The 60,948-nt window shown below is 42.7% G+C and overlaps 1 protein-coding gene and 1 long non-coding RNA gene across 2 annotated transcripts; one reads left to right on the top strand and one right to left on the bottom strand.

Annotated features, from left to right (window-relative positions):
- The first annotated feature begins 1,268 nt into the window (after window positions 1-1,268).
- On the top strand, window positions 1,269-57,628 carry FKBP6 (FKBP prolyl isomerase family member 6 (inactive)). The gene is made up of 7 exons (XM_089658076.1): window positions 1,269-1,359; window positions 2,692-2,781; window positions 2,864-3,066; window positions 3,669-3,788; window positions 19,082-19,276; window positions 25,642-25,751; window positions 55,910-57,628. Exons 1-7 carry the CDS (start codon window positions 1,269-1,271, stop codon window positions 55,986-55,988), a joined length of 888 nt encoding a protein of 295 aa, XP_089514202.1. The 3' UTR covers window positions 55,989-57,628.
- On the bottom strand, window positions 15,496-16,234 carry LOC149471083 (uncharacterized). Its single transcript, XR_016307482.1, has 2 exons — window positions 15,881-16,234; window positions 15,496-15,774 (listed from the first exon to the last, which is right to left on the bottom strand). It is a non-coding gene; the product is annotated as an uncharacterized LOC149471083 (long non-coding RNA).
- Window positions 57,629-60,948: the final 3,320 nt, after the last annotated feature.

Below are 60,948 nucleotides of genomic sequence, written 5' to 3'. Positions count from 1 at the left end.
GACAGACTGTGCACCGTTTAACTAGGCTTCTTTCAGGTTCATGTTCTATGTTTTGAATGGTCCCTGGGCATCTTTCTGGTAAAATTACTGAATCGATGGGTGATATGCATGCGTGAACAACCCAATAAAAAAAATCTAACACTTCCCCACTTTATTCCAACCTAAAAAAGGGGTTTTGTCTAGAAATACATTTTAGGTAAAGTTGCATACTGCCTCTACACCAGTGTGATGTTCGCTTCTAGCAAAGTGTTATATGGGCATAAATGTGCATTTACTTGCTCCACCAGGAGCAGCAATTTGAAGATGTCATTCTCAGCCAGATTGTCATGCATTTGTCAAGTTCTCCGCCTTGTTGATGTTGGTAGTAGGATCATGGTTTAATACGTAAATATAAGGCATTTTTTGGCAAGAGATAATCAGTTAATGTACTATAAGAATATGGCGCTGGTTAAATTTTAATTTGCCCGTGTTTATCTGGTTATGAGCTACAACAAAATGACACCCATTAATGATCAATGCTCCCGCAGACTATTTAAATTGTATTTTTGATGTCAGTATTGGGCATGCCCCGAGGAGGTTCGTGTGCACAAAACATGTTGGGTGGTGCCTACGTACTGATGTCATGCTGCTGTGTCTCAATGAATCAGAGCGGTGGCCATTTTGGTATGTGTGACTGCGACTATTCCACGTGGAATAATTTATATGTAATGCTTTTATGATCTTTAAATTACTACACTAATTACAACACTATATACAAATTCTGGGGCTCCGTGCGGCGAGCATCTTTTTCCAAGGTCCGAGCCGGGGCTGTAATGGCGCTGGAGAGTGGATGATTAGGATCTCTTGGTGAGGTGTTACATGTTACAGATCAAGTAGCTTTCTGGTGAGTGCATGGTGGGGGAGCACCCCGCACTGGATAGGAGCACTTGGTGGGATTGAACACAGTTTTTCTTGGTTGGCATTGCAAGCATACAGATTCACATTGGAGGGACTGTTATATGTAATTTTTTTTGTTTTTTTTTTTTGCACTTGGCACTTTTGGACAATATTTATTTGTATATTTTCACTTATTGATTTGGAATATTATTTATTTGGCTAGATATTTATGTGCTGCACTGTTTTGATATTTATATATGTATTTTTGTCACATTCTTTTGTGCCAGCTGCTCTCAACTCTGTAGCGCTCGCCATTTATTTTCAATTTGCATGTTAAACTCAATGACTCTTTATATTTTCCCTAGTCTGTGTTTGAAAAGTTGGCTCTGAACATGCAAGATGTGTCAGGAGACAGAGGTGTGCTAAAAGAAGTCATCAGAGCTGGTTGTGGGGAGTCTGTTCCTCCTGATTCAACAATTATTGGTATGTGAAGCAAATATTCTGGGGGAAACTATAGCACAAGTTGGATTTTGGTCTGCAGTGAGGAACTTGTGTTGAATGTATACTGCTTGGAAGCTCACACAAGTGTTCTACAATCTATTAAATATTTATCAGATGTAAAATGCATACAGGGAGTATAGCCTGCCAAGGAATTTTTTGTTTTCATCCAGATACTGCTATACTGCCTTCTTCCTCCATAGTCCCCTTGGTCTGTAATTCTGTGATCCTAGAACAGCACCTTTATTGCATTTACCATTACAAAGAAGATTCTCACAGCTACCAATCATATTTAACAGTGTTACTAAACCCAGGATCCTGCATTCACTATATCTGGTCTCCCACAGTACTCAGCACATGGAAATGCAATAATTTTTGTAAATATAAACTGCTAAATACCTTTTCTTATCAGCAGTTAGAGCAGTCATGTGACTACTATCAGTGTCCAGCTGAGCACTGGTTAAAGCTTGTAGGAGGAGTTTTTTCATTCTCCCTGATTTTCCTATGAGGCTGCATAACACCTGACCCTTTGTCTGGATAGTGCTGATTCTCCCTGTGCTGATTACATGCACTATTCCAAGATAATAAAACACGAGCAATACACACACACACCAAACTGAACATGTGCAGTTTGCCCTCGTGGCTCTGTTCCATCAGCAGATGGAATTGGGGACGGGAGAAGGGGAGGATCAAAGAAGACTGGATCAAACATTGGTTTTACAAAATGCAGAGGATTAACCCCTTAGGTTCCACAGTGAGTATAACAAGCATGCTTTACTGCATATACAGACTGATTTTTACTGTTGTGGGTTTAGTAACACTTTAAGGTTGACATGTATGTTTACATTTTTGTTGCCAATGCATGCAGTGGAGAGACGGAGTAAGGTAAATGGCATAACCTCAGAAAGCATACATCTAATGCTCTCCCAATACCAGTGTATAGAAGTCTGTACTTTGTAAGAAGTGATGCTTAACAATTTGTGTAAATTGTGTGACTGGTTTCACTTGTTGCCTGGAATTGCCTTTTAACCTGTTGGTCCTACACATCATGGCAGTCATAGGGGCAAAACATTGTTATTGCTGCAGGCTTGTTTTACAGATTTTCAGTAGCCCTGTACTTTATGGTAGAAGTTATGCAAGTGACTGTAAAATACAGAGATTCCTTCGCAATCATTGCTAGCATTTTTCCATCCTACCTTGGAGTTCTACTTCATCTGCTAAAATGAGACATTCCTGAAAGTTAACTGATAAACTGCCTTATTATATAATAATTATGATGTGTGATGTACATATTGATGTATTTTCAATTCCTTGCAGCAAAGTACTCCGGATACTTGGAACATTCTGACAAACCCTTTGATACAAACTGGTTTCGATCTAACCCCCGGCTGATGAAACTTGGAGAAGGTATTGCTATTTTATATATATTTCAATATGCTAGTAAGAAAGTTGTGATATCAAATATATTTCAGTTAGCGTTTTCTTGTAGATATCACACTTCTAGGTATGGAGATCGGTGTACTGACGATGCAAAGAGGAGAGGTATCGAGGTTCCTTTACTCGCCAGCATATGCATATGGTGCATTGGGTTGCCCTCCACTCATCCCTCCTTCTGCTACTGTCTTGTTTGAAATGGAGATATTGGACTTCCTAGATACAGCAGAATCAGACTCTTTCTTTGCTCTGTCCCCGGTAAGTGACTAATATATGAAAAATGGAGTTGTTTCCAACAGCACCAAGTCATACTGTCATTGTACAAAAAATTAAAGTTGTAATCTTATCTTATGTAAACATGAACTCTGCTAAACGTTTCTCTCTTCTAGCAGCAGAAAATAAGCTAAATGCAGCAAAAACGCATCCAAAGCCGATACCGCATTTACCTGCGTTTATCACTTGGACGTTTATTCATTTGATTGGCCAGAGTATTTTACGTTGAGATGAATTTACACCCAAGCGCTAAAAGCGGCTAGTGTTTAGACGTGTTTACATGCGATTTTGACCAAACCGTTCTTCTGCAATTCTTCTGCGTTCAGGAGAGGAGCGTTTAACTGCCCCTAAGCTCTGCTGCTCTTAAACTCTGGTAGAAGCCTGTGTACATGGGCACATAGGCTTTTATTGAGTTGAGTTTAGAGGCTTTGGCAAAAAATGCCAAAAGCTCCTAAACTGACGTTTAGGAGCAGCAGTGTACATGAGGACTTATTGTTTTTGTCTTTTTTCTACTTTTAGTTTTTCTGTTTTTATTCTTTTTCTTCTACTGTAAACAGCTTACATACACTAAACATTTGGTTTTGCAGAACCATCAGGCAATATTTCCTCTAGAAAAGGTGTTGGAAGTTGCTACTACTGAGAGAAAGTTTGGTAATTGCCTCTTCAAGCGAAACCGATTTGATGATGCCAAGGATAGGTATAAACGGGTAAGTACCAGGTCAGACGGAAAGGTTCACCACAGTCTTTATACAAGCTGAGTTATGAGACCAAGGGATGCGCAAATAAAACAGCTGATACATAATCTCAAACTATTAAATACATACAAATGGAGTAAAATATAAAATAATCCGGAAACAACATATTTTTTATAAATACTTTATTAGTATGGGATGGCACTGTAATGAAATGATCTTTGTTTAATTTTCTCAGTTTAAGAGTATTTTGTTGACTTGTAACTCCATGTTCCATTTCCTTCCCACTCTTCCCCCTTTCCTTTTTTACCTTCCGACAATATGTAATAAAAAATGTAATCTGCAGTCTTAAGATCCTATTGTGTTACATAACCTGTACACCTATGTTATGACTTAATAAAATACATTAATAATCAAGACATAAATGTTTACCCAAATGTTTCTGTTTATACTGTAAGGCAGTAGTATAGGGGAAGATCTAAAGCTCAGTGACTTAGTGGTCAGCAGGTCACCTTGCAGCTTTTGGAGCTTTGTGCTCATTTCCAAGCAAGGACATTATCATCTTGCATAATTCAGTTTTCCTTATTTGTACATTAATGTCCTCCAGGTGCCTGCATTTCCCAACATAAAAAAATAACATACTAAAGATTTATTGGCTTCTGTGCAATTTGGCCAGGCTGTGTGTTTATTTGTATGTCCTTGATGGAGAGCTTTTTCAAGGACTGAAATTAATAATTCAATGTACTGTGTAAAGTTGTATGCATCCTCCTGGAGTTATACAATCCAAGTTCCAAAAAGTTGAAACGCTGTGTAAAATTTACATAAAAACAGAATGAAATGATTTGCAAATGCCATAAACCTATAGTGTATTCAAAATAGAAAACACAGGGATGTGCAATTCCTATCTCCTGACGCCCGGGACATGTAGTTCCGGTTGCCAGGCAAATAGTTTTTTTTTTTTTGCCTTCAGCTCTGCTTCAGGCAAGCAGTTGGGCTCATCTGCCAGGTGTAAGCATTCAGGTGGCAGCGGTGCCGCCTGATTGCTTCCACACAGCCCACAGTGTCAGCCTCTCCCCCCTGCCTGCTATACTGGCTCATTGTGCGCTGGCGGGATGTTGTATAGGGGAGGGAGGAGACCGGACACATCCGCTCCCCTCCCCTTCTTCTCCTGACCCGGAAAGTGATGTGACGTCACTTCCGGGTCCCCGTTTGACACATTCCTGGTCATTGAGGCCTGGAAAGAATGTAATGAGGTGCAATGTACACTGCACTACATTCGGTGGCGCACAGGGGAGGGATGTTTTAAAGAGAACCTGTCACCAAAAAATCATCACATAGGGGACTTTTGGTTTTTTTATTTTTTAAAAAAAAAATGGAAGTTACAGCCAAGCATATAATCCACCCCCACATATGTACACACGCACAATCGTAAAATCACACAATTGGGCGCCTACACATGAAAACATCGATTGTGATACACGTTACATATCGTCGCGCACGCCAGAATGAGAGCAATAATTCTAGTACTAGACCTCCTCCATAACACTATACTGATGACCTATAAGGGGCTTTAAAAGCGCCACCTATACAAAATATAGGGTACTAACTTTTGTTGCCATTTCACGAGTGCATGCAAATTTAAGATTTTGACATGTTGGATATTTATTTACTCGATGCAACCTCATCTTTTATGTATTACAAAAAAATTTATAATTTATTGCTTTTTGTGCCCTAAATTTAACTTAAGTGTATTTTTTACTGAAATTTTGCGATAATATTGTGTGACTTAAAAAAATTGGAACTACCGTTATTTTATTCTCTAGGATCTCTGATTTCAGAAAATATATAATGTTTGGGGATTTTGTGTCATCTTCAGGTCTTACATGATTTTTTAAACGTGTGCAAATAACGCAAAAACAGCTCTGGCAGCAAAATGGATAAAGGATAAGCTCAACACTCCCCTTTCTTGAGGAGCAGCCAATCAGTGCTCATTACACTGCACGGTCTCTCCCCTCCCTGCCAGTCCTGGGTGTGGTGCTGGAGAGAGGCAGAGAGGGAAGGAGGAGATAAACAGCGCAGTGTTAAAAATATTAAAAGATTTTTCAACTACTGTAAGACCAGCATAAAAATTGTCAAGCAACTTCATAATAAATTCCCAGGGACTGAGATTTAGCTCTGCAGTCACTTTTGCAGCAGTTGTTTTCTTATTCTGGGTCACAATCTTGCTCAATGTCCTTTTTGTCTCTTTCAATTGACCATGTCGACTGCATTTATGCTGATCAGTCGACGTTTTCTCAGAAACTGTATATGCCATCATAATGTTTGATAATGTACCTCGCAACATGGCAAATAAATTGGCAGCTACCAGCTAAGTGGGCACCAACATTTGCCCGCTTTGGAGTTGAGTAAGCTCTGACATGACTCCATATTACTAGCAGCACACACAGTGAATGATGCAAGTGAGGCTTCACACCTGTTAGCTAGGTGTTTCCCCACATAGGGGAAGCAAAAGAATGTTACATCACTTCCGCTTTCAACACGAAACGTGGTTGCTATCACACCTGCAAATCATGCAGTGTTTCCATTTTTTTTGTCTAACTCCTGTACTTCCCCTTAAAGAGCATGGACCCATTCTGCAGCTGCTGGCAGGAAACAGGCTTTTGTATGCAGGCTATACCTACTTTAGGTATAAACAAAACCGTAAGATGTTGAACACCTTTGTTTTTTAATGCACCTGGAATGTATTTAGTTGATTTAAACTAGAGCTGCCTTAACTGTTACCTTTTGTTCCACTTGCTCCTCCCTATTAGATTGTAAGCTCCTAGGAACAGGGCTTTCCTAACTCTCTTGTATTAAATTGTATTGTTGTATTGTCTTCCTTTATTTTGTAATGTGCTGCGCAAACTGGTATTGTTATATAAATCCTGTATAATAAAAATAACTGCACCTTAGCACTGCTGATCTCCTCCAGCCTCTTTCAGCCACTTCTTGTCAGCATTTACTTGCTCCAGCATCAGTTGTATATCATTGTTCTGGACCTGGTTCCAAACAGTGACAGCTTTTGCAATGTATAATTAATGTAGAGGCACACCCAGAAAAAATTGTCACACTTGTGGTTGTGTTTAAAGAGTTTATTAGGATTCTTAGAACATAAAAAGTAAATACCAACACAATTTGGGGGAAATGCCCCTTTCTTTTTTAGGGCTAGTGTATAGGAAAACAAGTAAAAACAAGATGTCTTTTATTTAAGGGTAGTGATCTTATGAAGCCATTTGTTATTACTTAGTTGTTTGGCACCTTTTTAAATCATAATGATAACAGAAATCACACAAATGGCCCTGATCAAATGTTTACATACCCTGGACCATTTGGCCTTGGTGCAGACACACAAGGTGACACACACAGGTTAAAATGGCAATTAAAGGTTAATTTCCGACATCTGTGGCTTTTTCAATTGCAATTGGTGTCTGTGTATAAATAGTCAATGAGTTTGTTAGCTCTCACATGGATGCACTGAGCAGACTAGATACTAAGCCATGGGGAGCAGAAAAGAACTGTTAAAAGATCTGCGTAACAAGGTTCATCAATTAGTTTAGCAATTAAATAAGTAATTAAAAAGTAAATGACCAGAAGAGAAATCCAAATCAAATCAATATTTGATGTGACCACCTTTTTGTCTTTATTTCAATACCGGGCAATTTTACACCTTCCTGCCCAGGCCATTTTTCAGGTTTCAGCGCTCTCACAGTTTGACAATTGCGCGGTCATACAACATTGTACCCAAACTAAAATTTTATCATTTTCTTCGCACAACTAAAGCTTTCTTTTGGTGGTATTTAATCATCGCTGGGGTTTTTATTTTTTGCTAAATTAACAAAAAAAGACCGAAAATTTTGAAAAAAAACCCACGTTTTTCTTTGTTTCTGTTATAAAAGTTTGCAAATAAATAATTGTTCTTTATAAATTTAGGCCGAGATGTATTCTGCTACATGTCTTTGGTGAAAATAACCCAAATTAGGATGTATTTTTTAGTTTGTAGGAAGGTTATAGAGTTCACAAACTATGGTATAGATCTGAATATTGATCAATCCTGAAGTACTGACATCCAATCTAATTTCTTGAGGTCCCAGAATGTCAGAATAGTACAGATATCCCCCAAATTACCCCTGTTTGCAAAGTAGACAGTCCGACGTACTTCATAAGAGGCATGGCGAGTTTTTGAAGTTGTATTTTTTTTTGTCATAATTTTTCGGAAAATGAAAAAATATAAAAAAAATTATTTTTCATTTTTTTTTATTTTTTTTTACATACTGTCACCAGTGCAGTACAGCGTCATCATATAACTGGCATGGCGGTGATCAGGGAAACTGACTGGTGACAGTGTGAAAAAAAAAATATATATATATTTTTATTTTTCTTATTTTAAATTTTTTTTTTAAGATTTTTTTTTTTTTTTTTCATATTTCACAATGTCCAAAGTAGTACAATGTTACCATAGTAACATTGTACTACTTTGGGGAAGTGATCAGTATTTTGTTTTTTACACAATTTGCTTATAGCAAAGAATTTCTTTGCTATAAGCAAACATTTACCTGAATGACATCGATTCATTCAGGGGTTTTTTTTTTTTTTTTTTTTTTTTGTGCTTAGCTGTGATTTGGCCACAGCTAATCACATGACATGTGCATGTGATTAGCTGTGACCATTCACAGCTAGACACTAGTATACAATGGATGGCATGAATGAAGACATCCAGTGTATACAACTGTCATGTGACCTGCTGTGATTGTCACATGGTACCGGCAACGGGGCCGGTACTCAGATCTGTCATGGGCCGTGTCCGAGGTACACGGCCGCTGACAGATCGCGCCGCTGCGCGGCAAGCGCGGGAACTTGCGCATGTGCGGGAGGACACCACATGGCGGCCTCCCGGAAAGCTAGTACATTTTTCAGGATGCCATACGGCTATTGGCCAGGCGTCAAATGGTTAAAACCGCATCAGTTTTTCTAGGTACACTTGCACACAGTTTTTTTTTTTTTAAGGAAATTGTCAGCTAGGCTGTTCCAAACATCTTGGAGAACTATCCACAGATCTTCGGTGGATGTAGGCTGCTTCAAATCCATCTGTCTCCATGAAATCCCAGACAAACTTGATGATTTGGCTCAGATGAGGGCTCTGTGAGGGCCACAAAATCACTTCCAGGGCCCCTTGTTCTTGTTTACACTGAAGATAGTTCTGTGTGACATTGACTGTTTGGGGTCTTTTGTCCTACTGCAGAATAAATTTGGGGCCAATCACATGCCTCCCTGATGATGGTATGGCATGATGGATAAGTATCTGCCTGTATTTCTCAGCATTGAGGACACCATTGGACACCTGTAGCTTGGGTGCCCTTACTTTGGGGAAATGCAGATCTCTCTCCTCACCGAACTCTAATCTTTTGTATGAGGTAGCGTGATAATAGGGAACTCCGTTCTAGAAATTGCTCCCATTCCTCATGTGGCAACTTCCTTTGTTGGACTTGCAAGACATCTAGACATTTGTACCTGGCATGTTTTGTTAGACCTTATCACTGTCGCAATTTTCTGTGCTCAGGTAAGTTTAGGCATGCAGTGCCCCCCCCTTTGGGCTAAAAGGAGTAATCCCTTTTTAAAGTGCCTTTTGTAGGAATAGGCCTTTCATCTGCTAGCCCTAACAGCAGTAGTTCTGTTGCTCTCCCTGTATTCTACATTGTGATGCCCTCCTTTTCTTATGCTATATAGAAATTACAGTTGCAAGAAAAAGTATGTGAACCCCTTAGGATTATGTGGAGTTTTGCATGAATTGGGCATAAAATGTGCTCTGAACGTCATCTAAGTCACAACAATAGAAGAACACAGTCTGCTGAACATAATACTACACAAACATTAGATGTTGCCATGGTTTAATTCAAGGGTGTCCAAACTTTTTTCAAAGAGGGCCAGATTGGATGAAGTGAACATGGTGGAGGGCCGAACATTTTTCCGAACATTCTTTGAACCATTACAATTAAATGCAAATAAATTATTTTATGCCAAGTTAATTGCAAACGACATACTTTTCATTTCATAACATTAAGATCAACTGACAGCTGAGTTTTCACAATGTATTGAAAATAAATTAAAAAAAAAAATACCTGCACTAATGTGAAGGGTGAAAAAGGTAGCTGGAGCTGAAGTCTCTGCTCGGCAGCCGGGAGGGGAAGAGAAACACACTTCACACTGGAAACCCGGCCCTGACGTCACCGCCCTCTGTCGCTCCCAGCACGGCGCAGTCACGCATGCGCACTGCTCTCAAGCAGAAGACTGTCTGCCACAGAAGGGAGGGCCGTGCGGCAGCCGCATTTACACAGACCAGGGAGAACGCGCCGCAGTCAGGAATGCGCACTGCCCTCTGCTCTCAAGCAGAAGACTGTCTGCCATAGAAGGGAGGGCCGTGGGAGGGCCACATTACACAGCAGGGAGGGCTGTTGGAGGGCCGTATTAAACCGACCCCCGGGCCGTAAATGACCCGCGGGCCGGACTTTGGACATGCCTGGTTTAATTGCACATAACGTAAACATTCACAGTGCAGGGAGGAAAAAGTATGTGAGGCCCTAGCTTAATGACCTCCCAGAGCTAATTGGAGCCAGGAGTGAGCCAACCTTGACTCCAATCAGTGTGATGATATTGGATGTGTTGCTGACAGCTGTCCTGACCTTAAAAAACACCCACCTGTTTTGGCTTTACTGGTTTCAAGAAGCACTGTCTGATGTGAACCATGCCTCGCAGAAAAGAGCTCTCAGAAGACCTACGATCAAGAATTGTTGACTTGCATGTAGCTGGAAAGGGTTACAAAAGTATCTCCAAAAGCCTTGATGTTCATGTGTCCACGGTAAGACAGACTGTCTACAAATGGAGAAAATTTAGCACTGTTGCTACTCTCCCTAGGCGTGGTCGTCCTGTAAAAATGACTGCAAGAGCACAGCGCAGAATGCTGCATGAGGTAAAGAAGAATCCCAGAGTGTCAGCTAAAGACCTACAGAAATCTCTGGCACATGCTAACATTTTTGTTGACACATCTACAATAAGGAAAACATTAAACAAGAATAGAGTACATGGGAGGACACCACTGAGGAAGCCATTGCTGTCCAAAATAATATTGCAGCACGTTTGAAGTTTGCAAAAGAGCACCTGGATGTTCCACAGCACTACTGGCAAAATATACTGTGGACAGATGAAACCAAGATTGAGTTGTTTGGGAAGAACACACAACACTATGTGTGGGGAAAAAAAAGGCACAGCACACCAACATCAAAACCTCATCCCTACTGTAAAACATGGCGGAGGGAGCATCATGGTTTGGGGCTGCTTTGCTGCCTCAGGGCCTGGACGGATTGTTGTCATTGATGGGAAAATGAATTCCAGAGTTTATCAAGACATTTTGCAGGAAAACGTACGACCATCTGTCCGCCAACTGAAGCTCCGCAGAGGATGGGTGATGCAACAGGACAATGACCCAAAGCATAGAAGTAATTCAACAAAACAATGGCTGCAACAGCACAGAATACCCCTTTGGAGTGGCCCAGTCAGAGTCCTGACCTCAACCCAATTGAAATGCTGTGGCATGACCTTAAGAGAGCGATTCACACCAGACATCCCAAGAATATTGCTACACTGAAACAGTTTTGTGAAGAGGAGTGGTCCATAATTACTCCAGATCATTGTGCAGGTCTGATCCGCAACTACAGGAAATGTTTGGTTGAAGTTATTGCTGCCAAAGGAGGGTCAACCAGTTATTAAGTCCAAAGGTTCACATACTTTTTCCTCCCTGCACAGTGAATGTTTACATGTTATGTGCAATTAAACCATAGCAACATCTAATGTTTGTGTAGTATTATGTTCAGCAGACTGTGTTCTTCTATTGTTGTGACTTAGATGACGTTCAGAGCACATTTTATGCCCAATTCATGCAAAACTCCACGTAATCCCAAGGGGTTCACGTACTTTTTCATGCAACTGTAAGTACCCTGGAAGCCAGTCCTTCCCTGGGGCTTTTTTGTCTTCCATGTGAATATAATTTTCCTTCCCTCTGTCCTGCCTGGAGGACATGTCAAACGCTTACCATACATCTTAATAATGATGTTGGGACTGTTATCCATAGCTACCTGTTTTAGACATTGAGCTGTGCTAGAAAAATGTGAAGAAAAACTTTCCAAAGTACATGTCCTAATATAATCACACATAAATAAGTGTGTCTAAAACTCCAAATTTAATCCTTAAAAAGTTCTGTTTTCTGCTCATACATGAATTATAACCACAAGTCAGTTATCCACCAACAATGTGTTTTCAGAACCACCAACTCATTAGTAGAAATGCAGGCTTACCAACTGTGAATGACCATCTAACTAGAAAGTTGTCATATGGAGCTCATGGATTAGTGAATGCATCGGAACCACATCACTTCCACTGGTAGGGCAACAGGAATCCTCAGAGAGATCCTCCTCCTATCATCACCATCCAAGCAGCAGTCATGAAGGGATATAAAAGCAAACACTCCACATAGTGTAAAATGCTCACACCAATGTTTATTAATCTAATCATTGCACTTGTCTATTTGCATAAAGAATTAAAATGACTGCAATGAAAACCTTATCCAGCCGACAGATACAACGAATCCATCCTCCTTTGCGGGAACGCGTAAATTGCGATGGCTTCAGCATGTAGCTTCGTCTGTTAGGTGCTGATGTGTTTTTTGCATTGCTGGAACTGAGGGTGGATTAGTTGTATTTTTAAATTCTGATCTCATGACCTCAATGACAAACAAGACCTTTTATGTTACAGCATTCTTCTGCTGCTTCTGCTTGCAAAAGCACCACATGGCATTCTCCAGCCCATTTCTACTGCTCACTAACAGTAAACTTGGTCACTTCCAGCCATCTGACCCTCATGAGCACCAGCTGCCTGGGTTTGGCAGTACCAGGGTCCTTGCCTCATACCTTGAGCCTTGTTGCATCAGTGCTTCACATTGGCAACATGTTTATATGTAGACACAGAGGAAACAGTCCTGCTACTATGGGTGATCCTAGTCCAGCCTCTGATAATTCCAGGGATATTTTACTCTGTTCCGTCTGAGGGCACTGATGTCTGGAATCCAGTGACCCTATACGGGTTTACCTTCTGGATGGCTTCTTTAGCTCTGTCAGATTAAGCCAAGTCTCCTACCCTGTTGGCAATGACCTCTACTTACTGTAGTCATACAAGACTTTGCAGCAGAATTCACCCTATTCCTCATTGATACCACCAACAGAGGCTCCTCTCTCCTCTCCTCTGCATCTTCCCTGCAAAGTTGATCTTTCTTTGTTTGAAGCCTTAGAACAGACCAGGCCACCAGTCACAGTGATAGTCTTTGACTCAGACCCTAAGTTCCCACATTCTTTTGCCATAACCTCAGAATTGCTAGAGGTTGTTTTGGCCCTACTTTGCAGTTGGAGGATCAGCCTGCTGTCTCTAGTTTTGGGTATTTCAGAGGCCATGCAGCTGCAAAGACCTTTCCATTACACCGGGTATTCAGAGTATTCCTCTATGTGGACTGGGTCATAGCCCCCACTGTGAGAGTGTTGGAACTGTTTCCCTTTTGGGAAGGAATTTGAAGACTGGGTGGTCTATACCCACTGTGAATCTGCAGTGACCCACCCTAACAAAAAAAACAAACAAAAAACCACTAGACCTGTAGAGGATGTGTTTACCTCTTAAAAGAGAAGTATGGGAAATATTTATTTTAAATCCTGCTACATCTGTCCTCCGCTGGCTATAAGGGTGAGAACTCGGTGTCTGTCAGTCACTGCGATCTGCTCTGCACCCCCCCCCCCATTTCTTCAATTGCACCCCTGTGATCCATAGAAGTACAGCCAAAAGAGCTTTGACTGTACTCTCCTTTTAAGGACTCCATAGATTGGAAGTTGAAATCCCTCATGTCATCCCAGTTTTCCCAATCGATATATAGTTAGACAGTAACAGAATGGGTTGGATTCCTCACAAAGGATCTCTGAGGCTCCAGGGTAAATCTCTTCTCAGTTGAGTCTGGAGCCTTACACTTCACTTGTGTTTAGCTTGTTACAGACGTCTAAATTTGTGTCCTGTGTGCATATGTACAGATGCGCAGAACATTCTGGTTAGGATGCTGGGACTCTGATACTATATCCAAATAGCATTTGATTCACTTTACCTTTGCCTCAGAGACGTCATCTCTCCATTGTTTCTGGTGTTTGGTCTATTGCCTTGTCCTGGAGTCCACAGTGTGCAACACTCAAGACAACCTCCTGTGAAGAGAGTAGGCTTTGTGGATCCTAGTGGACAACATCTCTTTCAAGAGCATAACTTTTACAAGATCCAATCTATTTTTTTTTTTTTCTTCAGATTTCAGCTATGCAAATTGTCTTTAGCAGGAGATAACCAACAGTTCCTTGCTGAAAAGGTCCACAGCATGTCTACATTCCAACACATTGTTGCATACCTAGTCCCTGAGCAGTATAATGGGTCTGCCTCTATAAACCAGATAGTCCCTGGTGTGAATTCTTTGCTTCTTTTGGTGGCCAGTAAAGACATTCAGGGGCTTCCTTTAGCTGGATATTCATTATCTATGAGGCTGCTTTTTAGAGCAGAAGAAAAGTCCCTCTTTAGGCTCCATGCACACTAGGAACTAAAAAAAAAAAAAGTCGGAAAACCGCTGGATAAAAAAACGCTTGCTAAAAATATTAGTTTTTTTTTCCAGCATTTTTCCGTTTTTGTGCCGATGTTTGTTTTGTCGGCGTTCAGGAGCGTATTGCTGGTTGTAGGAAGGAAGGAAGGAAGGAACTGGCAAGCCAGCTGCCAAATTCGGTACGGCCAAATTGAAGTTCCAGGATGTTGATTAGGAGACAAGACTCCTGACAACCACATTACCTTTATTGACAGGATTCCATGGACTCCCCCCCCCCCACAGTGTGAGGATCTTCTAGAAAGACTTGTTCAAAACAAACCTGAAAACATTTTGGTTGGAGTTAGGCTTTTTCTAGCAGATTTACATCTTTTATTTCATGCTGGTGTCAACTTTGGTAGCAGGAAGTGTCTGAGTTACCATATTTCTTTGCACTTGTTGTACATTCAGTTGCAAGGCACTGGCAGAAGAAGCAGCAACGAAAGCTCTCTTATAATATGTAGGGATACTAGAAACAAATGATGCGCATGGAACTTTTGTTGAGTTTATGCACAACTGTCTTTGGACACACTCCACGTCACATGATTGTCTTCATTCTATGGCTGTTTGTGACAGGTTCTAATATATTTCTGCATATATGCTGACCTTGCCTCTGTAAGCCTTCTTTGTTTGCCTCTGCCGGGCGACCAGGGACGGACTGACCATTTGGAAACTCGGGCACTGCCCGAAGGCCCGGGGTCAGTAGGGGGCCCCATGAGATGCCCCTGGTACCTTTTTTCAAAGGCTTTTTTGAGTTTGGGCAAGGACACAGGGGCCCCATGATCCCCCTATTTCACAAAAATAGAGCAGAAACAAGCCACCTAAAATGACACGAATAGCTGGTGTCATTATCATATCTCCGACTCACTTGTATAAGTGTGGATCCATAAACCCAGAAAGTGCATACTAAACAATATGGTAGTGTGACAAGAGCACCCCTACCTGAAAACAGAAGGTTACTAAATGATCCACGCGGAGTAATATGAATTCAAAAAATTCAGACAATACTTTATTTGATCACATAGATCATAAGGAGGTTAAACATGAGCACGGTGAACATGTCAAACAAATAAAATCATGTTAAAAAGCACTAGGCGTCTTCATTATAGGGTCATTTTAGCAAGTAGAGCACCATATATGGCAATATAGGGTAATGGTGAGGTAATTCTCCTAGATTTCCATGAATTTCCAGCTTATATTAGAGTGAGCCATGTATACAGCAGATATATTCCCAATATACGTCAGGAACCTCCTGGTATGTGAAAGCTGGAACACAAAAAATACACAATGTATGTATGAGAATATAGGAGCTAAATCGCATCCAGGCCTCACCAAGCCTCCCTCTACAGCAATAAGTGGACACTTCAATTACCTTCTCAGTTGTAAGACTGTCATACCCGCTTCTCAAATATAGGGACTTCCTGGGTAGCCACCCCAAGTGAAACAAAGTCCACAGTACCAAATGATTCTGGGGATATATATAAAAATAAATATAAATGTATAGATCACAGGCATCAAGTAAACCCTGAAAACAAGGAACACAATATGGGTATATTACCATCAATGAAGATCAAGAAGACTCCCGTCGACTTGAAATAAGATCAGGTCCTTGATGCTTGTTCAAAGGTGCATATGGGGGTGGGAAGCCAGGTAGTCACAGTACGTAGATTCCAAACACATATAATATGTATGTAGCAGGCCGTGAGAACCTGAGTCTATATACCCAGTAAAGGGTTTTCAAAAATTACTCAATCTGAGAAAATTGAAGCGGTTTCATTAGGATATGGCTATGTCACAGCATACAATGCCTGAATAGGATAGCGTGTATATATGTATATATATGTTATCCTCTGAAGAGGATTTCAAAACATTCCCCGTGTATACAGGGTAAATTAGGCCCATATGAGATGCCTTCTTAACTCCATATATGCTCTATAAATCTAGACAGCTGTAAGCTTAAATAACTTGCCACCGGTGGAAGATATATTCCCCTAGGGGATTGCCGTTTGCGAACCGCTGTAATAGTAGCCTTATGGTAGTTTTTCAGAGGGCCTCGTGCCTTCCTAGCAAGGAGCTGTGACACCGCCGTTCCTTCCCACCTCATGGGCGCCGCACCCTATGAAGACGCCGAGCGTAGTGACGTCAATACGTTGACGCGTTTCGTCCGCCAATCACCGCAGACTTCGTCAGAACCCCTATTGCCTGAGAGCCCCATGAGTTGTCAGTCCGCCCCTGCGGGCGACCTACCCTACCTTTCAGCTTCCAGCCAAGATATGCCTGACATAGCCCTGGGTTGCATCTGCCATTTAGTGATTTGTTTTTGGTTCTTGTGATACTCCTTGAGCTTTTTTGGTGTATATGAATTTTGATTTCATCACTCCTGAAGAAATGAACATTTGCTTCACAAAGCACATCAAGATTATTATCAGTATCTGATTGTTGTGAAAAGAATTTTGCTTTCATGTGGAACAGACACCAGTGTTTACATATTTTATCTCTACTATATGACTATATGTGTTTTCCACCTCAGTTTTAACTTTTATAAGCAATAAAAGATGTAATATTTTTATATAAAGTGATATCAACCACTTGCCCTCTGGAAGATTTAACCCCCTTCCTTACCAGGCCATTTTTTGCGATACGGCGTTGCCCTACTTTAACTGACAGTTGCGCTGTCATGCAACGCTGTACATAAATGAAATTTGTCATCCCCCCCCACAAATAGAGCTTTCTTTTGGTGGTATTTTATCACCTCTGCGGTTTTTTATATTTTGCGCTATAAACAAAAAGACTGTTTTGAAAAAAAAAACTTTTTGACTTTTTGCTATAAAACATCCAATCAAAAAAAAAAAAAGAATTTTTTCATAAATTTAGACCAACAAGTATTCTGCTACATGTCTTTAACAAAAAATCCCAGTAAGTGTATATTAAATGGTTTATGTGAAAGTTATAGTATCTTCAAATGGCGATTATATATACTGGACTTTTTACTTAAATTTTTTTTTTTTTTATACTAGTAATGGCAGCGTTCAGTAACTTTATTGCGGGACTGCGGCGGAAATTCTGACACTGGGTGGGAACGAACTGCCTCTGACATCTCCAGTGACACTAATACAGTAATCAGTGCTAATTAAAAGCACTGACACTGGCACTGAGCAGGAAGGTGTTAACATCTTGGGAGATCAAAGGGTTAACTGTGTGTTAGGGAGTGATTAGACCAGCAATGGGCAAACTACGGCCCGCGGGCCGTATACGGCCCGGCGGACCTTTTATTCCGGCCCGGCGGACCTTTTAATCCGGCCCGCGGAGCGTGATACTGTCAGGATGGCTGTCGGGATGTGTGCAGGCTGGGCAGCGTGACGAACGCGAGGGAAGCTAGGCTCCTCTCACAGTCCGCCCTGAAGACCGGTGTAGCATGAAAATCTGTCTCCTATGAGGATCTTTCCCCCTCGACATATCTGCGCATGTGCCGGAGATCGCCGATCGGCTGCTAATGCCTGAAACTGGCACATGCGCAGATACGTCGAGGGGGACAGATCCTCATAGGAGACAGATTTTCATGCTACACCGGAACGGCGCGGGAACACGGCGAGAGGAACGCGCGGAGCAAAGGTAAGTGAATTGACACAGGGGGGACTTAATATGGGGGATGAATTACTATAGGGGGGATGAATTACTATAGGGGGGATGAATTACTATATGGGGGATGAATTACTATGGGGGATGAATTACTATGGGGGATGAATTACTATATGGGGGACTTAATATGGGGGATGAATTAATATGGGGAATGAATTACTATAGTGGGGATGAATTACTATGGGGGGTGAATTACTATATGGGGGATGAATTACTATATGGGGGATGAATTACTATGGGGGATGAATTACTATATGGGGGATGAATTACTATATGAGGGATGAATTACTATATGGGGGATTAATTACTATGGGGGATTAATTACTATATGGGGGATTAATTACTATGCTTACTATGGGGGAATATTACTATACTTACTATGGATGACACATACACATCATTCATCTACTCTTGGTCCGGCCCCCGGGTCCAATATATGAACCCATTGCGGCCCTCAAGTCAAAAAGTTTGCCCACCCCTGGATTAGACTGTGTACTGTGTTGTTTTATTAGAGAGACCTGCTGCTGTACATTGAGATAGAGAGCAGCATGTCCATTCTGACAGGAGAGAGATCTGTGTTGTTTACACACAGATCTCTCCCCCCTCAGCTTTGCTGGGGCCCGGTGATTGACATCCTCAGAAGCCAATAGCGCGGGTAGGGCAGCGCACGCGTGTGCTCCCTTCCAGGGGATGCAAAATCACATATGTTTATGTGATTTTGCACAGCACGGCTGCCGTGTACCAGTACATCTGCTATGGAGCAGTCGCCAAGTGGTTGAGTCTGATGGGCATCATTTGTTTCTAGTGTTCTCTTGTTTTAGGGACTGAGTTCAGCTTCATTCTCTAATAAAATGTGCGGTCTCTGATTATGCATTGGTGCTGATTATAAACATGAGTTTAAATCATCTAAATGTTTATTTCCTTATACATATAGGCATCCTTTTATCTGTCACGTCTGGGAAAGTCGGAGGAGGAGAGGAGACAGCTTGAGACAGCTCGGCTACCTGTGAATTTAAATTTGGCACTCACATACTTGAGGTTAGAGCGTCCACGCAACAGTCTGGAGTGGGGTGAAAAGGCTCTGGCAATAGATAACAAGAATGTTAAAGCTCTGTTTCGATGCGGACAGGTAATTATAGCTTGTAAATGGTTTAACCATTAGCCGCCCGGCCAATGGCCGTTTGGTGGCTTCAGATGTGTCTCTTCACTCCGGGTGCACGCCATTTGGCGTGCTCCCGCACATGCGCAGTTTGCGCTAATGCAGAGCGGCGCAGCAGTGCGATCTGTCACCGGCCGTGCACCTCGGACACGGCCGATGACAGATCCGAGTACCAGCTCCCGTTGCTGGTACCATGTGACCTGCTGTGACCAATCACAGCAGGTCACATGACAGTTCATTCATTCATGATGCCATCCATTGTATACTAGTGCCTAGCTGTGAATGGTCACAGCTAATCACATGCACATGTCATGTGATTAGCTGTGACCAAATCACAGCTAAGCACAAAAAAAAAAAAAAAAAAAAAGAAAAGCTGAATGAATCGATTTCATTCAGGTAAATGCTTGCTTATAGCAAAGTAATTCTTTGCTATAAGTAAATTGTGTAAAAAAAAAAAAAAAAAAATACTGATCACTTCCCCAAGGTAGTACAATGTTACTATGGTAACATTGTACTACTTTGGTCATAGTAAAATATGAAAAAAAAATCTTAAAAAAAATAAAAAAAAATGTAATAAAAAATTAAATATAATAAAAAAAAAAAAATTAAAAAAAAAATATATATATTTTTTTTCATACTGTCACCAGTCAGTGTCCCTGTCAACCGCCATGCCAGTTATATGATGACGCTGTACTGCACTGGTGACAGTATGTAAAAAAAAAAATAGTGAAAATAATTTTTTTGATTTTTTTCATTTTCCGAAAAATTATGACAAAAAAATACAACTTCAAAAAACTCGCCATGCCTCTTATGAAGTACGTCGGACTGTCTGCTCTGCAAAAAGGGGTCATTTGTGGGATATCTGTATTGTTCTGACATTCTTGGACCTCAAGAAATTAGATTGGCTGTCAGTACTTCAGGATTGATCAATATTCAGATCTATACCATAGTTTGTGAACTCTATAACCTTCCTACAAACTAAAAAATACATCCTAATTTGGGTTATTTTCACCAAAGACATGTAGCAGAATACATCTCGGCCTAAATTTATGAAGAACAATTATTTATTTGTAAACTTTTATAACAGAAACAAAGAAAAATGTGTTTCTTTTTCAAAATTTTTGGTCTTTTTTTGTTAATTTAGCAAAAAATAAAAACCCCAGCAGTGATTAAATACCACCAAAAGAAAGCTCTAGTTGTGTGAAGAAAATGATAAAATTTTAGTTTGGGTACAGTGTTGTATGACCGCGCAATTGTCATTCAAAGTGTGAGAGCGCTGAAACCTGAAAAATGGCCTGGGCAGGAAGGTGTAAAATTGCACGGTATTGAAACGGTTAAATGTTGTGTGTTCGAGTCTGTTTTAGAGCATGAAACCAGTTACATCCAATTGGCAGCTCATTCACACTTAAAACACATGTGCATTGCATTGGCTTGTATTTTACGTTCATTGTGTTTTTGAAAGTTATGTTGGCCTTAAGGGCAAAATTTGGGTCCATGCAAGAACATTTCTGGGAATTATTTGGCTCCGTTCTCTTGCAACTCATTTACTTGTGCTGAAAAATGTCAGAATTTTTGTTTATATTTCACATTTACCATGCTTTTGATATCTTTTTTTGAATAATGAGGCACAAAAAAGAGTAATGGTCTGTAAGCCCCACACCTTGAAAGTGGTACTCTAAAATCCAGAGAAATTCTCCTGGATAGAGGGAAGATGACCAGGTCTCCATTGAACTCATCTTAATTTAAGTGACCAGCTAGGCAGTATTGTTGCCTAAGATTTGTTGTTTTTGTATGTATGTATACTACTGTGTAAAAGTTTTAGGCAGGTGTGAAAAAATGCTGTAAATTAAGATTGCTTTCAGAAATAGAAGTCTTAATAGTTTTTTTTATAAATGAACAAAATGTAAAGTAAATGAACAGCAGAGAAATCCAGATCAAATCAATACTTGGTGTGATCACCCTTTGCCTGCAAACCAGCATCAATTCTTCTAGATACACTTGAACTCCATTTTTGAAGGAACATGGTAGGTAGTTTGTTCCAAATATCTCAGAGAACTAATCACAGATCCTCTGAGAATATAGGCTGCCTCAAATCCTTCTGTCTCTTCATGTAATCCTAGACAGACTTGAAGTTGAGATCAGGGCTCTGTGGGGGCCGAACCATCACTTCCAGGACTCTTTTCTTTTTTCTTTTTTTTTTTTTTTCTTTACGTTGAAGATAGTTCTTAATGGCTTTGGCTGTATGTTTGGGGGCCATTGTCCTGCTGCAGAATATATCTGAGGCCAGTCACATGCCTCCTTGTTGTCATTTAGGACACCATTGATCCCGACCAAATCTCCAACTCCATTTGCAGAAATGCAGTGCCAAACTTGCAAGTAACCTCCACCATGCTTCATTGTTGCCTTAAGACACTCATTATTGTACTGCTCTCCAGCCCTGCAGCAAACAAACGGCCTCCTGCTACAGCCAAATATTTCAAATTTTGACTTATCAGTCCAGAGCACCTGCTATAATTTTTCTGCACCCCAGTTCCTATGTTTTCATGCATAGTTGAGTCGCTTAGCCTTGTTTTCACATCGGAGGTATGGCTTGTTGCCCATAATTCTTCCATGAAGATCATTTCTGGCAAGACTTCTCTGGATAGTAGATGGGTGTACTGGGTCCCACTGGTTTCCGCCAGTTCTGTGCTGATGGCACTGCTGGTCAAAAGGAAGTAAGGGTGAAGAGTTTTTCATCTGCTGCATTGTTTCCTTGCCGGACCGCTGCATGTGCAGTACTCAGTGTTTACTGTTTCTTTGTGCTTCTTCAAAAGAGCTTGATCATCACATTTTGAAATCCCAGTCTGCTTTGAAATCTTTGCTTTGGAGAGACCTTGCTAATGCAGTATAACTACCTTGTCCCTTGCTGTGCTCACTCTTGCCATGGTTTATGACCTGTAACATGAAACGGTCTTCCACAACCTCACCATAGTAGCAGAGCTTGGCTGTTCCTCATCCAATTTTAAGCCTCTTACACTGCTGTTTGTGTTTCAGTTATTGACTGTTTCAACCTACGTATGTTAATTGGCGATCATTAGCGCTTGGTATAATTTGTTAATCATACACCTGACTCTTATCCTACAAAATCCCTGACTGTGCAAGTGTACAAAGTATGCAAGTGTAAGAAATGACGCTGGTTTAAAGCCAAAGGGTAGTCACACCAAATGTTGATTTGATTTAGATTTTTCTTTTTTGCATTTTTAAATTTATAAAACTAAACAATTTAAAATACATATTTTTGAAAGCATTCTTACTTTACAGAATTTCTTCATACCTGCCTAAAACTTTTGCACAGTACTGTATGTTTGATTATTTTTAAATTTGATTGTGGATCACAAAGGGAGCTGTTGAGGATTTGTTCTTTTTAGTCCCTTACTTGATTTACCTGTTCCTTATATAACATTAGAAGGAGATATCTCTAGAACACTGCTTTCGAAAGTGCGTTATTACTTTAACCAGCAGCTTTACTGCTATAGGATGGCCGCTGTGTGCAAAATCATGTACACTGCTCAAAAAAATTAAAAACATCAGAACTCAATGGGGAACTTTGAAAACATCAGAACTCAATGGGGAAAAACATCATGCTGGATATCTATACTGATATGGACTGGGTAATGTGTTTGGAATGTAAGGATGCCCTATTGTTTGATGGAAATGAAAATTATCAACCTACAGAGGACTGAATTCAAAGACACCCCGAAAATCAAAGTGAAAAAATGATACAGAAGGCTAGTCCATTTTGCTGAAATTTCATTGCAGCAACTCAAAATGGTACTCAGTAGTTTGTATGGCCTCCACTTGCTTGCTTGCATGCCTGACAATGTTGGGGCATGCTCCTAATGGAGACGACGGATGGTGTCCTGAGGTATTTCCTCCTAGATGAGGACCAGGGCATCACTGAGCTCCTGGACAGTCTGAGGGAGAAAGCTGACGGCGTTGGATGGACCGAAACATGATATCCCAGAGGTGTTCTATTGGATTTAGCTCAGGCGAGCGTGGGGGCCATTCAATGGTATCAATTCCTTCATCCTCCAGGAACTGCCTGCATACTCTCTCCACATGAGGTTGGACATTGTCGTGCACCAGAAGGAACCCAGGACCCACTGCACCAGCGTAGGGTCTGACAGTGGGTCCAAGGATTTCCTAACTACCTAATGGCAGTCAGGGTGCCATTATCTAGCCTGTAGAGGTCTGTGAGTCCCTCCATGGACATGCCTCCCCAAACCATCACTGACACACCACCAAAACGGTCATGCTGAACGATGTTACGTCACGGCTTCTCCAGACCCTTTCACGTCTGTCACGGGCTCAGGGTGAACCTGCTCTCATCTGTGAAAAGCACAGGGCACCAGTGGCGAACCTGCCAATTTTGGTGTTCAATGGCAAATGCCAATTGAGCTCTATGGTACCGGGCAGGGAGAACAGGGCCCACTAGGACATCGGGCCCTCAGTCCACCCTAATGAACTCTGTTTCTTATTGTTTGGTCAGAGACATTCACACCAATGGCCTGCTGGAGGTCATTTTGTAGGGCTCTGGCAGTGCTCATCCTGTTCCTTGTTGCACAAAGGAGCAGATACCAGGTCTATTGGGTTAAGGACCTTCTATGACCCTGTTCAGCTTTCCTAGAGTAACTGCCTGTCTCCTGGAATCTCCTCCATGCTCTCGAGACTGTGCTGGGAGACGCAGCAAACCTTCTGGCAATGGCAAGTATTGATGTGCCATCCTGGAGGAGTTGGACTGTCTGCAACCTCTGTAGGGTCCAGGTATCGCCTCATGCTACCAGTAGTGACACTGACCCTAGCCAAATGCAAAACTAGTGAAAAACAGTCAGAGAAGAAGAGTAGGGAAAGAATTGTCAGTGGCCAATGGATGACTGCCAGCACCTGCTGGTCAGCGAGGAAAGAGACAGAACGCAGCTCTGCCTATGTAAACAAGGCAGAGCTGTGTCCTGTCAGCAGCGATGTGCTTAATTTTGTTTCCTTGCAAGGCAGGGAATAAAGTCCAGCACATCCCTTAGTAAAAGCTCTACTTACTACACGCATAAACACTGGCTAGGCACACAGTTAACCCTAGATATTTAACCCCTTCCCCGCCAGTGTAATTAGTACAGTGACAGTGTATATTTTTAGCAGTGTCAGTGTTTATCACTGTATTAGTTTCACTGGTTCCCACAAACTGTCAGTGTCAAATTGTCCGCTGCAATATCGCAGTCCCGCTATAAGTCGCTGATTGACACCATTACTAGTATAACAAAAATAAATAAAAATTCCAGCATATATACCATAGTTTGTAGACGCTATAACTTTTGCGCAAGCCAATAAATATATACACGTATTGGGACTTTTTTTACCAAAAATATGTAGCGAAATACATATTGGCCTAAATTTATGACATTTAATTTATTTTTACCTTTTTTTTATTGGATATGTTTTATAGCAGAAAGTAAAAAATATTGTTTGCTTATCTATTTTGTTTATAGCTCAAAAAATTTAAAAATCCTGTGTTGATCAAATGACCGAGCAATTGTAAGTTAAAGTAATGCAGTGCCATATAGCAAAAAATGGACTGGGTGGGGGCCTGGGGGTAAATCTTCCGGAGACCAAGTGGTTAAAGGATACGTTCACCTTTTAGACAAAAATTATAAATGCATAATTTTTTTTTTTTTTTTGCAGGTAAAAAAAAAATGTGCATTTATTATTTTTGTCTACAGGAGCCTGGAAAGCATTGCACCAGTGATCAGTAGATTGCTGATGCCATGCAGGTCTCCTGCTGACCTGTCAGAAAGTCTGCTTGCTGAGATGTACTAGCAAGAAGATATTCTGACAGGAAGCTTCAATGAACTACCATGGTGCTCCACAGCACTGCTAAGGCTGTCGGGACTTGCAGTTCATTCATACACTGAAGTCCTTGAATGAATGATGTGGTCGTGTGGGTAGAGCCCTGCACGGCCGTGCTGTTTTCAAATCTGACAGATAGTATGGGGAGATTTCTCCTCGTACTGTCAGAGTGAGGGGTGACGGCTGCGGGAACATCTTACATGTTCCACCCCAAAAACGGGTGAAACATGTAACATGTTCTCAAAGGTGAACTTATCCTTTTTAAATATTCTTGGGGACCTAAGATCTCTTGTTTTTAGAAAATGCTAATTTTAAGTTAAAAAACATCCAGTCCCTTCATCATCCTTGTTCTGCTCATCGCGCGCGTGCGTGTCTTTTTTTTTTTTTTTTTGCAACATTTATTTACATTAAGGTTTAAACACATTCAACTGTTTCTTTGTTTTATTTTCCTGTGACAGGCATGTCTTGAGTTGAAAGAGTATGAAAAGGCTCGTACGTTTCTTCTAAGAGCTCAGAAGTTGGAGCCATTTAACTCTGAAATTAATGGTGAATTGAAGAGACTATCAAGGTATTTTTTTTATTTATAAATTTCTAAGCTTTCACCTGTTCCCGCCCAGCAAAATGACGGCCGAGCGGGACTCTCGTCGATGTGGGTGGGTGTCATATGATGTCCTCCCGGATCGTGCCTTGCGTGTGCCCGCACTGTGGCGAGATCTGTGTGCCGGCCTGTTGCCAGTACCATGTGACCTCTGTGACAAATCACAGCTGGTCACATGACCATTGCAAACAATGGATGGCTTCCTTTCAAGTCATCCATTGTATACAGTTGCGACACTAGCCGTGATTGGTCACAGTGATCACATACAGACTGGCCCGATCGCAGCCCATCTGTGTCATGTGATGTAGCTTTGGCCAATCACAGCTAATCACAAACCTGAATGAATCAATTTCATTCCGTTAAATGCTTGCTTATAGCAAAGCAATTCTTTGCAATTATGGTAACATTATACTACTCTGGTCACAGTGTGTTATGGAAAAAAAAATTGTGAAAAAAAAGTAATAGAAAAAAGTTTAAACTTTTTTTTTTTTTTTGTACGATCACCAGTAAGTGTCCCTGATCACTGCCACACCATTTATATGATGACGCTGTACTGCACTGGTGAGAGTGTGTGTAAAACAAAACAAAGATTTGTGAACATTTTTTTTTTAATTTCTTTATTTTCTAAACAATTATGACAAATTACAACTTCAAAAAACTCGCCATGACTCTTATGAAATACCTTGGACTGTCTACTTTGCAGAAAGGGGTCATTTGGGGGATTTCTATACTGTTCTGACATTTTGGGCCTCAAGAAATTAGATTGGTCGTCAGTACTTCAGGATTGTTTGATTTTTTTTTTTTTCCAGATCTATCCCATAGTTTGTGGACTCTATAACTTTTCTATGTAGCAATGTAGCAGAATGCATCTTTGCCTAAATTTATGAGGAACAATTATTTATTTGTAAAATTTTATAATAAAAACTAAGAAAAACATGCTTTTTTTTTTTCAAAGTTTTCAGTCTTTTTTTTTTGTTAATTTAGCAAAAAATTAACCCAGTGGTGATTAAATACCACCAAAAGAAAGCTTTAGTTGTGTGAACAAAATTATAAAAATTTAGTTTAGGTACAGAGTTACATGATCACGCAATTGTCATTCAAAGTGCAAAAGCGCTGGAAGGGGGTAAAAGTGCCTGGTATTGAAGTGGTTAAAGTTGATTCCCTTTTAGATCTTAAATGATCACTATTCAATCTAATTATGTATTTATTAACCCTCTATGGGCTGCCTTTTTGTAAATAAATATCACACAGCCCAATTCTCCATACTGTGGATTTGTTTCTAGATATTTAAATGATAAGTTCTCCTTTTGACAAAAAATAATAAATGCACATTTTTATGCAGGCAAAAAAATGTGCATTAAGTTTTGTTGCAGGAGCCTGTGAAGCAATGCACCAGCGATCAGCAGATTGCTGGTGCCATGCAGGTCTCCTGCAGACCTGTCAGTATATCTGCTTGCCCTTACGGGATGATATACTAACAGGAAGAATCAATGAACTACCATGGCGTTTCATTGAGAACTACAAGCTGATGGCCGCTAAGGCTGTCGGGACTTCGTGAATGAATGACGCAGCCTTGTGGGCGTAGCCCCACACAATGGCGCTGATTTAAAAAACTGACGTCTAGTACGGGGAACTCCTCCCCGTACTGCTGTCATAGGAAAGGGGGGGGGGGAATTTGGACAGCAGCTGCAGCATTGGGAACATGTTACATATATGCTGTAGCTGACTGCGGCTCTGTCAAGTACAGTAATTGGGAATAAAACCACCAGAGAGAGGCAATTTGCTAGAAGCCTTTAGGATAATAACACACCTGTTAAAAATAAAAACACATTTAAAGTGGTTGTGAACCCTTACACATACCCAGTCAACTGACCGCCCTCAGGTGAAGCACAGAGATTAAACAAATCCTCCTATATAAGTTGTACCTCTTTATCTGCGGTATTCTCTTTTCTACTTATGTTCAGAGTCCAGAGTTTATACAGCTTGTCCCAGCTGTCAGAAAAAATGGGTGGAGAGCTGAAATTACACTGTGCAGAGCTCTTTGAGCAGAATTCTGACAGCCGATTGTAGGGAAGGGACACCCTCCCCCCCTTTCACACAGGATTGGATCTGAGACTGTCAATCACAGTCTGTGTGCTGGAGCTCCCTCTGGTCACCTTTTTTTTTTTTCTCTTGGTGTCAGGAATACTTGCCAGAAGAGATTCAAACTGATGGAACAAAGCAGCAGGCAGAAATGACACTAAGTGCTCTTAAATGAGACAAGCACACACTATAGAGGTATATGCTTTGTTCATATTTCTATGGTTTACAACCATTTTAAGAAGATTATTATAAGTTTCTTTTTTTTAATCATATTTTGTCCAGTTGCCAGTTTATAATGAAAAATCTGAGCATTAAATGTGAGTATTAAAACAATGTACTAAATTAAAGGCGTGTCCCTAAGGACAACGTGTAATTTAGCTCGTAATGAATCTCATTTGGCTGTGGATCACAAGAGTGCAGTTTGTTTCCCACTCTTGTTACCCGTTTTCAACAGATAGCGGGCTAAAGTTGCGAACCACTGAGAGCCTGAGCCAGCCGAACCAAACCCTCCACAGCCCAGAGCTCCAGTGAGTTTTGGGGGTGGGCAGAATAGACAGTGCTGACTTACAGTCACTGCTCTCTGCTCAGAGTGGCAGGGGAAACTGAGCAATCAACAGTGTCTGATTGCTCAGTTCTCACCCTCAGATCGATGCTGCATTCACCTAGGTGCATATGATTTAAAAAAACAAAAGTATACTCCTCTTTTAAAGCGGAACCCACAGGGATATTTAACTTGCTCCCATCCACTGCTGCTTGGGGGATAGGAGGTGTTCTGGACATCTCCTACTCGGCTTTTGCTTCTGTACCTCGTTTCAAACCCCCCCGTCTGCCTGTCAGACTTCCAGGAACTTTAGACCTGGGCTTTGTGGCTCATCTGAGTGGACTGAAATGGGTGGACTGTATGAGTGTCTTTTTGCTTCGCCTGCCCAGGTGGGGGGGCCCTAGTGACTCCCCTTCCTGGCCAACGTCCTTTTTTGGCCGCTCGTGACTTTGCATTGCATGCTGCCTACTGGGGCGGTGGGTATGCCTGCTATTTGGCTTTAGGGCATCCGACCTGCCCTGATGTAATTTCTGCTTGTACTGTGTCTTGGAGCTGGAGGCAGGCTTCCAATGTACAGGCGGTGCTGTGCTGGGCGGACACCGCCTTCAGATGTCACGCCTAGTGTCCTTTGGTTCTTGCATGTATTTTCAGAGGTATGTCTGCAATGCAATTTTGCCTGAGGGCATTCGCCCTTCCTGGTTTGTTGTTTCCTCTGCGCTCTGCCTTCTAGCTGCCTGCGGCAGTATTTTGACCCAGGTCTTTGGGTTGGCGGAACAGTGAGAGGCGGATGGTACCGGCACGTTTCCCGTCGCCTGATGCCTGCTCTTTTATGTGGTTTGACCCAGCTCTGTTCTTCTCAACAAGGCCAAAACCGATGCAAATACCCATGACAGTGAGACTTCTGCATGACAGAAGCTGCTCGGTTTTTAACACTTTCTTGGAAGAGATAGCTGACAGCTGAACAAGTTACAGCATGAGCTTGGTTTTGCAGGATGGGGTAAGTTGGGGGGCGGCTTTCCTTGTGCAGTCCCGATGTGCTGCCACTGCAGCCCTGCCTGTGCTGCTGGTATGTTTCTGCAGTGTCTGCTGTGTGGTGCCAGGGGAGCAGTGGCTTTGTGGGCTGTGCCTTTCCATTGCCTTGTGTTGCTGTATCAACTAAAGGCCTATATATTCCCCTCCCAGGTATCCTCCCAGGTATCTGTTTGTGCACTTTTCCTACTGCAGAACGGTCCTGTGTTGCTATTCCTCTGAGCCCTCATAGACCGTTTTTTTTCTTTTGCTGTCTCGGTTCATCAAAGAGTTTCCTTGCCCTAGCTATCTTGATGTTCTCCCGGCTAAGAAATGGGTACATGCGGAGCATCCTTCTGTAGGGCCTGTGTGTCATAGAGTGCATCTCTCCTTGAGAAGGTCCTCCTGGAGCAGTGGATCTTTCCTCCTGCCTGGGCCCTGGAGTCTTTACTGCTTACTGGATGGGCTTCGCTCTTGCGCCTTGGTCTGGGTAAAGAGCTAGTGTTGCTGGCCTATGTGGGACTTGTGGACCGGTTGGTCCAGGGCCAATGTATGAGCATGATGCGTCCTCAGACGTGGCCCTGTTGATCTCTACAGCTCTCTTTCTCGACCGGTGGTGCTTTTAGTGTTCCTTGCCTCAAATAGTGGTCTGTAGCCCAGATGTCTAAAAAGGCCCTAAATTCCAGCGTGAACTGAATCCGCTTCATCTGGGAGTGTTTACACCGGTTTCGGACTCGGAATGGATTTGTGGAATTTCACTCCAACCTGATTGCGATTCCAGAGAAGGCAGGAGGTCATCTGATTCTAGACCTCAGGGCTTGAATTGCCTTGTAAAGGTACAGAAATTCACAGGGATTCCATCCTTACGGCCTCCATAGACATCAAGGATGCGCCTGCGCGTTCCCTTCTGTGCTGGGTTCCAGCATTTCTTACGCTTTGTGGTTGGGGATGCGTAATTTCAATTTGTGGTGCTCCTTCTTGGACTGGCCTCCACCCCTCGGGGTTTACTGGGATGCTTCAGTCCTAGCATTGTTGGGACAATGGGTGATTGTCAGGATTGGTGGTCTAGATGGCTGCCTCTTGTGAACGGGGGCTTTATCTGTGGTGATGGACGATGTGGTGCTCATGATGCGCCCAATGGAGGACTTTGGCTGTGTCCTGAACCTTCAGAAGTCTGCTCCGACTCTGACTAAGAGGATTGAGTATTTGGGTCTGAATTTTGACCCAGCACAGGCTACAGTGTTTTTCCTGCTGGATAAGCTCTGGTAGCATTGGCCTGCAGTTCGGTTGCTGCTACCCATGGGCAGTCCTTCCTGCAACCTTGTATGTGGATTCTGGGTCTCTTGGTGTCTGTGTTAGAGGCGGTTTTGTATGTGCAGTTCCCCACTAAGGCTCTGCAGATGGAACTCTTCTTCGAGTAGCACAATCCATGTCCCTGGACAACAAAATCGCCTAGGGTAGTTGGCCAGGGTCTTTTCCTTTTTGTGGCTCCAATCTCTTCCCTTCAGGCTGTCCTCTCCATTGTATGATGGTGATTTTGGTGGACACTAGCCTATTTAGCTTTGGGGGTTCTTGGATTGGGCCGGCTTTGGGCCGCTGATCACTGGATGAGTCTTGGCTACCAAACGCTGCCCTGAGGCTTTGGCGATCAGGCTCTGTCTGGAGCACTAGAACAACCTCCTTCGGGGGCGCCCTGCCTTGGTTCGTTCAGACAGTGATGCAGCAGTGAGCCATATCATCCAGCAAGGTGGCATGAAAAGTGCAGCAACTATGCTAAAATCCTTATGTGGTGTTTGGTGGGTGGGACATCATGTGAACGGCTCTCCCCACTGTGTACTGTCCAGCCATGGGAAATCTGGAAGGCAGACAACCCCAGCCCCCAGTCCCTGGATCATGGAGACTAGTGTCTACACCTGGAAGGTTTTCATTGGACCTACCTGTGGTGGGGCACTTGGAACATTAATCTTCTGGCGTCCCGCTTCTACAGGACTGTCAAGGTTCGTGGCGAGAGCAGGGTATCCCCTGGTTGATATGATAGATGCTCTGGTGGTGCCGTAAGGACATTGTCATCTAATTTTTTTACCTTTCCTCCTCTCCAGCTCCTGCCCTTGAATCTATGCAGGAGGGAGGCTGAAAGGATTACTTTCTGGTGGCTCCAGTTGGGGCTTGTTGCCCTGGTGTACTGCTGAAGTGAGGATGATTGTGGAAATTCCCTGGCAGCTTCCTCTTCAGGAAGCCCTTCTTTCTCAAGGGCTGATCTCCCAACTTGCTTACCGTCCTTGGCATTGATAGTTTTTTAAGCCAGGTTATTTATTAACAGACGGGATTCTCAGGCCTAATGATCCCTACCATGCTACAGATGCATAAACCTCCATCTAGACTGATTTGTCGTTGCATTTAGAAAGTCTTGTTTTGTGATGTGAGTCTAAGTGTCCAACCATGATCCTTGTTGGCTGCTATGTTTGCATCTTTGGATGCTGGTTCTTTTTTTTTTTTTCATTTTACTACTTTGTGACTAACTTTCTTGCCTATAGCAGAGAGGGTTTTTTTTTTTTTTGTACCAGGTTGGCCTCCCATTGGCGATGTTATGTTCTTCTTCTGCCTAGTGTCATACTCCTGTAGGTGTAGCTTTAAACCCAATGGAGAGGCTGTGTCTGGCAATGAACTCAGAGAAAGGGATTTTAGGGTGAGTAACAAAAATCCTGTTGTTCTAGTTCCCATTACTTTGCCTCACAGAGTTTCAGAATTGGCTATTTCCTGTAAGGAACCTTCCAGATGTTTCACCATGACAAGGTAGTTCTACAGCCTCAGCTGTCCTTTATACTGAAGATGGCTTTTGTTCCACCTTAACCAAGACTTGTGTTTCCTTTCTTTGTGTTCTAAGCCTCAGATGCAGGGGGACAAGGTACTTCACACCTTGCGGGTGGTTCATGCTATCAGGTGTTGCCTGAAGTCTTTTACTGCAGTTTGTCAGTTTTTTTTCCCCCTCTTTGTGCTTCCCGATAGCCCACGGTAGAGTCATGCGGCTTCCATGTCTACCACTTTTTGCTGGATCTGTCAGCTTGTGTCTCAAGAAGTGTCGGTGGCTATTGTCATCAGGCTTCAGTAGCTTTTTGTGAAGCTACTATCTGGTTTTTCATGCATAATTTTGCAACATTTATCATGTGTTCGAGCTGCATAGGATGCCACCTTTTTGGTTGGCGAGTTTTTTTTTTTTTTTTAGACTGTTACATGAGGTTTCTAACATGTTCTTTAGTGGTATGGGGCTGTTGGCTTGTTGCAATTTTGTCCTCATCTCATATTACATTTCTTGTGACATCTGTATCGTAAACAAGATGAGGATACTCTGTACCCTGTGATGTACGATAAAAGAAGATAGGATTTTGGTTTACTTGTAAAATCCTACTTTTGGAGTACATCAAAGGACAGAGGGATCCCACTCCACTGCATTTGTGGTTTGAAGGCTTGCTACAGAAATTGAAGCCTTGCCTAACAGGGAGGGAGTCATGTCTGGGAGGGGGTCATGTCTGGGAGGGGATTTCCTGCCTTTTTTGACCGTGTCCAATCACCTGAGGCAGCATAACCCTATCCTAATGCAGATATGGATACCCTGTGTTTTGTGAAGTAGTCCAAGAAAAGAAAACCAAATTCATCATGTTTTGGTAGGCATAGTTAACCATACTGGTTCTGCAATTTACAGTTTGCACAGAGCCTTCTCTTCTTGGGTTCCACGCTGACGCTTCTGGCTCTTCCCCCCTGCTCAGTTCCCGCAGAACAATCTGCTTACTCTGGGGCACTTGTGCGTCTTCACTTCTGGGTCACCTCTGTGTCTATAAGGCCAAGTTCACATCTATGTGGGTTTGTGGCCCATGTTTGCGCAGGCATGGCAGCCCATTCATGTGTGGTGGTGCCATTCAGAATGAATGGCAACCCTGCACATTTTCAAACAGCACATTGTGATTGTGGGTGGGTGCAGGAATAGCTGCAATTCCTACAGATGCATATATGTCAACCAGACCTAAGACGCACAGAGCGCAGCTTGGCCCTGCACCCCGCTCCCTTCTCTCTGGCTGTGATTTTAGCAACGGGAACAAGTGGCGGCTCCCACTGCTGTGTTTCAGCCAATGAGGAAGAAGAGACCCATGAGAGCCGCTGCTCTTGTGCACATCATTGGATCGAGATCAGGTTTAGGTAGTTATTAAGAGGGACTGAGGGGGGGGGAGCTGCACACTGAAGGTTTTTTTACCACTTCAAGTCTGGACACTTTTACCCCCTTCCTGTCCAGGCCAATTTTCAGCTTTCAGCGCTGTCACAGTTTGAATGATAATTGCGCGGTCTTGCAACACTGTACGCATATGAAATTTTTAGCATTTTTTTTAGACAGAACTTTCTTTTGGTGCTTTTTAATCACCTCTGGTTTTTTTATTTTTTGCTAAACAAACCAAAAACGCTGAAAAATTTGAAAAGAAAATAAAACGGTTTTTTTTCTTAGTTTTTGTTATAAATTTTGTAAATAAGTGATTTATCTCCATCACTGATGTGCGCTAATGAGGCTGCACTGATAGGTGGCACTGATGGGCATTGACAGGCATCACTGATGAGCACTGAAAGGCAGCACTCATATATGGCACTGATAGGCACTGTTAGGCGGCACTGATGCGCACTGATAGGCGGCACTGATGCGCACTGATTGGCAGCGCTGATAGGTGGCACTGACTGACAATGATGGGTGACACTGAAAGGCAGCTCAGATGGGCACTGATATGTGGCATTGATGTGCACTGGTAGGCACTGATATGTGGCATTGATGTGGCACTGATGGGTACTGGCAAGTGGCATTGATGAGCAATGACAGCTGGCATTGATGGACACTGACAGGTGGCACTGCTGGGGCTACACTGATCATCAGGGCACACTGATCATCAGTGCCCTAATGATCAGTGTACATGTCCCCTCTGAGGGATGCCGATTACCGGATCTCCACTCCTCACGAGCTGTCAGTGTGACGGCTTGTGAGGAGAGAAATGCCGATAACCGGCATTTCCTTATTTTCATGCAATCAGCTGTGATTGGACACAGCTGACCACATGACCGAGCCGATATCTTCGGCTCTTTCTGTTGACCAGTGATCCGCTGTGTCCAAGGGACACAGTGCACCACCGATCGCCGTGCTGTGCTCCCCCGGAGCCACGCATGCGCAGTTAGAGAGTCATATGATGTCCTCCCAGAACGAAAGAACCACCTTGCGCCCGTCATTTCCTTATATGGTGGGCGGGAGGTGGTTATGAAGGGAAAGAAAAAGTATTGAAAATATTTATTAAGTAATGGTACTAATTTATTTTAATTTACGATTTATGAATTCATATAACTGATGAGTAATTTATACTAATTCTTAGTTTATAACTCTATACAATTGTTTTTATGATCTATTTTTAAACTAATGTGGTATTTTATATACAATTTTTATATATCCTTTATGGGTGTAAAAGCAATCAGTGTAAAAAAAATAAAAAATCATCACCCCCTACAAGTAGTACAGTGTACCATGGTGACACTGTACTGCTAGGGTAACCTTGGTTGGTTGACATATTGACTTAATAAACACATTGCCTTGACAACCAATTACCAGCCCCAGCTCCATGTCATCTCGTGTGTCTCCCGGTGTTTGGACTGAGCAACACTGGCTTTTTCCCATAGCCATGTGTTCTCTTTGTGTATCCAACAACCTGTCAGTGCAATGAGAGTGACTCCAGGAGAACTGTGTGAATTTTTCCTACCCAGGAGGATGTGGGAGAGCTTTTGCTTCCTCTTTGGTGAGCCCTTACAAGACTTACCCTTGTAAATGCATAGGATTTTGTTTTATTGTGCTCCATAATGTTAACTGCACTAGGGTCTTTGCACTCTTTTTACTCTTCATGATGTTTTAGCTTCAATGCTGTCTGAGCCACTGATATAGAACAGGTATACAGTCAGGTCCATAAATATTGGGACATTGACACAATTCTAACATTTTTGGCTCTATACACCACCACAATGGATTTGAAATGAAACAAACAAGATGTGCTTTAACTGCAGACTGTCAGCTTTAATTTGAGGGTATTTACATCCAAATCAGGTGAACGGTGTAGGAATTACAACAGTTTGCATATGTGCCTCCCACTTGTTAAGGGACCAAAAGTAATGGGACAATTGGCTTCTCAGCTGTTCCATGGCCAGGTGTGTGTTATTCCCTCATTTTCCCAATTACAATGAGCAGATAAAAGGTCCAGAGTTAATTTCAAGTGTGCTATTTGCGTTTGGAATCTGTTGCTGTCAACTCTCAAGATGAGATCCAAAGAGCTGTCACTATCAGTGAAGCAAGCCATCATTATGCTGAAAAAACAAAACAAACCCATCAGAGAGATAGCAAAAACATTAGGCGTGGCCAAAACAACTGTTTGGAACATTCTTAAAAAGAAGGAACGCACCGGTGAGCTCAGCAACACCAAAAAACCCAGAAGACCACGGAAAACAACTGTAGTGGATGACTGAAGAATTCTTTCCATGTTGAAGAAAACACCCTTCCCAACAGTTGGCCAGATCAGGAACAATCTCCAGGAGGTAGGTGTATGTGTGTCAAAGTCAACAATCAAGAGAAGACTTCACCAGAGTGAATACAGAGGATTCACCACAAGATGTAAACCATTGGTGAGCCTCAAAAACAGGAAGGCCAGATTAGAGTTTGCCAAACGACATCTAAAAAAGCCTTCACAGTTCTGGAACAACATCCTATGGACAGATGAGACCAAGATCAACTTGTACCAGAGTCATGGGAAGAGAAGAGTATGGAGAAGGAAAGGAACTGCTCATGATCCTAAGCATACCACCTCATCAGTGAAGCATGATGGTGGTAGTGTCATGGCGTGGGCATGTATGGCTGCCAATGGAACTGGTTCTCTTGTATTTATTGATGATGTGACTACTGACAAAAGCAGCAGGATGAATTCTGAAGTGTTTCGGGCAATATTATCTGCTTATATTCAGCCAAATGCTTCAGAACTCATTGGACGCCGCTTCACAGTGCAGATGGACAATGACCCAAAGCATACTGCAAAAGCAACAAAAGAGTTTTTTAAGGGAAAGAAGTGGAATGTTATGCAATGGCCAAGTCAATCACCTGACCTGAATCCGATTGACCATGCATTTCACTTGCTGAAGACAAAACTGAAGGGAAAATTCCCCAAGAACAAGCAGGAACTGAAGACAGTTGCAGTAGAGGCCTGGCAGAGCATCACCAGGGATGAAACCCAGCGTCTGGTGATGTCTATGCGTTCCAGACTTCAGGCTGTAATTGACTGCAAAGGATTTGCAACCAAATATTAAAAAGTGAAAGTTTGATTTATGATTATTATTCTGTCCCATTACTTTTGGTCCCTTAACAAGTGGGAGGCACATATGCAAACTGTTGTAATTCCTACACCGTTCACCTGATTTGGATGTAAATACCCTCAAATTAAAGCTGACAGTCTGCAGTTAAAGCACATCTTGTTTGTTTCATTTCAAATCCATTGTGGTGGTGTATAGAGCCAAAAATATTGGAATTGTGTCCATGTCCCAATATTTATGGACCTGACTGTATATAAATATACAGAGAACAATAGCACAGCAAAGAGGTAACAGAAAGGAGGTTAAAGGGTTAAAGTACTTGCCAATCAGCCTTGGGTTAAGCAGATCAAGTTTCAGAGCGAAAGGGCACGGTGTCCCAAGGTGGTTCTGATGTTAAAAGGGAAAATTCTTCAACTTACATTCTTAGGCCTGACAGCTTATTTTGTAGTCCCCCAGCAGGGGGTGTCTCTGAAGCCAAGGACCAATGCCTTATTTGTGGAGGGATTGACTGGGCGGAGACCTAAACTAGAACCAAAATCTCTCCTAGTTCATATTTTGGCTCATAACATTTCCTAGGCACAAGTAACATTTCACCCAGGTAGATTAATAGGCAGACGCATCTGAGGAACGGTTAGATATGAAATACATACTTGAATGGTTCAAGAGATATATGATTTTCTGCTTTCCTGGGTGTTCCAGTCAGGGAGTGTGACCTATCAAACGATTTGTCTGATCGTGGCCAATCTAAAGATATACCTGGTTTTTATGTAAATCACTCATATTCCAAGATATGAGACATAGAGGAAAATGGATTTTAAAAGTGTTATCTAGTTCCTTACTCTTCTGGAATGTCTTTGAACTCAGGGGAAGGCTTGGGTTATCTTTTTACGATGTGCCAGATTGCACAGGTTCTTTGGACAGCGAGGTCCCAGCTCCCTTGGGGGTGTTATAGCTCGGAGCTCCCATAACACTTCTCATCACTCAGGCCACATGTCACTGTAAATGAACAGAGAGGGAGGGAGGATGATGGGACAACATGGAGAATGCTTAACAAAATGGTTGAACCGCATCCATCGCTGTGTGTACGCTTGCTACACCTTCCCCCCTCAGGTGGTTGCATGGGAGGGGACTGCAATTTCCCTCCTGGTGCAACCGACTTCTGCTGCAGGCTTGCCTGACCAGGGCACAGAGCCACTGTGCCCAGGGGTTCACCTTGGGGTGATATGCACTGCGGGAGAACCAGGTTCCTTCTGAAAAGGAAACTGTTCTCCCCAGCAACACTACTGTGCTAACCAAGTGAGTGGTCACAGGTGAGCACCAGTCGGCTGTGACTATCTGGATATCGTGGCAACTGCCGGGGTGCCCACCTGTTCACAAAACACTTCTGTTCAGGGGTGTCATCTGCTAACATATTAAGATGTAGCTTCTTGTCGAAGTAGAGAAGGAGATTTCCCTCTCCCATCTTCTTCCTCAGGTCTAGGACGACATCTGACCCGAAGGTAGGGGCGCCTGTGTGTACCGGAACCGGACAGACAAATTCTGGAACTCTCCTCCCAGATGTGTCCCCAGGTACCTTCATCCAAGATGAACAGTCCTTTTTACCTGCTAGCATCCAGGACACCAGTTCCGCCAGTTTCCTGTCTGCCAGGTCAGTCACAGGTCCAGCTGAGCCATGATAGTTGCACCCAGGCGTCTTACCGTAGCCAGCTGCACCCACGACTGACGTAACCTGCTTTTTGGCCTGGGGAGTAGGCCAGGCCACAACTGCCTCAGTCTCCCCATGTCCAGACCTCTGGGGGTCTCTTCCTACCGGTGGTTCCCAAAGCTGAACCACTGGCATGCCCTTCTGACAGTTACCATTCTCGGCTGTCAGACTAGGCACGACAGTTTGTTCCTGACTAGTGACAGGGGCCCAAGTTGCTCTTCCCAGACAGGGCCGAACACCACAAGGCCCCTAAAGTGGGCAACTGCACCCAGTTCCGCTCCACATCGCAGGTCATTCCTGACCCCTGGGGAGGTGATTGGTGCGTTCTTAACCCCTACTAGCTTTCCTGTGAATTCAGGCAAGCCATATGGGGTGGTGAAGGCTGACTCGCCTGAGCCTCCTGGGTTAGAGATGGTGGCCCATACCCCCTGCTCAGGTCCATGATGGTTAAACAGCGGGCACCTTCCGGAGGCTTCATTACCTCATGGCCCCTGGGCATGGGGTGGGCCACTCCCACAGGGCTGGCGCTCAGTTTTCCAAGGTCCTCAAAAAGCCTGGTCATCTGATCCTGTTTGGGGATTGAGACTACCAGGGATGCCCAGACTCTAGCTGACCCCTGAATTCCTGAATGCGCTATTCCCTCTGTCTCTTTGGCCCATTCAGTCTGCACCTCCTTGGAGATGGGGCTGGCTGAAGGCAAGAGGGAGGGATATACTCTGCCGTCCAACTCCTGAACATCACGATGAGCTCTCCCCGGGTTTTCCTGAACCCAAACACCATCTATCTTAGGCATTGCCAGCAGCTTCTGTACCTGAGTGGAAAGGAGAGGTGATTGGAGCCGAAGGCCGCAGCCTTCATTAGCATTACCAACATTATCAACATTACTGACATTATCAATATCATCATCATCATTATCATCATCATTATCAACAGTTACGTTTATAATATCAATGACACATGAGTTAGATACCTCCCCAGGCAAGGGGATTTCTTCTCGTTCTCCAGCTAATGGAGAATCCTGTAGCCCCACTCCATTCCCAGCCCCCTCCCTCTGTCCATCCACAGGTTGCCCAGACATTACCCCAACATCTGCACACAGTACCTTGGCATGTCTAGAGATTTCCAGGGGGACCTTCCGGGTATTCTCGGCAGGGGCATAATAGGAAACAAGAGTGCCTAGATCAGCACCCAACAAAACAGGTGTGGGAATTTCATCCAAGACCCCCACCTCCCTCATCCCCCTTCCCGCACCCCAATCTATGAATACCTTTGCACAGGGTATGCGTCAACGGGTCCCCCCAACTGTGAGGGTAAGGAACTTTCCTGGGATAAGGTTCCTTTGCTCAATCACCTCTGGCCGGATCAAGGTGACTTCTGCCCTGGTGTCCCGAAAACCAGTTACAGACCGGTTGCCCACCGTGACTGGTTGCAAGTTGGCGGGGGTTACCCGCATCTTCCTGCGGACGAACAGCATGGAAGAAGAGTTGCTGGCCGGCTGGCCAGGTGATGTCATCTGCTTCTGCTCAGGACACTGCGTCCTGAGATGTCCGGCTTTCCCACAGGTGAAACATCTGCGGTTGTCAGGCAGGGGTGGCTTGGCTCCAAGTGCTGCAGGTGTTGGTTGAGGGGGAGCTTGACTCACCGGCTTAGGAGGGGTTGCTATGGGCGATTTCCCTCCTTTCCAACTCTTCGGAGGAGCCTTGCGAGGGTCAGACACCCACGTATGAACGTAGGTATCTGCCAAATCGGCTGCAGCTTTAGTAGATGCTGGCTCTCTCCAAGTCAAACTGTCTGACGTCTGCCGGGCAGATATGCAGGAGTTGATCTCATATCATGAGATCTTCTAAAGACTCGTAGGAGTCCGCTTTCTGTGCTTTAGTCCACTGCCAGAATGTGGTGCGTAAGCGACTCACCACATTTGTGTAAGAGTCCCCAATTCCCTTTTGCAAGGATCAGAACCGCTTGCGGTATACTACCCGGGTCATCTAGTACTTTCGGACAATGGCATCTTTTAAAGCTTCATAATCGTCATCCTGCCCCTCTGGCATCTTGATATACGCATCCAGGGCCTTGCCTCGTAGCCTTGGTCTCAGGTACCGAGCCCATTGTGCTTGGGGCAGCTGGTACTGACGGCAAGTTTTTTCAAATGATAGTAAATACATGTCAATGTCACCGTCTTTGTTTCATTGCTGGAAATTTGGCTGCTGGGCCCACGGTCAGAGAGACGTCCTTGTGCTCTAAGGACCCGAGGTTCTGAACCTGTCGCTGCTGGAGCCTCGCCATCTCCAGTTCGTGCCGACGATCATCTTCCCTCTGCACCGCCTCTCTCTCAGCCGCTGCCTGGCGTTCCGTTCTGTCCGCCGTTGCCTGGCGCTCCACAGCCTGGCGTTCCACAGCCTCTCCTTCAGCCGCTGCCTAGCATTCTGCTCTGTTCGTCACTGCCTTGTGTTTCACAGCCTCTCCGGCCGCCGCTGCCTGGCATTCTGCAGCTTCTCTCTCAGCACTTAAATCACTTTTGCTCATTTTCCTGTATTCTGCATCACCAGGCATAATTGCAAGCAAAGATAGAATAGAAAGTAGAAAAAGGAAGGAGCTGTTTCTCTCTCTCTCTCTCTCTCTCTCTCTCTCTATCTATATATATATCTATATATATATATATGCACCGCTTGTGTCTAAGGACTGTTTCCACAAAGGTTACAATCCTTCAGTGCAGAGCTAATTCCTAACACTGCACTGAAGCTCTAATGCAACTATCCCATGTATGCTGCCAGCCAATATGTGACGATCGCGGCATCAGGCCTCTGACCTTCTCACCAAACTCGTGACCGAAGGACTAGCCAATCCAAAACCGCGATGTCACATGCGTAACAATGCTGCACCCTGCACAATGATTTTCCAGCTAATGGGCCACCATTCGATGTACCAGCAGCCTGAATGCGATTGTTACTGGGTCAGGTTAATTACGCAATTAACCCTTCACCACCTCCTTTTTGTACAGAAAAAGAGGAAACTCGGCAATATCAGCAATAACACTATGATGGTTGAGATAATTGTCTGTATAGCACGGTCACCGCAGACAGGTTATACAGAGGGTTAAACAAACACAGTAGCGCTCTTTTATAGGCAGGACTTTGTAAGTTGTATTAATGAGCTATAGAAACAGTTCAACACTTTCAGAAAGAGAGATTTATTACTAAAAGATCAAAACGGTGCAATAAAAATGTTTACAGAAAAAATGTAACCAATATATATATAAATATACAGAGAACAATAGCACAGTAAAGAGGTAACAGGAGGTTAAAGGGGTAAAGTACTTGCCAATCAGCCTTGGGTTAAGCAGATCAAGTTTCAGAGCAAAAGGGCACGGTCTCCCACGGTGGTTCTGATGTTAAAAGGGAGAATTCTTCAACTTACACTCTTAGGCCTGACAGCCTATTTTGTAGTCCCCCAGCAGGGGGTGTCTCTGAAGCCAAGGACCAATGCCTCATTTGGGGAGGGATTGTCTGGGCGGAGACCTAAACTAGAACCAAAATCTCTCCTAGTTCATATTTTGGCTCATAACTTTTCCTAGGCACAAGTAACATTCCACCCGCGGGTAGATTAATAGGCAGACGCATCTGAGGAACGGTTAGATATGAAATACATACTTGAAGGGTTCGAGAGATGTTATTTTCTGCTTTCCTGGGTGTTCCAGTCAGGGAGTGTGACCTATCAAACGATTTGTCTGATCGTGGCCAATCTGAAGATATACCTGATTTTTATGTAAGTCTCTCATATTCCAAGATATGAGACATAGGGGAAAATGGATTTTAAAAGTGTTATCTAGTTCCTTACTCTTCTGGAATGTCTTTGAACTCAGGGGAAGGCTTGGGTTATCCTTTTACAAAGTGCCAGATTGCACAGGTTCTTTAGACAGCGAGGCCCCAGCTCCCTTGGAGGTGTTATAGCTCGGAGCTCCCTGCTGTGTTTTGGCCTCCTGTAACACTTCTCATCACTCAGGCCACATGTCACTGTAAATGAACAGAGAGGGAGGGAGGATGATGGGACAACATGGAGAATGCTTAACAAAATGGTTGAACCGCATCCATCGCTGTGTGTACGCTTGCTACAGTTGTGATTTTTGGTTCAACAGACTTCAATGGAGACGCTTCAGAGAGTGCATGTAGTGCGTTTTTCATGCGCTTTCACATGCTTTGCGTTTTTAATCTGCTCAGCAACAAATTCGCCAAAAAAAGAATTAAAAAAACACAACGTGCATGCAAAAATTCACTGCAAAACGCACAAAACGCAAACTGCAATGGTGTGAACCAGGCCTGAAATGCAATGAAAACACATTAAAAAGGCACACGTTGGACAAAACAAAAAAAGAAACATTCAATGCAAACCGCATCAAAAAACACTGCAAAACTGACAAAATTCAAACTGCATTGATGTGAAACAGGCCTGAAATACATTAAAAACACAACAAAAATGCATCAAAAATGCAACACTTACTTTTTTTGTGGGGTTTTTTTTTTTCAATGTGTTTTGCGTTTTTAATCTGTCCAGCAACAATCCGGCCAAGGAAAAGTCAAAACCCGCAAAACGCATCAAAAAACACATGCAACACTACAAAACGCAAACTGCATTGGATTGAACCAGGCCTGAAATGCATTAAAAATGCACAGAAAAATGCACGTCATCAAAACCGCATAAAAAAACATGCGTGCAAAAAATGCATTAACAGCGTTTTATGTTTGTGTTATGTATATAAACTGCCCAGCAACAAGTTGGCCAAAAAAAAACCGTCTGCAAAATACATAAACGCAAAACACTGCAAAACGGACTAAACAAAAACTGCATTGGTGTAAACCAGGCCTGAACTGCATTGAAAACCCATCAAAAACACACACGTGTTGCGTTTTGATGCAGTTTTTTGAGTCACATGACCTATGAAAAACAAACCCTAAACATGGTAAAATCGTGTGGTTTTGGCAGCCAGTATTAGCACCTTTTGTTTTCTATCGCTAAAATGTCTAACACTATTTTCGGCTGATACATTTCGGCCACTGGTATATCGGTGCCTCCCTAGTGGTTGCCGATTTGCAAAAGAGAGTTAGTTCTGGGAATATCGTTCAGAGTCATCTGCGTTTCTAATGAAGAGGCTGGATTTCTTTTGTGAACTCTCTTGGAGCTTTTAGACGTGGATTATAGGTGACTACCAGTGAGACCTAATTATCCTTTTCAGTCTTATAATATAAAAAGTTGGTCACTGGATTGAATCCCCATTTTCTGAAACCTCTCCTGTGTTATACCTGAACAGATCCTATTGTATCTTATGGCCTATAGATGACAGATTCTTTTATGTGTCTGGGATGTGTGATGTCGGAGGTATGTGGGGCAGTCTTTGGGTTTTCTGTAGCTAGATGTTCGCAAGCTTGTTCCTTTTCATATGTATTGTAGTGTTAAGGAAGTTTTTCTTTTTGGGAGCAGTTTCAGTTAAATCTTATTGTGGGTTGGAAGTTGTCGTTCTTGTGCAATTGATTAAGATTCTCCTCGCTTACAATACAAATAATCAAAATGTTGATATGTAGCAGAAATAGGCCACAAGTTTTGGGGGGCATGTTGGATAAGTAAACATAAAAATTGCTGCGCTGCCTCTCCCAACTACTTTAAATAATTAAATGAATGAACTCCCTACTACACAAAGGGTCCCCACAAATGTGCATGTGCTGTAATGCCCCGTGGGCTGGCAATTATATCCCTCCTCCCCGGTGACTAAATCCCAAATAAACCAATAAGGTGCTTAAATGACAATAGTGTTAAAAATAGCACACATACAATGCCATGAAACTGTGTATACGGTGAAATTGCATTGAAAAAAAAAATATATATATATATAAGTTCCAATAATGTGCAAACATAAAAGTTCCAAAAAAATTGCAAGTTCCCAAGAAACCCCCATCCTCATCCGGTGTGAATATTAAGTGATACAGTATTAAATCATCTTATCCATAACAATTCTCTGTGCGAAGTGCTCCAATTAGTGCTCTTCCTCCAGAGCCCAACTCACCACAGATAATTGACCACCTGGAACGGTAGAGATGTTGCAGCGTTCTCCTGCAGGAAAGTTTGGCCGTCTGTGTGGTCTTGACACCTCTATACGCTGATGTCAGACTCCATAGTGGAAACACCTCTAGATCAATCGTTGGTGACAAAACTCCTCCAGAACCTCCGCAGTACTCCTCCACCACTGTAAAAACATCAAAGGAAAACTCCCATAGCGTAACACCGTATTTATTAGGAAGAAAACATTTAATATTGCACTTACATAAAAACCATGTGTATGGCACTTTAAATCCCAGTAAAAAGCAATTCCTTCTCAGAGGACAAGCGTAGCACTATCAAGCCCTGCTCTACATGTTTCGTCGTAAGACGTCATCAGGTGGTGAGGGGGAGCACTAATTGGAGCACTACGTACAAAGAATTGCTATGGATAAGAAGATTTACTACTGTATCACCTAATATTCACACAGGATGCAGATGGGGGTTTTTTTTTTTTTTTTTTGGAACTTTCAATTTTTTTGGAACTTTCATATGTTTGCACATTATTGGGACTTTTATTGATATATATATATATATATATATATATATATATATATCCCCTCCCCTCTAAAGCACGCACACATCACTCCCATACTTAAAAAGCCCTCCCTGGACCCCACCAACCTGAACAACTTAAGACCCATCTCCCTGCTGCCATTTACCTCTAAACTCCTAGAACGCTTAGTCTACAATCGCCTGAGCTCTTACCTCACCGACAACAACCTTCTTGACCCTGTACAGTCTGGCTTTCGCTCACTACACTCCACTGAAACTGCCCTACTAAAACTCACTAATGATCTACTAACCGCTAAAACCAATGGCCACTACTCCGTGCTCTTACTACTTGACCTCTCTGCGGCTTTTGATACTGTTGACCATCCCCTCCTCCTCAAAAAACTCCACTCTCTTGGCCTCAGAGACTCTGCACTCTCCTGGTTCTCCTCCTACATATTACAGCGCTCCTTCAGCGTTACTTATAACTCTGCCTCCTCTTCACTCCCTTTTTCTGTAGGGGTCCCTCAAGGATTTGTCCTTGGACCCCTTCTCTTCTCCATCTACACCTCCTCCCTTGGTCACTTGATAAACTCCCATGGCTTTAAGTACCATCTCTATGCTGATGACAAACAAGTCTAACTTTCTACCCCTCACCTCACCCCTTCAGTCTCCTCTTGCATTACTAACCTACTAAGTGACATATTGGCATGCATGTCACTCCACTTCCTCAAACTCAATTTTTCCAAAACTGAGCTCTTAGTACTCCCCCCAGCCCGTGCCCCCTCCCCTGACTTCTCCATCAAGATCAATAACACAACCATCATTCCCTCCCCTCATGCCTCATACTAGGTGTAATCCTAGACTCCCATCTGTCCTTTCAATCCCAAATCCATTCACTGTCCAAATCTTTTAGACTTCACCTCCGCAACATCTCCAAGATATGGCCGTTCCTAACCTCGGAAACCACTAAGCAACTTATTCACTCCCTTGGTATATCTCGCCTTGACTATTGTAACTCCCTCCTCATTGGCCTACCTAATCGCAGGCTATCCCCTCTTTTCAGTCTATCATGAATTCTGCTGCCAGACTCATCCACCTTACTAACCGGTCTATATCTGCCACCCCTCTCTGCCAATCCCTCCACTGGCTTCCCATTGCCCAACGGATAAAATTCAAAACATTAACAATAACGTATAAAGCCATTTATAACTCTGCCCCAAATTACATCACCGATCTTGTCTCTAAATATCACCCAAACCGTACTCTCCGCTCCCCGCAAAACCTCCTACTCTCTAGCTCCCTTGTCCCCTCCTCCCATGCTCGTCTCCAGGACTTCTCCAGAGCTTCCCCCATCCTCTGGAACTCTCTACCCCAATTTATCAGAATATCGCCTACTCTGCTCACTTTTAGGTGATCTCTGAAAACCTATCTCTTCAGGGAAGCCTATCCTGCCCTCAGCTAATAATAGAATCTTCTACTCTTCCAACCAGTCTATCCTCCACAGTTACTACCCCTCTTGTATTGAACTGTATTGTTGTTTTATTGTCTCCCGTTATATTATAAAGCGCTGAGCAAACTGTTGGCGCTATATAATTCCTGTATAATAATATAATAATTATATATACAGTGGGGCAAAAAAGTACCGTATTTTCCGGCGTATAAGACGACTTTTTGACCCTTGAAAATCTTCTCAAAAGTCGGGGGTCGTCTTATATGCCGGTATACGGCATGCTGACACTTTTTAGGGGGGCGGCCCCGCGAAAATCAAGTGAAGGTAAGTGTGCCGTGCACAGGTGCTGCTGCAACCATGTATGCTTGCTGCAGCAGCACCATACTGAACAGGGGTCAGCAAGTGTCAGTGGGAGGAATAGTGCCCCATCATTGGTGTCACTGATACCAATGATGGGGTGCTATTCCTCCCACTGACACCAATGATGGGACACTATTCCTCTCACGGACACCAATGATGGGGTGCTATTCCTCCCACTGACACCAATGATGGGGCATTATTCCTCCCACTGACACCGACGATGGGGCACTTTCCCCCCCCCCCCACTGACACCAATGATGGGGCACTATTCCACCCCCCACTGACACCAATGATGGGACACTATTCCTCCCACTGACACCAATGATGGGGCACTATTCCTCCCACTGACACCAATGATGGGGCACTATTCCTCCCACTGACGCCAATGATGGGGTGCTATTCCTCCCACTGACACCAATGATGGGGTACTATTCCTCCCACTGACACCAATGATGGGACACTATTCCTCCCACTGACGCCAATGATGGGGTGCTATTCCTCCCACTGACGCCAATGATGGGGTGCTATTCCTCCCACTGACACCAATGATGGGGTGCTATTCCTCCCACTGGCACCAATGATGGGACACTATTCCTCCCACGGACACCAATGATGGGGTGCTATTCCTCCCACTGACACCAATGATGAGGTGCTATTCCTCCCACTGACACCAATGATGGGGCACTATTCCTCCCACTGATGCCAATGATGGGGTGCTATTCCTCCCATTGACGCCAATGATGGGGTGCTATTCCTCCCACTGACACCAATGATGAGACACTATTCCTCCCACTGACACCAATGATGAAGTGCTATTCCTCCCACTGACACCAATGATGGGGTGCTATTCCTCCCACTGACACCAATGATGGGACACTATTCCTCCCACGGACACCAATGATTGGGTGCTATTCCTCCCACTGACACCAATGATGGGGTGCTATTCCTCCCACTGACACCAATGATGGGGCGCTATTCCTCCCACTGACGCCAATGATGGGGTGCTATTCCTCCCACTGACGCCAATGATGGGGTGCTATTCCTCCCACTGACACCAATGATGGGTTGCTATTCCTCCCACTGACACCAATGATGGGGTGCTATTCCTCCCACTGACACCAATGATGGGACACTATTCCTCCCACTGACACCAATGATGGGGCGCTATTCCTCCCACTGACACCAATGATGGGGTGCTATTCCTCCCACTGACACCAATGATGGGACACTATTCCTCTCACGGACACCAATGATGGGGTGCTATTCCTCCCACTGACACCAATGATGGGGTGCTATTCCTCCCACTGACACCAATGATGGGACACTATTCCTCCCACTGACACCAATGATGGGGTGCTATTCCTCCCACTGACACCAATGATGGGGTGCTATTCCTCCCACTGACACCAATGACTGGGCACTATTCCTCCCACTGATACTAATGATGGGGCACGATTCTTCCCACTGGTGTGCATTGGAAGAGGGGTAGTCTTATACGGCGAGTATAGCCCAAACACTACATTTTAACAGGAAAAGTAGGGGGGTCGTCTTATACGCCCAGTCGTCTTATACGCCGGAAAATACGGTATTTAGTCAGCCACCAATTGTGCAAGTTCTCGCACTTAAAAAGATGAGAGAGGCCTGTAATTGGCATCATAGGTAGACCTCAACTATGAGAGACAAAATGAGAAAAAAAAATACAGACAATCACATTGGCTGATTTGGAAAGAATTTATTTGCAAATTATGGTGGAAAATAAGTATTTGGTCACCTACAAGCAAGCAAGATTTCTGGCTCTCACAGACCTGTACCTTCTTCTTTAAGAGGCTCCTCTGTCCTGCACTCATTACCTGTTTCAATGGCACCTGTTTGAACTTGTTATCAGTATAAAAGACACCTGTCCACAACCTCAAACAGTCACACTCCAAACTCCACTATGGTAAAGACCAAAGAGCTGTCGAAGGACACCAGAAACAAAATTGTAGACCTGCACCAGGCTGGGAAGACTGAATCTGCAATAGGCAAGCAGCTTGGTGTGAACAAATCAACTGTGGGAGCAATAATTAGAAAATGGAAGACATACAAGGCCACTGATAATCTCCCTCGATCTGGGGCTCCACGCAAGATCTTACCCCGTGGGGTCAAAATGATCACAAGAACGGTAAGCAAAAATCCCAGGACCACACGGGGGGACCTAGTGAATGACCTGCAGAGAGCTGGGATCAACGTAACAAAGGCTACCATCAGTAACACACTACGCCACCAGGGACTCAGATCCTGCAGTGCCAGACGTGTCCCCCTGCTCAAGCCAGTACATGTCCGGGCCCGTCTGAAGTTTGCAAGAGAGCATTTGGATGATCCAGAAGAGGATTGGGAGAATGTCATATGGTCAGATGAAACCAAAATAGAACTGTTTGGTAGAAACACAACTTGTTGTGTTTGAAGGAGAGAGAATGCTGAGTTGCATCCAAAGAACACCATACCTACTGTGAAGCATGGGGGTGGCAACATCATGCTTTGGGGCTGTTTCTCCGCAAAGGGACCAGGATGACTGATCCATGTACAGGACAGAATGAATGGGGCCATGTATCGTGAGATTTTGAGTGCAAACCTCCTTCCATCAGCAAGGGCATTGAAGATGAAACGTGGCTGGGTCTTCCAACATGACAATGATCCCAAACATACCGCCCGGGTAACGAAGGAGTGGCTTCGTAAGAAGCATTTCAAGGTCCTGGAGTAGCCTAACCAGTCTCCAGATCTCAACCCCATAGAAAACCTTTGGAGGGAGTTGAAAGTCTGTGTTGCCCAGCGACAGCCCCAGCACATCACTGCTCTAGAGGAGATCTGCATGGAGGAATGGGCCAACATACCAGCAACAGTGTGTGCCAACCTTGTGAAGACTTACAGGAAACGTTTGACCTCTGTCATTGCCAACAAAGGATATATAACAAAGTATTGAGATGAACTTTTGATATTGACCAAATATTTATTTTCCACCATAATTTGCAAATAAATTCTTTCCAAATCAGCCAATGTGATTGTCTGGATTTTTTTTCTCATTTTGTCTCTCATAGTTGAGGTCTACCTATGATGCCAATTACAGGCCTCTCTCATCTTTTTAAGTAGGAGAACTTGCACAATTGGTGGCTGACTAAATACTTTTTTGCCCCACTGTATATGTTGTTTTATACAATTTCACTATATACAAGTTTCATGGCATTGTATATGTGCTATTTTTAGCACTATTATTGGTTAAGCACCTTGAATTTACTTATTGGTATATTTGGGATTTAGTCACTGGGGAGGAGGGATATAATTGCCAGCCGACGGGGCATTATAGCACATGCACATTTTTGGGGGCCCTTTGTGTAGTAGGGCGTTCATTCATTTATTTAATTAATTATTTTAAGTAGTTTTTGGGAGAGGCAGCGCACCAATTTTTATGTTTGCACTCACACATTTGTTCACCGGTACACATTTTGTGATTTTGCTAGCAGCAGCCAGTCTAATTGATCAGTCCTCTGCGCAGGTTTTACTCACACATGTTGGGTAAGTACTCCTCTATTTTTGCAATAAAAAGATCTATGTACTGGGGTCAAAACGTTATCCCTTTGCTTCTGTAAGTAGCAGTTCTGGTCAATTGTATTTGCTAGTCAGTCAGCATAAATTATTTCAGTTGAGGAACTGATTCACAACGCTGGTCCTGTTTCTGTCATTGTGGGGAATATTGATATATAACATCCTCATCCATAGTGACTAGGATGGTTCTTTCAGGTTCAGGGCCAATGGTAGTGAGTTTGTTTAGGAGATGAGCATGAATGTAGCTAGGTGTTTGGAATAGTAATTTGCCATTAAAATGTGATCTAATCCTCATCGAAGTCACAACAGTAGACAAACACAATGTGTGTAAGCTGAGAACACACAAACAATTCTAATTTATTGTGTCTATTGAACATACCCATTAAACAATGACGGTGCTGAAGGCAAAAGTAAGTGAACCCATAAACTAATTACTTCAAGTGATTCTAAAGGCTTAATTTTTTTTCTTTAATAACAAACATGTTATACTTTCTGTGTGCAGTGGTTTTGAGCAGCCCAGATTGTCCTCTTCTCGGGTCCCTCGCCGGCACTCCTGGCCCCCTTTTTTCCTGCCAAGTGCCCCCACAGCAAGTGGCTTTCTGTGGGGGCACCCGAGCATGCACACTTCCTAGCCACTGCTCTGTGTGTCCATTCACACATGGAGCCCTGACTCAGCACTGCCCCCTCACTCTTCTCATTGGCTCACTGGTTAAGATTGACAGCAGCGGAAGCCAATGGCTCTCTGCTGTCTCAGCCAATGAAGCAGGGAGTCCTGGAATAGTCGAGACTCCAGTGCACATCAGTGGATTGAGAGGGGGCTTAGGTGAGTATTAAGAGGGGTGGGGGGGGGGGGTGATGCTGCACAGAGGTTTTTATAGAATGCATGAAGGTAAAAAAAACCTTGAGCCTCTACAGCCACTTTCATCTAAAGCTATTTGGAGTCAGTAGTTCGCACACCTGGATCCAAATAATGAAATGAGTTTGGAGGTGTAGTTTAGAGCTACTTTAATTGATAAAAAAACACTCAAACATTTTAAGATTGCTGTACATAAGAAACATCAGCTGACATGAACCATGCCTTGCAAAAGAGGAGTGCTCTGAAAACATACGATCTAGAGTATTTGGTCTGCATAAGGCTGGAAGGATGTAAAGCAATCTCAAAGTGTTTAGGCATCCTTCAGTCCACAGTCAGACAAATTGCCTATAATTGAGACCGTTTAGTCTCCTTACTTCACTAGTGGGATGATCTTTTGATGTTGGTAAGCTGTGCCCTTTTTGCCCTATACATAGTGCTAAGTATTCTTCCCAAAACAATTAAACTTTTGATTCAGCAGTCCAGTTACAGTTTGCAAGGTGCAGCAATGTGTTCAGGGATGTGCAATTTGTATCGCCCAACGCCTGGGGCATGCAATTCCAGGCACCGGGCAGGTAGTTTAGCCCTGGTCTGGCGGCCATCTTTGTAAGTGGATTCACTTTCTGTTTTCTCCATGTGGATGCTTTTATATATCTAATAAAAATACTGAACCATAAGCGCTTTCTCTCTCTGGGCTTTATTTATTGAGCTGTACCCTTAAAGGTGGGGTTATTTTATGCTGAGGATTGAGCGATCTGTTGGAGGTATCTCCTACTTCTGGTGCATGACAGCTGTGTATTCCCTTTTACCTGTGCCTGATGGTGGATAAAGCTGACCTGTTAGAGGAGTTTACCACTGCTTTTAATGCACATTCAATATGCACTTCTGAGTGCATTAGAAGGAAGAATTTGTCACGGATTCACCTATCACTTGATGTCTCGATCATCTTTTGGACTTTTTTGATATATTTGTTTATTGGTAATTTTATAATTTTGATTTTGCTCTGATTTACAACATTTGTTAATTTGTTCACTGCAGTCACAATACAGATATGTTTGTCACCATTGCGCTGCATTTTAGCGCTACACTATATTTGCTCATTCACTTATACTTTTATAGTTGTCACCGTAGCGCCAGAATAGAGTGCTTCATCCTTATCGTATATCATTTATTTTTACTTGTTCACTCAAGTCACCATTTTCATTCTTTTATAAGAAAGCTAGAGCGTTGAGAATTATTTAACTGTCATATGTAATTTTTGCTAGCGCTGCTATTTCTTCTTCTCAATTGTCCCTGAGGATATAGTGGGTTGTCCTTTTGTGCTAGCGGCTGTTCCTGCATATTTCTTCCTGTGCGCTCACTGCCATTCTTTATTTTCCATGGGTAGTTTAGTCCTGCTGTGGGCAAGCAGCAGGGCTTACTTGTCAGGTGGAAGAATTCAGGCCGCTGCGATGCTACCCGATTGCTTCTACAGATGCCAATAAAGTGGGGTTGTATGTAATTTTCAGACCTAAAAGGATTTTTTTTAAATGTGTGCAAAAACAGCTCTGGCAGTGAAAGGGTTAAAGGATATATTCACCTTTAGGAACATGTAACATATTACCACTCCTGCAGCAGCTCATCAGTCTGTATGACAGCAGTACGGGGAAAAGTTCCCTGTACCAGCTATCACATAGAGTTCTGTGAATTAGTTGACTACAAGTATCAACATCCTTTTCGGATGCCGGCTTGTAGTTCTGAATGAACTATCACAGCACTATTGAGTGCTCTGGTAGTTTATTGATTCTTCCTGTCAGTGTGAAATTGCCTGCCTGTACAGGCCAGGCAAACAGATTACACTGACAATCTGCAGGAGTCCTTTATTACATCTGTGATCTGATTGTGGGTGCAATGCTTTCCAGGCTCCTGGGGGGTGGAAAGGAAATGCACATTTTTTTTTCCTACTAAAAACCTGCATTTATTTATTTTTTTAAAGGTGAACTTGTCTATAAATGGAGCGGACACCGGAGGTTGATTTAGCTGCTCAGCATGCACTTGTACTGAGCACCAAAGTGCTTCCATGTGAGAGTGTAACCTGAAGGAATACAGTTTTGGGTTTTTTTTTTTTTCTCCTCATTGGGGCCGGCATCTCATTTACTTGTTCAGCAAATGCACGTCTGCTGAGCGTTAAGAGAGCCCAACACTCCCCTTTCCTGTAAGCATCCACTCAAAGCTCATCACACTGCAAGGTCTCTCTCCTGCCTGCTAGTCCCTGGGTGCAATGCTGGAGACAAGGAGGGAGGTGAGTAGGAGATAAACAGCACAATGGTAAAAATATTAAAAGTTTAGGTTGCCATAAAATCCCTTTCGTTTTAAAAGCTAAAAGCACCTCAGATTTAAATACGGTTTTGGTTAAACAAAAATTTTTTTTTCATCAGGACAAGTTGATTGTCAAGAGGGACTAATAGATGGGACCCCCGATTTAGTCCCTTGAACAAGTAGTTCTTTCCCCACACCCTGTTGTTTTTTTTACGAGTGCAGCCTCTTCCTTTGTGGTTTTCTGCCATGAACACCCTGCTTGTTCAAAGACTTGTGCGGTAGACTGATGAACAGGGATTTTTGCAAGTCCCAGTGATGTCTTCAAGCCTTTAGCTGTTACTTGTGGGTTCTTCTTTACCTCATGGAGGATTCTGTGTGGTGCCTTAGGAGTCATCTTGGCTGCGTGCCCACTTGTAGAAAAGTAGCCACAGTACTAAACTGTCTCCATTTATAGACAGTTTAAATGGGGACTGATGAATGCTTAACCACTTTAAGATGGCTTTGTATCTCTTTCCGGCCTTGTGCAGATCAGCTAATCTTCACTGTATGTCTTCAGAGAGCTCCTTTTTGCAAGGCATGGTTCACATAAGCTGATGCTTCTTAGGAATAGCAATCTTAAAATGTTTGACTGTTTTTATCACTGAAAGTAACTCACCTCCATATTAATTTCATTAGACTCCAGGTGTGCAAACTACTGACTCCAGTTAGCTTTGATTGAAGTAATTAGTCTATGGGTTCACTTACTTTTGCCTTCAGCACTTTGAATGCTTGATAGGTGTGTTCAATAAAAGACACGTATTTTTGTATACACATACAATTGTTTGAGTGTTATCAGCTTAAGCACACTGTGTTTGTCTATTGTTGTGACTTAGATTAAGATCAGGTCACACTTTGTGGCAAATTACTGAAAATCAGTTAATTCCTATGGATTCACATACTTTTATGCAGGCCATAGACGGGTCGTTTATCATCCGAATTTTCGTCCACGCCGTTAGTGGGGCCAGCCCGTCGGCCGTTTTTCGTGGATCTCCTAATTTATTTTTATCGGTCATGCTGGAAAATCCGCAAAAAATGGCAGTTTTTCGTGGACATGGGTGGCAGCACCGGCAACGGGGCCGACCGATGGCCTGCCTTACTTGCCACTGTACAATGCTGTAGTTTCCTCTTTTATAACCAGAAGAGCACAAAATAGATTTTGCAGTCCTTTTGTTAAAGTTTTCAGTATTAGACCTCTTGCACTCGAGAGTAAAAAATGCAGTTTTTTTACTGATTTGAAATGAGATGCATTGTCTGTGGAACCATGCACACTGTAAAGATCAGTAATTCAGCATTGTGTACAGAGCCGTAAAACAAAAATAGAAAATTTTACCTTGGAGTGCAGTCATTTTCTCACATACGCATTTACTCTTCTATAAGCATGTTTACGCAAGTATAAATGAGTATATTACAACACTGGCAATGAAGAAGATTTTTACTCTTCTGTATGTACCTTTACTCGCCTATACTCAACATTACTCAGGGAATTTCTGTCATTGAGTTCCTGAGTAAACATCAGTAAATTATGATGCCATGTGCAAGGGACCTAAGTGAAGTTTTATGCACTACTAGTAGTCTACTGCTACTATATCTTGTTGCAAATCTTGCTAAATGCATCTTTTGGACACCTCAGACTGGAAATCTAAGACCTGTTGCTTTCTAGCTATGCTGTAGTCAGATATTTGTTCCATGTGAAACCTTCTAAAACAGCACAAAGGCCCCAGTGCTAATCATAGACATAGAGGAGCAGAAGCAATAAGTACTTACCTGCACTGACAATATGGATGGAAAAGTGATTTGTTATATCTGTTCAGTAAGTGCAGAAAAATCCTGTTTATCTTGACAGCAATCCAGTGGGCTTTTCTGTGGTTTTTCTTGTAGCAAGCGGACAAGTCTCTATGTTGCGCTGAGACTTATTGAATTTGAATGAAGATGAGAGAATGCATTATTCTGTAATCCTAACACACACTTCCTGTCCCAGGGTGACAACTCTGCTCCTCCACACTGTTAGTAAGTGTTGTCACTCTAGGACAGAAAGTATGTTGCTAGTAGGATCGCCATATGAAAATAGGGGGGAAAAAGCGTGAAAAAAAAAAGAAGAAAACTAATGTAGTCATCACATCCAAGGACTAGTTGCAGTAAATTACATGTTAGATAGATAGGTTTAGATAATCTTTAAGTAAATATTTGGGAAAAAAAACTTTCACAATTTGCTATAATGGTATGTTCATAGCTGTTGCTCCTCTCACTTGCTATACTTTCTCTCCTTCAGTTGTTACAGGGAATACATGGACCAACAGAGAACACTCTGTCTTCGTATGTTTAACCCAAAGTCATCCAAAACTGCATAGTGTTATAATGCTGAAAGAGTCGCCATCAGGTAGTACAGTCATTCGCTTCTCTGCGCCTTGATTCTTTGGAGTTCCACCTGTCAAGTTACAAAGACTTAACTTGGGGGGGGACAGTAATTGTTAATTTTTATTAAACCAACACAGTGTTAATGTTAATGCCTACAATTAAAGGTAGGTGTAGTGCTGTGGTATATTGTTTCATAACCGTAAGAGAGCAGAGAGTGGATTTTGCGGTCCTTTATGTTAGAGTTTCCACAAGGATTGGTGAAGTTTGTGTACATTTTAGAGATTGTGTACATTTAAAGTAGAGTACATAGCTGACCTAAAGTAGAATTATAGTCAGACATTTTTTTTACCCTTTTTGGATAGAATAAGGCAGGGTTAGATGTCTTTTTTTTTTTTTTTTTGCCATCTGTGTCCCATTGGGGAGATTTACCTTCACTTCCTGATTTTTAGCCAAAACAGGAATTGAGAGGAAATCCTGCAAATTAAGGGAGTCCCTTGAGGCCCCCCCAGCTCACCAGAACTAGCGTCCCTATCGGAAGCATTCTCCTCTGTTACTTTTCAGGGGACACCCAAAATTTGGGATTATCTTTACTTGCGCTTTCAATGATAATGGTAAACAGGACAAAGTAGCAAGGGTGAATCTCCCTAATGAGGACACAGACAGCAATAGTAACCTAATGTTGTCCTCATCCATCTCCACTCTATCCAAAACTTAAAAATAAAAGGTTTTGCCTTTAGTTATACTTTAACATGCTTTATGTCTTGAAGGATAGTTATATGCACATTGTTTCCTTTTTTTTCTTACCTGTTGGGGCAGTTATTTTTCTTTTTTGTTCCTTCATTGGATTCAGTGATCAATAACACTAAATGTAACCTAATTTTCAAATGTGTTTACAGGCTAGAATTATATGAAGATTTTGTTTTATGGATGATATCCATAAAATGGTATGCATGTTCCGTAATTGACGACTTTCTAATTTTTCTCAGTGACACAGAAGAATTGTGGCAATTCCACAGAGCATTCCCAATATAAAAAAATCTTCAAGTGAAGTACCACACAGCAGTTAGATTTTGGTGTACTGTAGTCAGGCCAGTAAAAGTTAACCCCTTGGCGCCAGCGCCTTTAGGCCCTTTAAGGGTTTCAGAAGCCAGGAGGTGGGGCGGGGTTTTAGGGTCATGTGACCGTTGTGATTCGCCGTCACGGCGGTCACATGATCGGGAAAGGTCCCGATCGAAAGAGGAGATCAGGACCTTTCCTTGAGTGCTGGACATGTGTGCTGGGAGCGCACAGGGCGCGTGTTCTTAGCACATATGTTTTTCTTAATTCCACACAAATGTGCGGCCGCTCGACGTCTAGGCCCAGACGCCGGGAGGCCGCACATTTGTGTGCGGCCGGCGTGAAGAGGTTAAATTCTGTTTGGCTAATTTGCGCAACCTGACTTTACATTATGTTCTCAGCCATACTGAACAGCCATTTTGTTTGGTCCACTTAAACTGCTTTTTGTTTAACAGTTACATTTCTCTTTGTCATTATCTGAACAAGCAGCAACTGTAAACTATTTTGGTCATTTCAATTGTTCTGTTGGAATTTTTTTGCAAAGAATAATAAACTTTGCATGTTAGGTTTTTCTGAATGTATTGTGTGCTTAGTCTTTATTATGTGTATTTTGTCACACAATATGATACTAATGATCTCCCACAGACTGGGGTGAACACAAATAAAGAAATTTTAATTGCTTGAACTTGGAGTTCATGCTACCCATTCACAATTGTGCACTTGTTTTGTTGGCATGTTCAGTTGAGTGTGCCCATTTGTTATTCAGGGGCCCTCAATGCGTGTCCATGTAACAAGAAATGCCAGTTCCTTTTTCTTTTCTTTTTTTTTTCTGGACACTCCACAAATAAACACCTATTTCTTATTGAATGTGTTGCAGTGTGCTAACTAAGACATTACTGGACACTAAGATGTACCAGACATTAACAGACAAGTGAATGTAGCTTTAGGCGCCTTTAACAATTATTCAAATACACAAACAGGTGAGAATGTGTGTACAGCTTTGGTGTGGTGAGATATATATGCCTGTACTGGGGGGTCACCACCCTAAAAACAAAAATACCAGTATACAACAGTGAAGGGGTTTCATGGTTGATCTACCAGTATATGTATGTCAAAAATCAGATGTACACATATAATTGTATAAAATGTCATCACAATTTTATTCAAGCAAAATATAGAAACAGACTACATATGGTAAAATTATTGAAAAATCATGGTTTACAAATTACACTTGTTGGTAATAATGCATTTCGCAGTGACAACCACTTCTACAGATTATTGTACTCAAGTGTGACAAATATACATGACATCTCTATAAAAATATATATATATACATACAACTTACAAAAACAGTACGCAGGATCTCAGGATGTGGTCACCTCCACCTAGACCAAAGGGAGGCATGCAAAAAAGAGGCCATGAACAGGCAGCAATAGGCATGATATCCCCAATTTTATAGCGTCAATAAATGAGTAATAAAAAACTCTGAAAAATAAATCAAAGTGCTAGATGTCCCAGCCGGTTAAGTCCAAAGGAAAGACCATGCCACTACTCAAAATGGAGATGGAACATGTACATCTGATTGAGTGATGTAATGAGGAGACAAACTCCAATGGCCACAAAAGGCATGTATGTCTCATATGTGGTTTAATCTCTGAAAAAAATAATCAAGGCAGTCCTTTCCCCCATGGGGAGCCTGCAACAGGTGATCTGAATACAGGCAATCAAATACACAAAACAAGCCACCAATAGCCTCACCACCTCCCTGTAGGCATGTGGATTAAGCAAACTAAAGACCAAAAATGGCTGCCGCGCCAGAAATTATGTTATCGTGGATGTGCACAATAGTGTCATGGCCCGCACGTGCTCCAGAGTCCATGTACACATAGGAAATCTACCATAGACAGTGCTCCATCTAGAGGACAAAGAAATGTGGCCTACAAATGCATTAACTACAGTAAAATATGACCACCAAAGACTCAAATCCTAGGGGGGCAAGTCCTCCTGAATACAGACAAAAAGCAAAACAAAAGAAGACCAAAGAAATGAAAATATAATACATTTCCACGATCTTGAACCTAAAAGCTCACAATCTTCAAAGATACATCAACAAAGAACCTTTGTTTTATATTCCACCATTGGTTATCTCTAAAATAGGGATACATAGGCATCAAGTCTCTGTTTACAAAATGGGGCAAAACTCATGGAATAATTTAATCCAGGAGGGGCAATGTCTTCTAATCTATAGATCCACCTCACCTCAATCTATAATATATGTCAGTCAAAATCGTGCGGGTGTATTTGGGCCAGTTCAAAAATCTGTAATGAATCGATTTGGCAAGCATGCCATTCAGCAAAATGTCGCCCGATGGGGCTATCCAGATCTGCTCCCTTTATATCTGCTACATGATCTTTGATATGTTGCCAAAATTTTCCGTGTGTCTTACCCACATATAAGGCATCACAGGCACATGTCAAGAGGTAAACCACCCCTATTGTGTCACAATTGACAAAATATTGTGATCGAAATTTATCGCCTCTCAGCAATATTCTGTCCTTGGTTACCTGTATGTGCTTACAAAAGGCACAGATACCACAATTAAATGTTCCCTTGGGTCTTGAACCACATGGATCTTGACTTTTCATCCTATCAGAGTGACTCTAAAGTAGCTCTCAAAGAGCGTTCCTGCCTAAAAGTCAAACGTGGGTGATTATCTACAAAATATAGAAAAGATTTAGATGGTTGGATTTCTACTGACCCTTTCAGAAAAGGCACTGCAGGTAATTGTCTACATGCTGAGAGTACGCACCCAAGACATGAAATCAGAGGTATTCCAATAGGTCAGTACTTAAGACTATGCAGAAATTGGTCTAGTGAATCAGATTTTGAGGTACAAGCTAAATTGATTGATTGGTTCCTTAGATGTGGATATACGAAAAAAATCTCTGAAATGAGCATACCACAGAGCCAAGGCAAGTCCCTGGGAACGTCTCTTATTTCAATGTAATCATCCACAAGAAAAAGTTAAAATTAGACCCATTATACAGTTAAACAATCAGAGTGAAGCAGTTAGAGACATCCTACACAAACATTGGCATTTGCTGACAGATGACAAAATCATCAAACATTTTGTAGATGATCACCTATGTTTGATTTTGCCTGTGATGCCTTTTATGTAGGCAAAACATGCAGAAAATTTTGCCAACGTATCAAAGGTCATGTAGCAGATAAGAAGGGAGGAAATTCGGATTGCCCCATCGGGCGACATTTTTGCTGAATGGCATGCTTACCAAATCAATTCATTATAATTTTTTGTCCTATCCAGAATACACCTCACGTGGGGGTGATTTTGACCAACGAATATTACAAATTGAGGAGAGGTGGATCCATAGATTAAAAGCCATTGCCCTCCTGGAATAAATGATTCCATGAGTTTTACCCTATTTTTAACAGACACTTGATGCCTTTGCAATGCCTCTGTATCTCTATTTTAGGGATAATCAACCAATGGTGGAATATAAAATAAAGGTTCTTTGATGTATCCTTTCTTTTTGTCTTTTTTTTTTTTTGTCTGTATTCGGCATGACTTGCCTCTATGTGGACCAGGTCCTCCCTGGGATTTGTGAGCCTCTGGTGGTCCGATTTTACTGTAGTTAATGCTTTTGTAGACTTCTTTGTCCTCTAGATGGAGCACTGTCTACGGTTGGTTTCCTATGTGTACATTGACTCTGGAGCATGTGTGCGTCATAACGCCATCGCGCACATGCGCAGTGACGTCATTTACGGTGCGGTGGCCATTTTTGGTCTTTAGTTTGCTTTATCCACATGCTTACAGGGTGGTGGTGAGGTTATTGGTGGCTTGTTTTAAGTATTTGCCTGTATTTAGATCACCTGTT

The sequence above is a fragment of the Staurois parvus genome, unplaced genomic scaffold, assembly GCF_062004578.1.
Source record: "Staurois parvus isolate SC_StPar_1 unplaced genomic scaffold, SC_StPar_1.0 ptg000029l, whole genome shotgun sequence".
NCBI lineage: Eukaryota > Metazoa > Chordata > Amphibia > Anura > Ranidae > Staurois > Staurois parvus.
Note: the sequence above shows the minus strand (reverse complement) of the source record. Positions and strands in the feature narration are given on the sequence as shown.

Bases quoted from the DNA above. Each gene is read 5' to 3' on its own strand.
- FKBP6 (XM_089658076.1), top strand. From the start codon at position 1,269: ATGCAAGATGTGTCAGGAGACAGAGGTGTGCTAAAAGAAGTCATCAGA. The intron at 1,360-2,691 runs GTATGTGAAGCA...AATTCCTTGCAG, and splicing joins TCCTGATTCAACAATTATTG to CAAAGTACTCCGGATACTTG. The intron at 25,752-55,909 runs GTATTTTTTTTA...TCTCTCCTTCAG, and splicing joins GAATTGAAGAGACTATCAAG to TTGTTACAGGGAATACATGG.